The sequence below is a fragment of the Ursus americanus genome, chromosome 23 (genome assembly GCF_024610735.1).
Source record: "Ursus americanus isolate L20-20 chromosome 23, mUrsAme1.1.p, whole genome shotgun sequence".
In the NCBI taxonomy this organism is placed as follows: domain Eukaryota; kingdom Metazoa; phylum Chordata; class Mammalia; order Carnivora; family Ursidae; genus Ursus; species Ursus americanus.
Window position 1 is genome coordinate 29,100,450 of NC_142149.1, and position 72,089 is coordinate 29,172,538.

Consider the following 72,089-nt stretch of genomic DNA (forward strand, 5'->3'; position numbering starts at 1 on the left):
TACTCACATACAGTATACCTTTTTTTATTTCAAGTATTTGTCTTAATGCCAGAGCTTTCTGTATAGTCAGAAGCTTCTTGATTTTTAAGCACCTGGGGTATGGAGGCTTATACGTCCCCTCTCTCTGACTCTTCACCCTTAATTACACCGAGGCTATGCTGAGTTGATGTATCTAACCAGTCCCTGACATATCTCCCACTCCAAGTAAACACATGTGCTTCTCCCCATCTCCTTCACCCTTCCATCCTCTCCATCTCCCAGCTCGCCCAGTTCAGAATATTCCTTCAGTCCTGTGACTGAGCTCTGAAGAAGGTTGAGTGGATTCATGTCTCCTTGAGGAGCCTGCTGGGTTTCTGGATAAGTACTGAGATGATGCTGGTTCTTTTGAGTCTCAGACCCTTTATCCTCTGGCAGCTGTGAAGTTAGTTGCTTGGAAGATGTTTAAATTCTAAGTTCTACGAAATGGTGAGTCCCCGCTGATTATTGTGGAGATCGGGCAGCGCTCAGGGCAAGACAAGGAGGCATGTCAGGGAGGTGCGAGACCACATCTCCTATGTGTCCTCTCTCCTCACCCTCTAAGTGCCAGCATGCTGGACATATTTCACGTTCTCGCTTGTCTGCTCTCTGTACTGGACACGCTCTTCAAACCTCCACCCTCTCTGAATGCTAAAGCTTATTCATCCTCCAGATCTCAGTTGAAAATGTTACTTCCTGCAGAAAGAGTTTCTTGAATTGCCTGTTACAGCACTTCACTGTTTGGTGATTGCCTGATTATTTTTGTAATTTCTTTACTTAACTGAATTTCGTGTGGGAGGAGATACTATCTTTCTTGTTACTGTTGTGTCCCTAGAGCTGAGCACAGTGCTTGACACAGAATAATTTCTCATTCTGTAAATACTGAGTTAATGAGCATAATAGTTTCTGTTCTTTTTAATTTAAATTTTAGTTATTTAATATACAGTGTAATATTGGTTTCTGGAGTAGAGTTCAGTGATTCAGCACTTAGATAAACCCTCAGTGCTCTTCACAAGTGACCCCCTTACTACCCATCACCCATCTAGCCCATCTTCCACCCACCTTCACCCATCCGTTTGTTCTCTTTGAGAGTCACTTATGGCTTGTGTCCCTCTCTCCCTTTTTTCTTTTCCCCATTCTCATATAGTCTTCTGTTTTCTTTCTCAAATTTCATATATGAGTGAAATCATATGCTATTTATCTTTCTGTGACTGACTTATTTCACTTAGCATAATACAGTCTAGCTCTATCCATGGCACATCAGATGGCAAGATTTCGATGTTTTTGATGGCTGAATAATATTCCATTTTATATATATTCCACATCTTTTTTTATCCGTTCATTAGTCAGTGGAGATTTGGGCTCTTTCTATAGTATGGCTATTGTTGATAATGCTGCTATAAACGTCGCGGTGCATGAACTCCTTCAAATCTGTATTTTTGTATTCTTTGGGTAAATACCTCGTAGTGCAATTGCTGGATCTCTGGGTAGTTCTGTTTTTAACTTTTGGGCAACCTCCAGACTATTCTCCAGAGTAGCTGCACTAGTTTGCATTCCAACAACAGTGCAAGAGGTTTCCTCTTTCTCTGCATCCTCGCCAACACCTGCTGTTTCTTTTGTTGTTAATCTTAGCCATTTCTGACAAGTGTTAGGTGGTATCTCATTGTGATTTTGATATCTATTTCCATGATGATTTGTAATGCTGAAACACTTTTCATGTGTCTGTAAGTCGTCTGGATATCTTCTTTGGAAAGTGTCTATTCGTGTCTCCTGCCGTTTCTTAACTGGATTATTTGATTTTGGGGGGTTAAGTTTGATAAGCTCTTTTTTTAAAAAGATTTTACTTATTTATTTATTAGAGAGCAAGAGAGAGAGAGGGAGAGAGCACGAGAGCATGAGCAGTGGGCTAGGGGCAGAAGCAGAGGGAGAAGCAGACTGCCCATTGAGCGGGGAGCCCATTGGGGGACTGGATCCCAGGACTGTGGGATCATGACCTGAGCCAAAGGCAGATGCTGAACCGACTGAGCCACCCAGGCTCCTGATTTTGATAAGTTCTTTACTTTGAATACTAACCCTTTATCAGATATGTCATTTGCAAATATCTTCTCCCGTTCCATAGGCTGCTTTTAATTTTGTAGATTGTTTCCTTCACTGTGCAGAAGCTTTTTATCTGATGAAATCCCAAGAGCTCATTTTTGCTTTTGTTTCCCTTGTCTCTGGCAAGAAGTTGCTACGGCCGAGGTCAGAGAGGTTTCTGCCTATGTTTTCCTCTGCAATTTTGATGATTTCCTATTTTACATTTAGGTCTTTTATCCATTTTGAATTTATTTCTGTGTATGGTGTAAGACAGTGGTCCAGTTTTACTCTTCTGCATGTTACTGTCTAGTTTTCCCAACACCATTTGTTGAAGGGACTTTTTTTCATTAGATAGTCTTCGCTGTTTGTCGAAGATTAGTTGACTGTATAGTTGTAGGTCAATTTCTGGGGTCTGTCTTCAGTTCCATTGATCTATGTGTCTGTTTTTTGTGTGAGTGCCATACTGTCTTGATGACTACAACTTTGTAATAGAGCTTGAAATCTGGAATCGTGATGCCTCCAGTTTTGTTTTTCTCTTTTACAATTGCTTTGGCTATTTGGGGTCTTTTGTGGTTCTATACAAATTTTAGGATTACTTGTTCTAGTTCTGTGAAAAATGCTGTGGTATTTTCATAGGGCTTGTATTAAATGTGTAGATTGCTTTCAGTAGTATAGACATTTTAACAATGTTTGTTCTTCCAATCCATGAGCATGGAATGCTTTTCCATTTCTTTGTGTCCTCTTTGGTTCCCTTCATAAGTGTTCTATAGTTTTAAGAGTACAAATCTTTTACCTCTATTTAGTTAGTTTTATTCCTAAGTATCTTATTGTTTTTGGTGCAATTGCAAATGGGATTGATTCCTTCATTTCTTTTTCTGCTGCTTCATTATTCGTGTCTAGACATGCAACAGGTTTCTGCTCATTGATTTTATATACTGCAACTTTGCTGAATTCATGTGTGAGTTCTAGCATTTTTTGGTGGAGTCTTTGTGGTTTTCTACATAGAGTATCATGTCATCTGCAAATAGTAAAAGTTTGACTTCTTCCTTGCCTTTTTGGATGTCTTTTATTTCTTTTTGTTGTCTGATTGCTGAGGCTAAGAATTCCAGTACTATGTTAAATAGTAATGGTGAGAGTGGACATCCTTGTCTTGTTTCTGATCGTAGAGGAAAGGCTGTCAGTTTTTCCCCCTTGAGGATGATATTAGCTGTGGGTCTTTTGTATATGGCCTTCATGACTCAGATATGTTCCATCTATCCCTACTTTGTTAAGGATTTTTATCAAGCAAGGTTGCTATATTTTGTCAGATGCTTTTTCTGCATCTATTGAGAGTGTCATATAGTTCTTATCCTTTCTTTTATTAGTATGGTGGATCACATTGATTGATTTGTGAATGTTGAACCACAGCTTCAGACCAGGAATAAATCTCACTTGACTGTGGTGAATAGTTCTTTCAATGTACTGTTTAAATCAATTTGCTGGTATTTTACTGAGAATTTTTGCATCCATGTTCATCAGGGATATTGGCCTATAATTCTCCTATTTTAGAGGGGTCTTTTTCTAGTTTGAAATCAAGGTAATGCTGGCTTCATAGAAAGAGATTGAAAGTTTTCCTTCCATTTCTGTTTTTTGGAAACAGTTTGAAGAGAATAGGTATTAACTCTTCTTTAAATGTCTGGTGGAGAGGTGCCTGGTGGCTCAGTCGGTTAAGCATCTGCCTTTAACTCAGGTCATGATCCCAGAGTCCTGGGATCAAGTTCGGCATCGGGCTCCCTGCTCAGCATGGAGTCTGCTTCTCCCTCTGCGCCTCCCCCTGCTCGTGGTCTCTCTTTCTGTCAAATAAATAAAATCAAAATAAAATAAAATAAAATAAAATAAATAATAAAATAAATAAAATATATAAAATATAAAATATAAAATATAAAATAAGATCAAATGAAATAAATAAAAGTCTTGTAGGATTCCCCTGGGAATCCATCCAGCCCTGGACTTTTGTTTGTTGGGAGATTTTTGATTAGTGATTCAATTTCTTTGCTGGTTATGGGTCTGTTCAAATTTTCTATTTCTTCCTGTTTCAGTTTTTGTAGTTTGTAGGTTTCTAGGAATTTGTCCATTTCTTCCAGGTTATCCAGTTTGTTGGCATATAATTTTTCATAGTATTCTCTTATAATTGTATTTCTGTGGTGTTGGTTGTGATCTCCCCTCTTTCACTTGTGATTTTATCTATTCGGGTCCTTTCTCTTTTTGATCAGTCTGGCTAGGGGTTTTTCAATTTTATTAATGCTTTCAAAGAACCAGCTCTTAGTTTCATTAATCCATTCTACTGTTTTTGTTGTTGTTGTTGTTGTTTCTCTATCATTTATTTCTGCTCTAATCTTTATTATTTCCCTTCCTCTGCTGGCTTTAGACTTTATTTGCTGTTCTTTTTCTAGCTCCTTTAGGTTTAAATTTAGGTTGTGTATTTGAGACTTTTCTTGCTTTTGTGTTAGGCCTATTGCTCTATACTTCCCTCTTATGACCACCTGTACTGCATTCCAAAGGTTTTGGACTGTCGCATTTTCATTTTCATTTGCTTCCATGTATTTTTTTTCTCCTTTTTAATTTCCTATGTTAACTCATTCATAGTAGAATGTTCTTTAATCTCCACGTATTTGTGGTCTTTCCAAATTGTTTCTAGTGGTCGACTTAAAGTTTCATAGCATTGTGGTCTGAAAATATGGTTGTATGATCTCAGTCTTTTTGTACTTGTTGAGGCCTGATTTGTACCCAGGATGTGATCTGTTCTGTATAATGTTCCATATGCACTTGAAAAGAATGTATTTTGCTGCTTTAGGATAAAATGCTCTATGTCTATTTTTTTCTTTCTAATTTTTTATTTTTATTTATTTATTTTTGATGTGAAGGTCGATGATTCATTAGTTGCATATAACACCCAGTGCACCATCCAATACGTGCCCTCCTTACTGCCCATCACCAGCCTATCCCATTCCCCTACTCCCCTCCCCTCTGAAGCCCTCAGTTTGTTTCTCAGAGTCCATTGTCTCTCATGCTTCATTCCCCCTACTGATTACCCCCCCTTTCTTTATCCCTTTCTTCTCCTACTGATCTTCCTAGTTCTTATGTTCCATAGATGAGAGAAACCATATGATAATTGTCTTTCTCTGCTTGACTTATTTCACTTATCATTATCTCCTCCAGTGCCATCCATGTCACAGCAAATGTTGAGAAATTATTCTTTTTGATAGCTGAGTAATATTCCATTGTATATATGGACCACGTCTTCTTAATCCAGTCATCTGTTGAAGGGCATCTTGGTTCCTTCCACGATTTAGCTATTGTGGAAAATGCTGCCATGAACATGAAAAGTGTTCAAAATCATTAGCCATCAGGGAAATTCAAATCAAAACCAAACTAAGATACCACCTTACACCAGTTAGAATGGCAAAAATTGACAAGGCAAGAAACAACAAATGTTGGAGAGGATGTGGAGAAAGGGGATCCCTCCTACATTGTTGGTGGGAATGCAGGTTGGTACAGGCACTCTGGAAAACAGTGTGGAGGTCCCTTAAAAAGTTAAAAATTGAGCTACCCTATGATCCAGCCATTGCACTACTGGGTATTTACCCCAAAGATACAGACGTAGTGAAGAGAAGGGTCTATGTCTATTTTTTTTTTAAGATTTTATTTATTTATTTGACAGAGACAGCAAGAGAAGGAACACAAGCGAGGGGAGTGTGAGAGGGAGAAGCAGGCTTCCCACCGAGCAGGGAACCCGATGCAGGGCTTGATCCCAGGACCCTGGGATCATGACCTGAGCCAAAGGCAGACACTTAATGGATGAGCTACCCAGGAGCCTCTGACTATGTCTATTAAGTCCATTTGGTCCAGTGTGTCATTCAAAGCCATTGTTTCCTTGTTGATTCTCTGCCTAGGTGATCTGACCATTGTCAAAAGTGGGGTGTTAAAGTCCTTAATTATTACTGTATTGTTATCAGTGAGTTTCTTTCTGCTTATTATTAGTGGATTTATGTATTTGGGTGCTCCCAAGTTGGTGGCATAAATATTTACAATTGTTAGGTCTTCTTGATGGATAGACCCATTAATTATGATAAAATGCCACCCTTCATCCCTTGTTACAGTCTTTGTTTTAAAATCTAGCTTGTTTGATATAAGTATGGGTATTTCGGTTTCCTTTGATCTCCATTAGCATGATAGATGTTTCTCCATCACGTCACTTTCAATATGCAGGTGTTTTTAGGTCTAAAATGAGTCTGTTGTAAGCAGCATATTGATGGGTCCTATTTTTTTAATCCATTCTGATACCCTATGTCTTTTGGAGCATTTAGTCCATTTACATTCAGAGTGATTATTAAAAATGTGAATTTAGTGCCATTGTGTTACCTGTACAGTGGTGTTTCTGTTGATGTTCTCTGGTCCTTTCTGGTCTTTGTTCCTTTTGGTCTTGTCATTTGTCCATTCAGAGAGTCCCCTTAAAATTTCTTGCAGGGCTGGTTTAGTGGTCACAAACTCCTTTAGTTTTTGTCTGTCTTGGAAACTCTTTATCTCTCCTTCTATTCCTAATGATAGCCTTACTGGATAAAGAATTCTTGGCTGCATATTTTCCCCATTCAGCACGTTGAATATCTCCTTCTAATCATTTTTTGACATGCCATGCTTGTTTGGACAGATCTGTGAACCTGATTGGTCTTCCCTTGTAGGTTAAGGACTTTTTTCCCTTGCTGCTTTCAGGATTCTTTCGTTGTCTGTGTATTTTGTGAATTTGACTATGATTTGCCTTGGCAATGGTTGGATTTCGTTGAATTTAACTGGAGTTCTCCAGGCTTCATGGGTTTTGATGTCTGTATCGTTCCCCAGATTAAGGAAGTTTTCAGCTATAATTTGTTCAGATAAACCTTCTGACCCTTTTTCTCTCAATTCATCTTCTGGGACTACTATGATACAGATGTTATTACATTTTAATAAGTCACTGAGTTCCCTAAGAAGATACATTATTTAAACAGTATTATATTAATGATGAAAGAATATTGACATTCTGCTTTAGATTCTTATAATCTTTCCTAGTCTTCCCCATATATCATCGATTTTTATGTGACTGTAACTGTAGAAGAGAGTGGTTCTCCATGTTGGCCCATATTTCTTAAAAACGATTCTTATCAGAAGCTAACTCAATGTGTGGAGGACAAAAATCTATTTTTCCTCTCTTCTCTTAATTGATATCCTGATATTTTTATCTCAGTTCTAGAGTGTGAGCTTATTCATAAATATTCTAGAGGGTTAAGGCCTGAAAATCGAGGGAAATGTAAATTTGTTTATAAATCGCTCCCATTAAAAATAAAACAGGTATAAGATAGGAAAAGAGGGGAGAAAGAAAAAAGGGTCAAACTGTTCATTAAAGTGAGTTTTTATTCTAGTTATTTTCCGGTTAGGAAAACCGAAGTTAAAGAAGTCCACTAACGAGCTGACAAACAGCTCTGCACTGTGAAAGCTTGGCAGTGGCCCAGTAACTGCTCCCAAGGGAGGACACCTCTGGCCATGCCAGCAGCCATGCCAAGGCTGGGTGAGGCTGAGTGGGGGCAGAGAGAAATGCCTTGCATACCTATGGATCTGTTCAGTCATTGACTCTGAAAATAGGCATGTGTCACCCAGCTTGTAGTTACTTTTGCATGGGAGGCCAAAGGTTCAAGTCCCACACCAGAAACTTGGCACCTTTCCAAAGCCAATGCTCGCATTGTCATGGAAGGTGGATGGTAGTAAGCACTGGACAAGAGAGCTCTTTCTCCTTGTTTCTTCCAGGGAAATGGGGATCAGAGGAGTGAGGGTGGCAACACTTTACTCAGCTGAGTTTGAATCACAAGCTTCGAAGAACTCCAGTATGGAACTGGCAGAACTATCACCCCGTTGCAGGCCCTTTCCAAGAGGAGAGAAAAGATTGAGCTCTCTGCCCATGGTGCACCATCTCTTTAACTCAGCCCTCAGCTCAGTAAATGTGGAGACCAAAAACAGCAAAAAATGGTGAAAGTCTTGATTGTCAGAGTGAGCAAGCAGCAGACCCCAGTTACTGAGGACACCAATCCTGGAATGCACATCCATACTCCTGTAGAAAAATCTCTTGATGGACTTTACTTTAAGATACTCACATGCAATGTTGCTTGGCAGTTTAGTGTGACCTTTGAAAGCAATTTGTCATTTAAAATATTTGAGTTAGTTTAAAAGTATCACATTTAAAAATACTTGGAATTGTGAATATTAAATATACCTGATAAATTTGCTTTTTAGTAAATATTGGAAATCAGGGAATGAATAAACAAAAAATGGTGGCAGAGAGGGGCCTGCCACTTCAGTGAAGGTGAAGGTGGTGACGGACCTTTTTAAATAAAATAAGCTTACTCCCATGAAAGATAAATCATGTAGGCATTTGAAGTGTAATTTCTTTTTCTGTCTGGAGAATTTCTGTGACAGCTCGCATGGCCCGAAAAATAGGTTTGTGTCATCTGTTCATGGAGCAATATTTTAGCTTACAGGTTGCTATAGGGCTGGTTCTGGTTGATCTACTTTGTGCATAGTCCTGATGCCAGAGCCCTTTAGCCCAGGAACAGGGGAGGCTGAATGGGTTTGGGAATAGTGCACTTCTAGTAAAGTTGTCTTTAGAATGGAGAGGCCTCAGTAACGGGAGCTACCTCTCTGCCTGACATAAAACGACCCTTCCCTCCTTTCCCCTTTAAATAAAACACCTTGCTTGTGATCAGCTGTAAGGGAGGTACCGACTTGCATAGGGACTTCGCTGAGGGGCCCAAGTCTGGTATTTCTGTTGCCAGGACATCTTCTGTTGCGTATCCATGGGTTTCATTTCTGTTCATTTATCAGAAAGTCTCTTCTCCTGCAAGGCCTTCTCTCCTACCCCTGAACCTAACTTGCACCAAGAGAGATTGCGATGGTCCAGGAACAAGAAAATCCTCCAGAGCTGGAAGAGAGTTAAGTGGTTTTGGATCTTCCTTAGCATTCTCTTGTACCCGCCTTTAGTTTTCTGTGTTTTCTATCTAAATGATTAACATCTTTCCTCTTTTTGTAAGGGAGAGTTTTTTTTTTTTAAACAGCTTTATTGAAGTATCATTTACATACTATACAATATGCCCGTTTAAAGTTACACTTCAAGGGTTTTTTAGTATATTCACAGATTTGGGCAACCCTTACCAATGCCCCATCCTCCCAGCTGTAGGAAACCAAGGAATGTACTTTTTGCCTCATGGGTTTGCCTACTCAGGATGTTTCATAGAAATGGAATCAAAGATCTATTTAAGTGTCCCACTATTCTTCCACAGAGCCTGGCAAAAGGCCTCGTACCTACTAGGACTTTGAGTCAGGTTAAATTGTTACTTGTATTAGTTATATTAGATTACCTGGTCTTAGGATCAGTATAACCCATGAAGTGGTTAGTCTTAAATGAAAAGCCTCAAATGTCATTACTGAGAGTGTGCTGATGGTCTGGATATTATCAGAATGGAAGGACAACTTATGATTCACAGCTTCCCCTAGGTCAGATTCCACAGACATGGTCTCCTGTACTCCCAGTCTATTCACCGATATAATACGGACTCCATAAACTCAACAATTCAGAAATCTATTCCTTAGAAGACTGGAGTTCTCTCATGAGTTGGCACACAACACTGCGTGTTAACAGGCAATAACACTAAAATGTACTAAAGACCATGTAATTTATTCCCAACATGCTGTTATTCTTTCCAAAACATTAGCTTTGGAGCAGAACGTTTGCTAAAATTGTCTATTTCCAAAGCTTGGGGTAAAGATCGAATGCACCCAATGGCTGAGAGATAATTGGCCACTTTACAGTTTCAGCCTCAAATGAACTCCCCTGTCTGAGTAAATTTCCTGGTAAAAGATTCCGTTTTAATAGAATGTGAAAGCTGCAAGAAGGATGGAGCTTACAGCTTGCAGTATGGTCTGTTAGATAAATGACCAGGGGTAATATATCTTAAAACCACATTTTGTTTACAGTTAACAGCCCCAAAAAATAAAATACCCAGTGGTTCAGCATTCATGCCTAAATGAAAATAGCATGTGTGCCTTCAGCTCAAGATGTGCCAGGGTTTGGAGGGAAATTGGCAAGGATTAAGACCAAGAGCCTTTTGGGAGCTCTTAGGCATTGTCACCCTGGGCCTGGCCTCACAGCTTTCTCTTAGAGGAGAAAGAAAAGGTGGCTGCGTTAAAGCTTTGCTCTCAGAGTTGCCACAAAGAGCCCCCAAAAACACCTTGTAGTTGGCATTTTTTCACTGAGTTGTCTTTGACTCAGAAGTAAAATTATCATTTTGTTTAGTAGCTGAAGAATGGATGGCTTGTATTATTTAATCTAAAAGTGGTCTGTGGCACTGACATTGGATCCCTAGGTGTTGAGAAGTGCCTAAGAACATGAGGGTGCTCTTGTTCTGTATTTAAAGTGAGACCATTTGTTTCCTCTTTTGGATTATCCTCTTTCCCGAGGTCTGCCTCATGGTGACCTGGTGACTGTGAGTTGTGTTTTGTGGAGTGGAGAGGTAGTTTTACTGATTTAAGTTTAAATGTCATAGGTTGAGTCCCTTGGTCTCAGATTCAGATTCTCCAGAATGAAGGGGAACAAAAAGTTCCAAGTGTTCATTTATTTGGGTTGAGAGATGTTTTAAACCTTCTACCAGAGACATCATCTGTTTTTAGGGGATCATCCTAAAGAGTCAATAAGTTAAAAAAATAGGTGTAGAAACTCTCCTCAGAGGCAGGTTAGACTAACCATGGCCCCACCTTGAGGGCACTCATCGTTTATTGGTAATTTTTGAGGGGCAGAGGCAGGAGAACAGAAAGGTGGTGAGTGCTATGGCTAGGTATATATGGGATATAATAGGGCACAGCCTAGCAGGGGTCAGAAGGACTTCCCAGGGAAAGTGATTCTTGTATTGGGTCTTAAAGTAGGAATAGTAATTGTTTAGGCATCTAGAAGTTGGCAGTTGAGTAGAAGTGAGTGTTTGAGGCAGAGATAACAGTGTATCCAAAGGTACAGCAACAGAGATACCATGATGGGGTTCAGCATATTTTGGATGGGTGGGCTTGTATTTTTACAGATAGGCCTGGGCAAGTTGGTAAAAGCCAGAGCAACAGAAGCCCTGTATTTGGAATGAGACACACCACTTTCGGGTTCTTCTTAGGTATTCCAATACGGCAACTAATGTGCTGAGTTCAGTCTTAGTAATTACAACTATATGCATGTTCCTCTCTTTTGCTCCAAACAAACAGAAGTATAATCAGATTCTGGCTCTGCCACTTACTATGTATGTAACCTCAGACAAATTGGCCACGTGGAGCCTCTGTTTTCTGTTCTATAAAATGGGACCAAACTGAGAACAACACGATGGGGTTATTGTGAATATTATTAGGATCAAACAAGCACAGTGCTTGGCCTTAAAAAGTTCTCATGAAATATTTGTGGAATCAAACTGGTACAGGAATAAAAAAGGAAATCCTACTGCCTGGAAAACAGCCTTTAGCTTTCCAAACACCAGTGGCTGCCAAAGTAGTCTAGGACACCTGGAAAGAGGTAGAATAGGGATCTGAACCCTGAAGAAGAGTGACAGGAAGCCAGGGACCCAGAACCAGTAGACAGTAGGCGAGCAAAACAGATTGAAATGGAAGGGATGCAACTTGTGCCAGAACCATGAGGGCACCACTAGGTCAGGAGTGCGGACAGGAGGGAGGAGGTGGCAGATGCTTGCTCATAGAGCACTTCAGGGAATGGATGCACAGCAGCCCATGGTTTCCGCTTTCCTGAAGTCATCCTGGTGTCCTACCAGGCTCTGGAAAGAAATCAAAAAAGGGAAAGAAGAGAGGAAAAAAGGGAAAAAAGAGAACAGCTGCATTTTTGTATAACAACAACATCTTTTCATGGTAAAAACACTCAACAGACTAGGAAGAGGAGATTTCCTCAACCTGGTAGAGAGCACCCATGAACAACCCACAGCGAACACCATTCTTAATGATGAAAGGCTAAAAGCTTTTCCTCTAAGATCAAGAGCAAGACACGGTTGTCTGCTCTTGCCACTTCTGTGCAGAAATTGTACTGGAGGTTCTTGCCAGGGCAGGTAGGTAAGAAAAAGAAATAAAGGGCATCCAGATTGGAAAGGAAGACATAAAACTGTCTTTATTTGCAGGGGTATGATCTTGTTTAGAAAGACAATCTTGAAAAGAAAAGTTGGAAGATCCATAGTTTCTGATTTCACAACTTACTACAAATTGACATTAATCAAGACAGTGTTACTGGTATGAGGATAGACATGTAGATCAATGGATTAGAATTCAGAGTTAGAAATAAAACTTCTCAATTATGATCAACTGATTTTCCACAGGGGGTACTAAAAAATTCAATGGGAGAAGTGTAATCTTTTCAACAAATGGTGCTGGGACAATGGGCTATCCACATGCAAAAGAATGAAGTTGAACTCAAACCCCACACCATATACAAAACTTATCTCAAAACGGATCCAAGACTTAAAGGTAACAGGTAAAACTATAAAATGCTTAGAAGAAACATAGGGGAAAATCTTCATGGCATGTATTTGACACTGAAAGCATAAGCAGCAAAAGGAAACATAGATAAATTAGACTTCCTCAAAATAATAAATTTTCTGCTTCAAAGGATATCGTCAAGAAAGTGAAAAGACAATCCACAGAATGGGAGAAAGTGTTTGTAAATAATATATCTGATAAAGGGCTTATATCTTAAATATATAAAGAACATCTAGAACTCAGTAATAAAGAGACAAAAAACCAATTAAAAAATAGAAAAGGATCCGAATAGGCATTTACCTAAAGAAGATATACAAATGACCACTAAGCATATACAAGAAGCTCAACATCATCATTAGTCATGAGGAAAATGTTAATCGAAACCACAGTGAAGTACCACTTCATGCCCACTAGAATGGCTGTAATGAAAAAGACAATACAAGTGTTGGTAAGGATGGAGCGAAGTTGGAGTTTTCATATACTGCCAAAGGGAGTTTAAAATGGTGCAGCCACTTTGGAAAACATCTGTAGCTCCTCAAAAGGATAGACATAGGGGTGCCTGGGTGGCTTAGTCAGTTAAGGGTCTGTCTTTGGCTCAGGTCCTGATCTCAGGATCCTGAGCCTGCTTTTGTCTCTCCCTCTGCCTCTCCCCACCACTAGTGCTCGTTCTCTCTCTTTCTCTCTCAAATAAATACAATCTTTTTTTTTTTTTTAAAGAAAAGGGTAATCATAGAGTTAACATCACCGTAAGGTCTACCTGAGAGATACGAAAACCGTTCCGCACATAAATTGGACATGAGCGTTGATAGCAGCATTATTTGTAATAACCAAATAATGGAAACAATCCAAATTTTTGATCACTGATGAATGCATTAAAAAATGTGGTATATCCACACAATGGAATAATATTCATCATAATGGAATAAAAAGAAATGAACTGATACTTGGTACAACACAGATAAACCTTGAAAACATGTTAAGTGACAGAAGTCAGTCACAAAGGATATCATGTATTGCATCATTCCATGTGTGTGAAATGCCCAGAATGGGAAAATGCATAGAGAAATAGAGGAGATTTGTGGTGGCCTATGATTGGGGGGAAGTGGGGAATGACTTGTAATGTGTATGGAGTTTGTTTTTGTGGTGATAAAATGTTCTAACATTGATTATGGTGATGGTTGGATAACTCAGTGAATATATGAAAAGCCATCAAAGTGTACACTTTAATTGCATAAATTGTATGGTATGTGAATTATATCTCCATAAGGCTATTATAGAAATCAAAATTAATAAAACAAATAGCTGTCATTGAGTACTTTCCAAATGCCAGGCACTGTGCTAAGCTTTATAATCTTACCTAAGTGTTATAATAAATCTGCCAGGAAGGTTTTATCATCTTTATTTACAACAGAAAAACATAAGTTTAGACATATTAGGGAACTTGCTCAAGGTCACAAAATTAGTAAGTGCTGTATTGGTTAGGACTTAGGACTTTGACCCATTTTTTATCTTACTTTGAGATTCAGGGCCATATTAAAAGGTCTTAGGTGGATCTTGTAGGCCTTCTTGTGTTCCAAGTCCATGTTCATAGTATGACCACCACCAAACAGCAGGAATTAGTGGGATCTCTGCTTCCAACTTCCTCACCATGACCTGTGGTACGGTGTTGGCCCCCAGTTGCTGCTGGATATAGGTTGGAGAGGATCTGTCCTTAGTTGTGTTCTCTGGCCTTCCAAGGGTACATTTATACTAGAGACTCCCTTAATTTCCCCTCAGATGTGTCACAGCTGTAATTCTGGGAGTGAGACTCTAGACCCTCCGCCCCCAGCACCTGATTTTACAGATTGTGCCTTGTGTTTGAAATGGAGTCCTGTTACTCTTGGCTCTGTCTCCTTCCTAGTCCCAAGAAATAAAACGTGAGAAGGAAGGTGTTAGGCCCACGAAGACAAAGACATCTAATAGGCTTACGAGGGAAAATTTGGATGAGTTTTGGGAAAACGACTCTGAAGTAGATGGATTACATTTACTGTTTGGGCTCAGCAGTTAAGGGGAAAAAGGGGACCAAAGCCAAATGTCCTTAGGAATCTTGTCAAATTCCAAATATTGGAAATCATTTCAGGATGTTTTAGTGAATTTGGCAGAATCAAGACCGTGACAGTGCCCTTTCTTCTCGGACAAAGGTGACCAAAAAACCTACAAGAATCGAAGTCCAAAAGAAGCCATGGGCATGATTACCCTTTTATGGGAAGTAGCACAAGGTCGCCCCTTGTCAGAGGAAATAGTTCAGGGAGGGTATTAACCATGAGCATGATTATGATAACAGGGTTTTTAGAAAGAGGGTAAAAATCAATTGAGGTAACCCCTCAGGTCCTAAAGGGAAGCAGCATATCCTTTCATTCTGCTGTTTGTGACCAAGGGCAGAAGCTGGAAGGGGAATTGTGTCCTGTGACTGTCCAAAGCCCCTGATTCTGTGCATTCTGAAGTATTCCCAGGAATTTTGTGGCCTCACTCTCATCTTTTGAGTTTTCCACTGGATTTGTAGAGTCAGAGGAGAACTGCATGGAATGTGCACAGAGAGGCCTTCTCTGGTTTTCAGTAAACTCAAACCCTCCATGATAGATTGAGGGGAAGGAAGAAGAAGGTGATGGTGAAGTCCTGGGAACAGCTGAGCTCTTGTTGAAGCTCCTAAATGGGTATTAGTTCATCTCAGACTCCCTGAATTAATTCATCGATTTACCATATATACTGAGTACTTACTATGCGCTATGCACTAGAAAGACAGCAGTAAATAAAACAGACAGAATTCCCTGCCCTCCTGGATTTCATATTCTAATGGATAAATTACCATTGTATTTGGGAAATATAATGTTAAATCACTAACGTTCGTAAAGGTCAGTTGTAGAGTTGGCCAAAGAGGGAAAAAATTTAATTTTCCTTCCTACAAGCAGCGACAATACCCTGTTGCAATTTTTACCCTAGCACTACAAATATTTATTCTGTTTTCCTGATAAATTTTAATATTGACTTTCACTCTTACCTCAGACAGAACGTATTGTCTTTACCATTAATGTGATGAATTATGTCCAAAGTTAAATTTTCTAAGAAGGCGAAACAACGAAACTTATCCTTTAAAATGCACCCCCTCCCCCATGAATAAAACATTGAGATGGGAAATATTTACAACAATATGGCGCTAAAGCTTTCTCCATAAATACCTCCTTTTTTCTCCTTGCTATCTCATCATCAGATATTTTTTATTCACTGAGGAAGCAAAATTTGAAAGTAAAGATATAAATTAGAAGCTTATGAAAGACATAACCACTAGCTTTGGATTTTTGTTTCAAGGCAAAAGGATGGTTTTCAGTCTCCCCTTCCCCTTCCACTTCTGCACATCAGTGTCATGTATTAATTCATAGTGGTAGGAACTGTAGTTTTTAGTGGATTCCAATCCTGGCAGTTATCAAGGGAGCTCCTGTAATGGCAACTGTTGTGGACATGTGAAAAGGTACAGCTTTTTCAGTGCTCCATTGGCCCTAGACTGACTTTCACTGCTTCTGGGTCCCCATCTGGTCACAGCTGGTTCTGCTGATGCTCCCCATCTGCAGGCTTAGCTCCATGAGCTATTCCTGATGGGAAACGATAATGCAGCATGACTCCCATCCCACGCTGGTATTATGTTATGCTCAGACCCAAGATTCAATGAGTGCAGGTGACTGAGCACCCCCCCTTTGCTACTCATGACATCTGAGATCTACTGGCAGTATTAATGACCACAAGGCATCAGGTAAGTTTGGAGCATAGCCCCCTTCACTAACTTCTTTCCCTGTATTCACTCAGGCCATAGAGTAGAAGTATAGCTTTGATGCCCTTTCCATAGTCCAGCCAGTTTACTTGTCTAGTTCACTAGTCCAGCTTCTGGAGACCCTAGCTCTAGTGACCCAGTTATTGACCTGGTTTGCTTGCTTTGAATAAGACCTTAGAGAGTGTGCCCACCTGAGCTGTTAGACTGGCCAGTATCCACCAGGCTACTTTTGGCCTTCACTGACTGGATGCGACTTGCTGATACAGCCATTTCCGAAATGAAGATGGAGACAAGTATAGCCCATGGACACTAGGCATGATGGGACCTCCAGCAACTGTGGAGCTATCCCCTGTTTCATCTCAGTGTGCGTGTCTCAAGCTAACTCCTCCATTCCCAGGTTACCTGACAATACTGTAAGACATCAGTACAAGGTTTCTAAGGTCCAGGTCTCAAGCAGCAATAATCCGTATTCAGAGTTACTTCATTTTAGAGAGGGAGACTTTGGATGTCAACATTTATTAGCTGTTAGATGTTCTCAATGTCACTTGGTCCTTGATTGTGGAAATAGGCAGATCTGAGTTTCGTATTCATTCCGGTTTCCTGAAGATAGGCAAGGCTTTGGAGCCAGGAGTAGCCTAGAAGTTCTCTGGGAGTAACTCAAGGCTCCATTAAATTCCCCCTGGGAAAGTCGTGAGATCCACAGCTATGGATTCCTTGTTGTACCCAGAACATGACATAGATTTCCTATTATTGCCAGCCCCTTTCAGTATTTCTACATTTTCTTTCATTCCTTCACTAATAGTTCCTTTTAAAAAATTTTTTATTTTAGTTTAATTTTAATTTTTTTATTATGTTCAGTTAGCCAGTGTATATCATCATTAGTTTTTGATGTAGTGCTCAACATTCAGTAGTTGCATATAACACCCATTGCTCATCACCAGACGTGCACTCCTTAATACCCATCACCCTATTACCCCATCCCCCCAAGCCTCTCCCTTCTGTAATGCTCAGTTTGTTTCCTGGAGTCCAGAGTCTTTCATGGGTTGTCTCCCTCTCTGATTTCTTCCCATTCAGTTTTCCCTCCCTTCCCCTGTGGTCCTCTGCACTAATCCTTATGTTCCACAATGAGTGAAACCATATGATAATTGTCTTTCTTTGCTTGATTTATTTCCCTAAGCATAATCTCCTCCATTTCCATCCATGTTGATACAAATGGTGGGTATCCTTTCTGATGAATTTCCTTTCTGATGGCTAAGTAATATTCCATTGTATATGTGAACCACATCATCTTTATCCATTCATCTGTTCGAGGGCATTTCGACTCCTTCCACAGCTTGGCTGTTGTGGACATTGCTCCTATGAACATTGGGGTGCATGTGCCCCTTCTTTTCACTACATCTGTATCTTTGGGGTAAATACCTAGTAGTGCAATTGCTGGGTCATAGTGTAGCTCTATTTTTAAGGTCTTGAGGAACCTCCATGCTATTTTCCAGAGTGGCTATACCAGCTTGCATTCCCACCAACAGTGTAAGAGGGTTCCCCATTCTTCACATCCTTGGCAATACTTGTTTCCTGTCTTGATAATTTTTGCCATTCTACCTGGGGTAATGTGGTCTCTCATTGTGGTCTTGATGTATGGTTCTGTGATGGCTAGTGATGTTGTACATTTTTTCATGTGTCTGTTAGTCTTTTGTATGGTTTCTTTGGAGAAGTGTCTGTTCGTGTCATCTGCCCATTTATTGACTGGATTATTTATTTTTCGGGTGTTGAGTTTGAGAAGTTCTTTATAGATCTTGGTTACTAGTCCTTTATCCATAATGTCATTTGCAAATGTCTTCTCCCATTCCATTGCCTCTTAGTTTTGTTGACTGTTTCCTTTGCTGTGCAGAAGCTTTTTGTCTTGATGAAGTCCCAAATGTTCATTTTTGCTTTTGTTTCCCTTGCCTTTAGAGACATGTCTTGAAGGAAGTCACTGTGGCCAATGTTGAAGAGTTTACTGCTTATGTTTTCCTCTAGGATTTTGATGGATTCCTGTCTCACATTGAGGTCTTTCATCCATTTTGAGTTTATCTTTGTGTATGGTGTGAGAGAGTGGTCCAGCTTCATTCTTCTGTATGTGGCTGTCCATTTTTCCCAGCACCATTTCTTGAAGAGACTGTCTTTTTTCCACTGGATATTCTTTCCTGATTTGTTGAAGATTAGTTGACCATAGAGTTGAAGGTCCATTTCTGGGGTCTCGCTTCTGTTCCATTGATCTGTGTGTGTGTGTTTGTGCCAATACCGTGCTGTCTTGATGATCACAGCTTTGTAATATAGCTTGAAGTCAGGCATTGTGATGCTCCCAACTTTGGTTTTCTTTTTTAGCAATCCCCTGGCAATTTGGGGTCTTTTCTGGTTCCATACGAATTTTAGGATTATTTGTTCCAGCTCTGTGAAAAATTTCAATGGTATTTTGATAGGGATTGCATTGAAAGTGTAGATTGTTCTGGGCAGCGTGGACATTTTCACGGTGTTTATTCTTCCAATCCATGAGCATGGAACGTTTTTCCATCTCTTTGGGTCTTCCTCAATTTCTTTCATAAGTGTTCTATAGTTTCTAGAGTGTAGATCCTTTACCTCTTTGGTTAGGTTTATTCTTAGGTATCTTATGGTTTTTGGTGCTATTGTAAATGGAATTGGTTCCTTAATTTCTCTTTCTTTAGTCCCATTGTTAGTGTACAGGAATGCAACTGATTTCAGTGCACTGAGTTTGTTCTGCCACATTGCTGAATTGCGGTATAAGTTATATTAATTTGGGGATGGAGTCTTTTGGGTTTTCCACGTAAAGTATCATGTCATCTGCAAGGAGAGAGAGTTTAACTTCTTCTTTGCCAGTTTGAATGCCTTTTATTTCTGTTTGTTGTCTGATTGCTGAGGCTAGGACTTCTAGTACTGTGTCGAACAAAAGTGGTGAGAGTGGGCATCCCTGTTGTGTTCCTGACCTTGAGGGGAAAGTTCTCAGCTTCTCCCCATTGAGAATGATATTCGCTGTGGGATTTTCATAGATGGCTTTTATGATATTGAGGTATGTTCCCTCTATGCCTGCATTTTGAAGAGTTTTAATCAGTAAAGGATGCTGTATTATGTCAGACGCTTTTTCTGAATCAGTTGAGAGGATCGTAAGGTTCTTATCTCTTCTTTTGTTAATGTGGCCTATAACATTGATTGATTTGTGAATGTTGAACCACTCTTGCATACCAGGAATAAATCCCACCTGGTTGTGGTAAATAATCCTTTTAATAATGTACTGTTGGAGCCTATTGGCTAGTATCTTGTTGAGTATTTTTGTATCCATGTTCATAGGGATATTGGTCTGTAATTCTCCTTTTTGATGGGATCTTTGGTTTTGGAATCAGGGTAATGCTCCCTCACAGAATGAGTTTGGAAGTTTTCCTTCTTTTTCTATTTTTTGGAATAGCTTCAGTAGAACAGGTATGATTTCTTCTTTAAATGTTTGATAGAAATCCCTTGGGAAGTCCTCTGGCCCTGGACTCTTGTTTTTTAGGAGGTTTTTGATTACTGTTTTATTTCCTTGCTTGATCTTGGTCTGTTCAGATTGTCTGTTTCTTCCTGTTTCAATCTTGGTAGTTAAGAACCATCCAGGAATACATCCATTTCTTGCAGGTTCCCTAATTTGTTGGCATGTAGCTGTTGGTAATAAGTTCTAGTAATTGCCTCCATTTCCTTGGTATTGGTCGTGATTTCTCCCCTTTCATTCATGATTTTATTAATTTGGGACCTTTCTCCTTTCTTTTGGATACGTCTGGCCATAGGTTTATCAATGTTATTAATTCTTTCAAAGAACCAGCTTCTAGTTTCGTTGATCTGTTCTACCATTCTTCTAGTTCCTATTTCATTCATTTCTGCTGTAATCTTTATTATTTCTCTTCTCCTGCTTAGTTTAGGCTTTATTTGCTTTTCTTTCTCCACATCCTTTAGGTGTACGGTTAGCTTGTGCATTTGGGATTTTTCTAATTTTTTGAGAGAGGCTAGGATGGCTATGTAATTCCTCTAAGGACCGCCTTTGCAGTATCCCATAGGTTCTGAACCAATGTGTTTTCATTTTCATTGGTTTGCATGAACTGTTTAAGTTCCTCTTTAATTTCCTGGTTGACCCATTCATTCTTTAGCAGGGTGCTTTTTAACCTCCAAGTGGTTGGTTGTGTTCCTTCCAATTTTTTCCTTACGGTTGAGTTCTAGTTTCAATGCATCGTAGTCTGAAAATATGCAGGGAATAATCTCAGTCTTTTGGTATCTGTCGAGACCTGATTTGTCACCCAATATGTGATCTGTTCTGTAGAACGTTCCGTGTGCACTTGAGAAGAATGAGTATTTTGTTGTTTTAGGATGGAATGTTTTGTATATATCTACAAAGTCCACCTGGTTCTATGTATCCTGCAAAGCTCTTGTTTCTAATAGTTCCTTGAAAACAATCCCGCATTGGATGTACAATTGAATTTGGAAGTGGGAGGGAAGCATCCAGGAGGGAAAGTGAAAGCGAATTGAAGAAGCTTGTTTAGAGAACCATGCGGTGCTTATGTCAGGAAAGTGGGCTACATCCTCACAAGTGCATACATTTTTTTAGTGTCCTTCTTTTTTTTCTTGTTTAAGAAAAAGATAAATTGGTCCAAGTACATGACTCTTAGTCAAGTACAAAGGATATTAGATGCTTATCTTTTCATCCATGCTTAGGGCAGGTTTGTACTTGTGCTTTCAGAGCCCAGTGAGAAGCCAGTTGCTTGGATTTGAGGAATGGGCATTCCCTTCTTTTTACGATTTCTGTAATTCTCCACGTCAGTGAAAAATAAGGATGAGACAAGTTTAAGGCTGCTTCTGTTTTGTGCTGAGGAAATGCGTGCTTGATGTAGAGAAGTAAGAGGAAAAAGCAAAGGTGAAATGGTTTGTTGAGGTGATAGTGAATTAAGTGTTAGATGTTACTGCCATCTAGTGATGCTTTAGCACCTGGCTTCCAGGGGAAGGTGAAGACTCATCTTTGTGCTACAGCATAACCTGGCACTCTCTGGAGTGGAGGTAACAGCGAAGCTTCTGAATTACCAGAAGAAAGTACTATGGTAAAGAAAAAAATTTTTTTTAATAAATAAATCCACTCTTTACAACTGTGAAAACACCGCATCTCCTCATATTAAATCCTAATCCTCTCTATTAATATTTCTGTTTTTCTGTATAAAACTTCACTGAGACAATGAAAATGGGTTTTTCAGTATATATGACACCATCTTCCCTAACACATGTTCACACATTCTCAGAGACCACGTATTATAGCACCTCTCCCTGTGTCTGTCCACAAGCCTTGTCTCTTCACAGAGCATCACTTTAAAATAAAGTTCTAATTCCAGGCGTAGTCCCCCTCCCTCTGCTGCACTCACAGGGTACCAGGATGGAGGTGAGGAAGGAAGAAGAGAGATACCATAATCGATTCCCTACCTGGTACCAGGTGCTTTGCGGTTGTGGTGGCCCTCACTACAACCCCGTAAGGTGGGATCATGCTAGTGTGAAAAAGAAGGAAATTGAGCTTCAGGAAGGTTAGGGGCAACTGGCCAGTGGTCACACAGTTGGCTGCACACAGCAGAGGTGGAGTTTGAACCCAGTGTGTCTGTGTCTGCTCTCATCGTCTGAGGAGGTGTTTGTGGCTTAGAAAGCACGGAGATAACAGTTGGGAGGGATCCCTGGGTGTGCAGTAGGTGGAAGGTGCTCTGTCCGCTCAAGAAGGGAATGAGCCCAAGTATAGCTTCACAGGGCTTCCTCTGGCACGTGGACAGATGCCAGGAAGGCACAGATGTATGTGAGTGTAAAGGGCTGGCAGTTGTAGATGCTCACACATGCCCACAGCCAGAGCAGATCTTCCAGAAATAGTGACTCTGGGTACCTGATTTCATTTCCTTTCACCCCCCCCCCCCCATCCTAAAGAAACTGAATGTCTCATGAAGATGTACCATCTGCAAAGGATTAAAAGGGCAAGGAACAAAAAGATCTAAGCACAGCATTAGCCGTCCCTTTGGTGTATAGAGGAAGAACACTGAATTTGGCTGACAAGATAGATATAGGATAGGATTTAGGAAGTGAGGCTTAGCATCCACTCTGGCTAGATGTGTGCTAACTACACATCTTATAGGACCACTGCCTTGCCAGCAGGAGAGCTAAGCACAATGGGATCATTCCTGATAGAGGCTGATTTGTATGCCAGGAAATTTGAGGATGGAAGTGAATATTCAACTCTGTGTTTATTTCTCACTTGGAAAATCCTGAAGGCAGGAGACTTTTTGGAGCAGTCTGTCATAGTAGGCAGTCACAGAACTTAGTATATTAGTTTTCTACACAACTAACTAGGGAGGCAAAGAGGTCTGAATTTCCTATGGAGAAAGGAATTGGTAGCCTGACTTGAACCATTTTGCCACGACACTGTCGGTATTAGTTTCCTAGAGCTGCTGTAACAACTTACCACAAACTAGATGGGCTAAAACAATAGACATGTATTTTCTCATACTTCTGGAGACTAGCCGTCCAAAATCAGGATGTCAGAAAAACCGTGCTCCCTCTGAAGCTTCTAGGGAAGATCCTTCCTACCGTATCCCAGCTTCTGGTAGCCCAGATGTTCTTTGGCTTGTGGCAGCATGTCTCCCAGCTCTGACTCTCATCTTCACATGGCCATCTTCCTTCTGTGTCTTCATATGGTGTTCTCTGTTTGTGTCTGTTTCCAAATTCCCCTTCTAAGGACACCAGTCATTGGATTAGGACCCACCCTAATGACTTCACTGTAACTTGATTACATTTGCAAATACCTTATTTCTAAATAAGGTTACATTCCTGAGTAGGGGGTTTAGGATTTTGGGTTTGGGGGTACACAATTCAACCCACAACAGTGTTTAAAAGGATTGGCAGTTGGGTAAGGGAACCCAGTGGTAAGAGCTGTGGAGGTTTATGACAAGCGTAGGAGCTGAAGTGGGCAGTGGAAGAGTTCCCGCTGACGTCAGAGCCTCTTGAAGCATGCACAAATGCACCCTAAGGAAACCAACAGCGTGTGGACTCTTGCTTCACAATGGGCATAACTGCCAACAGTGGGGAGCTCATGGCCCTGGTCAGGTAAAGGGACTTCCGTCAATCTTTCTTCCCAGTCCCTGTATATTGGAGGTAGAAGAGATGCAGGAAGAGGAGGATGTGTCCCAGGAATGAAGGAGCAGACCACAGCTCAGCTCCCCCCTAAGAAACCTAGAGCCACAGGGGAAAGCTGCACCAGAGGGAAGGGAGGAGAAAGGCAGGGCCTAATTTACTGGAAGATTGACTGGATCCGACTGAACCAGACTTGGTGAAACCTGAGTGGATATATGGGTCTGAGATTTGCCCAAGGTATGATCAAGGGGTAGGGAAAGGGGCTTTAAAGGACAATAAGTGGAGGAAAATATATTTTACCTAGTAAGTCAGTTCAGTATAGGAGTTGTAAGAATTCAAGTCTAAAGGCTCTCAAATCTTACACCACCTCAGAGTCTCAGTTGCCCAATCTATACAGTTTGGCTGATAATTTAACACACACACACACACACACACACACACACACACACACACACACACACACACACAGAGACACCCTCTGGAAGACTGCAAAAGAACTTTCTAAGTTTTTGGTACTGTTGTTACAGAGGCCAGACTCCACATGTGGCATCCTGTTTTCCGTGTCTTGCTTGTGTTATATCAAAAAGGCACTCAGCTTTTCTGAGCTTCAGCTTTCTCTACAAAACAGGACCATGAGTCATGGGGCTAATGAGCAGGTGAAATGAGATGTGAAATTGATTTTTATTCTGTAAAGTGTGTTATACTTGTATTTCAGACATGTTTCCTACTGTCTGTATTTTTATCATAGCAGATAGATACAATGTGTTGGATTAAGTGTAAGAATTGACATCACTTGAACTGTTACTGATAAATAGTTGTGATCAACAACCTGCCCTGGACATGGGTTACTTCTGGAAGGCTTTAAAAATATTGATATCTAGGTCCCACCGGCAGATGTCCCGATTTAACTGCTGTGGGCTTTAGCCCAGGCATCAGGTTTTTTAAGCTCCCATGGATTCGTTGGTGCAGTGGACATTGGGTTCAGAAACGTAGCGTAGAAAGCCCAACTGGAGTTGGGCTCCTAAAATTCAGAGTGGAAATCAGAATTTTTTTTTTTGTAGTCTTAGCTGTATATATTTTTTTCTTTATCATTTTTTGTTATTGAAGTATAGTTGACAGACAGCGTTACAGTAGTTTCAAATGTGCAACCTAGTGATTTGACAAGTTCATATGATCTACTCACCCCATGTATCTACCATCTGTCAGCATACAGCAGCTCTAATACTATGTTTTTAGGGATATATTTATTTATTTTAGAGAACAGGGGAGTGAGTCAGTAGGAGGAGGGGCAGAGGGAGAGCATCTTGAAACAGACTCCCCACTGAGTGGAGCTCAGTTTCAAGACCATGAGTGCATGACCTGAGCCAAAACCAAGAGTCAGATGCTTAACCGACCTAGCCACCCAGGTGCCCCTCCAGTACTATTTTTTAAATTGTCCATTATCTCTCACATGCTAAGTTTCAGTGTGCATATGGATTTGATTGTACATGGAAAGCTGCTTCATTATTTTTTTTCCTAGATCTGAGTCAGTACCATAGTACTTTATTTTATTTTTTAGGATTTATTTATTTATTTTGAGAGAGAGAGAGCACGGAGCAAGGCAGGGGAGAGGTGTAGAAGGAGAGGGAGAGCGAGCAAATCTCAAGCAGACTCCCCGCTGAGTATCAAGCCAGTTGCAGGCTTGATCTTAGGACCCTGAGATCATGGACTGAGCTGAAACCAAGAGTCAGATGCCCAACTGATTGAGCCATGCAGGAACCCACAGTATTTTTTTTTATTATTGATCCTAATATCTGATAGGGCAGTTTCCTCCCACCCACAACTTAAAAATTCACTTTCCTACTTTTTCAAATTGGTTGATTCCTATACCTTTCCTGTGAAGTTTAGAATTAGTGTGTTAAATTCCTTGAACAGTCAATGGATTTTTGTTAAATTTCATTGAATTATAGTTTGAACTGATAGAAATGGTTCTTTAAAATATAAAATATTCTAATCTATGAATAAGCTATCGCAAGGAGTAAGGACAGAAAACAAGAACTCTTCTCTAGGTGTTTTAAGCAGAAAGGAATTTGATGCAGGGCCTTAACTGCTGGCTAGGTTCCTAGAATAAGTATGTATTTGTTTGTTTTCAAATATATGTGGGCGGGGATTGGCTACTTTTTCTTTTATCTTTCTTTTGTTTTTACATTGTCACCAGAGACTGATACATACTTTTTTTTTTGTTGTTGTTTGTTTTTAGAGAGAAAGACTGCATACATGTGAGAGTGGGGAGGAGCAGAGGGAGAGAAACTCAAGCACACTCTGTGCTGAGTGATTCTGGAACTTGATATCATGAGTCTGAGATCATGACCTGAGCCAAAACCAAGAGTCAGGTGCTTAACTGACTGAGTCACCTGGGTGCCCCAAGAATGATATGTATTCTGTAGTGCTTGTTGAAAATATGCTCTGTGGCTTGCAGGATCATCAGTTTTAGTGAATGTTTAATGAGAGTTTGCAAATAATACATGTGTTCTGTTTATTGGGGATGGGGTTCTATAAATATCCTTTAGATCAAGCATATGAATTATATGCTAGTCTTCCATATCTTTGCCATTTTTTTGTCTGTTTGATCAATCAGTTTCCTAGAAAAGAGCTGTAAAATGTTCCACCGTAATTGTGGAACTTGTGGAACACAACTGTAATTGTGTAATTTGCTGATTTCTCCTTGGACTGATGACATCTTTTGCTTTACATATTTGAGACTATGTTGTGAAATGAATTTAAATTTCAGCATTCATCATTCCTGAAGAGTTCTGTCCTTTATCATTAACTCATGAACTCCTATTTTTTTTTTCTTGTCTTAAATTATATTTTGTGTGATATTTTAGAGCCCCAAAGGCTCCCTTTTGTTTAGGGTTTACTAGTGTATGTTTTCCATATCTTTACCCCTACCTTTTCTGTGTATTTATATTGTTGTTATTTCTCACAAAAATCTGGGTTTTCTCAAATTGCCATTTTGAGTAATTTTAAATGTGCAGAAAAGTTGAAGGAATAGAACAAAAAAAATGTTTACCTTTCCCCTAAATTCATCAGTTGTTCACACTTTGTCACTTTGGCTTCTCTATCAGTTACACAATTTATAATATTATAAATATTATACAATTATTTTATTGAACTCTTTGCAGATAAATTGCAGGTATCATGTTACTTTACTCTTAAATATTTATGGTAAATTTCATGCATTCCATTATATAAATATATGTATAATATATACACATATGCACACACACTCATATACACATTTTAATATTTTATTGCTGAGTAACTCATTAATGGATTTGTTACAATGTGTTTATCAATTCCCTTATACAGGACATGTGGGTTTTTTTCTAGTTTTTGGCTATTACAAGTTAAACTCCTATGAACATTTGTGTACTAGTCTATCTGTGGACAATGCTATTTTTTCTGTTGGGTATACCTAGGAGTGGAATAGCTAGATTGTATGGTAAATGTATGTTTAACTTTATTTTTAAAGATTTATTTACTTATTTATTTTAGAGAGAAAGAGAGATAGGGAGAGGGCTTGTGGGGGGCAGAGGGATAGGGAGAGAGAGAGAATCTCAAACAGATTCCCCGCTGAGTGAGGAGCCCGATGCTTTTTTCAGTATCACCACCCTGAGATCATGACCTGAGACAAAATCAAGAATCAGATGCTTAACTGACTGAGCCACCCAGATGCACTGTAGCTTTTAAAGAACTGTCAGTTTTCCTAAGTGCTTGTATCATATCCATTCCACCAGCAGTGTATGAGAGTTCTATTTCTTCCACATTCTTGCCAGTACTTGCTTTGATCAGTCTTTTTAGTTTTATCCATTTTGATAGGTAGATAGTGCTACCTCATTGTGATTTTATTTTATTTATTCATTTAAGGGTTTTATTTACATAATCTCTATACCCAAAACGGGGATTGAACTCACGACCTGGAGATCAAGAGTTGCATGCACCTCTGACTGAGCCAGCCAGGTGCCACCACGTTTTCCATTTCTTTATATCTCTGTGTCACTTTGTAGAGAATTGCATCACATCCACCTTCTTATCCCTTCATTTCTCTTGAACAATTTTACTTCTCTTTTAATGTTCTACTTTTATTGACTATTGTATTTTTCTTTTTAAAATTTATTTATTTATTTATTTAAAGTATGTATGTATGTATGTATGTATGTATGTATGTATGTATATTTATTTGACACAGAAAGAGAGTGCACAAGCAGGGGGAGCCAGAGAGGGAGAAGCAGGCTCCCCTTTGAACAGGGAGCCCAATACAGGACTCGATCCCAGCACCTTGGGGTTATGATCTGAGCCGAAGGCAAGATGCTTAACTAAGCCACCCAGGTGCCCCAATTATTGTATTTTTCATTTGCAGAAGGTTCTTTTTCGAATTCATTTATCTTTTTCTTAGTGTTCTGTTTCTAGACCTTCTTTGTTTAGTTAATTGTCAGAAATGCATATTGAAAATTACTCATGTTGGCCTGTTGTTAAATGTCGTTCTTTGGTTCTGATACTCCTGTTTGCACATCTGCTGACTCTCTCACATGGAAAGTTGTTTCCTCAGATCTGGGTGTTGTTTTCTCCCGGGTAATTCCGTGTGTCCTAGTTGTGAAAGTGTCCCTGGCTCTGGTTCCCACAGGATCCCAGGGGTTTCAATGGTCCTGAATCAGATTTGGTCTTAATTTATCTCTTTGTGGCTCCCATACAGTACAGGTAACATGAATTTAGGTCCCCTCTCTGGTATACACATGGGGTTTAGTGTCTCCCACTTGTCTTTTTATTTCTTTCTATTTAGGCTTCAGGAAAAGCATGAGCTTCCTTGAGGGCTCCATGGTGTACAGAATGGGGACTTTCTGGTTTCCTGGGAATGGCAGGGGCAGATCTTGAGGGATCCAAGCTTTACTTTTTATTTTCTTTAGAGGGAGCAAGGGAGGAGAGCAGGGGCAGAGGGAGAGGGAGAGGGAGAGAATCTCAGGCAGACTCCACACCCTGAGCCTGTGGAGCCCACTCAGGCCCTGACCTCAGAACCCTGAGATCATGAACTGAGCAAAACCAACGGTTAGATGCTTAACCTACTGAGCCACCCAGGTGCCTCAAGGGATCCAGGCTTTATGAAGGAGTCCCCCATCCAAGCTCCCACCACTTATGGCCCAGTGCCATGTCTTCAGTCCCTATGTGAGTATTAAAACCCCAGCCCCAGCCCCTGGAGCTTCTGCCTGTTTGGAACTTAGGAAGCTCCAAATACATATTCCTCTCTTCCCCCCGCCCTGTGTTCTGAATCCATTTAGATAGATGGAGAAGTCTGACAATGGACGTGAGCATTTCACCTTTACTCCAATGAAGCAGTTTATAGAACAGAGGCAACAAAAGAATTACAACACTGCCTATAACCAAACTTGCCCTCCAGGCACAGGCAGCATGGGAAAGTCTCAATTCTAGCAGCACAGCCTGCACTTTTGAGATTACTGTATAACCTAGGGCAGATGAGAATGCTCGTTTTCTACAAGTGGAGAGACGCCACAGAGGAGCAGCCAGGAGGGCTTGATCCAGATATACCTAGCAGCAGTTCCTTTTTCAAACTCATAAATCATCCCTCTTTCTCATGGAAGGAGGGAGCCAATGAGTGAGGCCAAGAGTATTACTCTAAAGGAAGGAAGTTCCTCCACTGAGAAACAAGGTGTGGGGTGTGGGGTAGTCAATCCCTTCTAAAGATACCCGATGTGCTTGTGTCTCTGGCTTTCATTCTGTCTTTCCTTTCTGAAATCTGGTATGTGTACTCTTTATTTTCAGCTAAACTGTATATTTAAGAGTATTTTTGGTATATTTTGCCCAGAATTTCCATGTTTCAGGCCAGGAGCTTCAGCTGTCATGTTGTTGGAAGTTCCTCTAGAGAGTGTTTTCACAAAGGAAACAGGATGGCCTATTGAAATAGGCAAGTGCTAAAGGAGAACAGAGGGATCTAGACCTCTCTCCATGTCTTTTCAGGACCTCGGAGGCTGCACCAAATAAAAGCTATTTGCTAATATGATTCTTTCCTTCATTAAGTATAAGAAAGTAAACATGGGTATAGATCCCCGCATACCCTAATATATGTGTATTGACTCTCTGAGTTTAGTAAACACTTTTAAACATGTATGATGCATGCAGTTTGAATTTCTGACTCTTATATCCGTATCTTGCGGACTGTCATTTACAGTCTCATGTTGTTCTCGTTAATCTATTGTAATACAGTGATAAAGGTACAGCTTCATCAAAGTACATATTTGTAATGGGAATCCTTGGGGCACCTGGGTGGCTCAGTTGGTTAAGCATCTGCCTTCGGCCTAGGTCATGATTTCCAGGTTCTGGGATTGAGCCCCTATAGGACTCCCACCTCAGCGGGGAGTCTGCTTCTCCCTCTCTCTCTGCCTGCTTGTGCTCTCTCTGTCTCTTTTTCTCTCAAATGAATAAATGATATCTTTAAAATAATATAATGGGATGACCTGAAGATACTTGAAAATAGTTCATAGTCAATGGGTTTTGATGAAATTCCTTTATTTAAGCAATTGCATGTTAAATTTAATACATTTAAAGTTTGTATAAAGAAGAGAGAACTTAAAAGGCATTATAAAAACAGTAGGAAAGTCTGTCTCTGATCTCTTGTGCATTTAGTCTAGGAAAATACCACATCCCTCCTTGCATGCTCATAAAACAAGACGGAACCAGCACTGAATTGAATAAAACAGTAACGTGTCTGTGCTGTCACATCTGATCTTTTTTCTCTTCCTGGAAATTGGCATGAACATAGTTTGTCCTCAATTTCAAGTCTTTAAGTTTAGAAGGAGAAACATTTCAATATAGTAATGTAAAATAAGTGGAAATTTTCATTGAACACTTAGTTGCTTTGATAGGCATTGCCCAAACATGTGCAAACACGTTCTGTGTTTTATAGTGTCACCTCCTCAATTCTCACTGGTTGCACAATTCTTAACCCATTTTACAGATTAGGAGACACGAGTTTTCAGAATTTATTGGCACCCATGCGGTGTTATATTGTTTAAACGACCTACTTTATTCAAAGCCAAATACAGCGTGCCGGTAGGACATATGGTAATACCCAAAGGAACTGAGGGAACGAAAAGATCTTTGAGCATTGGTGTTTTAGCATCTGACCCTTGAATAGCTTTCATGCAAGCATCTAGCTTGCTTGAGATTTTCAAGCATGTCTGCTCTGTCCATCTCACGTCCAGAGTGTACCCATCGCCTCAGGGACTTTCCCTGCCTTCTTCAGAGAAGGTAAAGGAGGGACACCCAAGCAGGTTTGGAGGGCATGGGGGTGTGGAGGAGTATGAGATGGGCTACAGAGAAGTTTCTGAGGTGACGTTAGTTTCTTCCATTTCCCTTCCCTCTAGAAGCCTCCTCACTTCCCAGCCCCTCTGTCTTCCCCTCAGATCAAGTCCAGTTTTTTTCTGATTTTCCTTCTCTTCTATCCCTGACACCTCTTACTCAGCCCCGCCCACCTCTCAGAGCCCGCCCCTCCGCGATCACGCCTCCCTCTAGGCTCCTCCCTTCCCATTAGTCCTGCCCGCTCCCCATCATGCTTGTGTTACTTGCCAGTCACCCTGAACCAGCCTCTTGGCCCGCCCCTGTACTCACACCCAGCAGGTCTGGGGTTTCGCCTGCAGGCGGGGGAGCCAGGGCAGTGGAAAGATGGAGTGTGTATCTGGCGGCTTCTCCGAGGAACAGTTCCAGAAGGCCTGCGTGGAGCTCCAGCATTTCGGGCGGGCTGGGAATGACTGGGAGCTGCTGATGGAGCACGAAGGCTTCAATATTTACAGACAGCAGGACGAGGTAGCATTTGGCCCGCTGGAGAACCCGGGGCTGTTGCTAGCCAGGGTCAAGCTTCCCAGGGAGTGAGGGTCTGCGGCCACAGAGTCAGGGCCAGAATTGATCAGGTGGAGCTGGGAGGAGCTAGTGCAGGGGCAGTGCCTGCAGCTGACTTTGCCCCCTGCCATCCGGAGGTCATCCAATTCAACCTCAGGTCAGACAGCCAAGGGGGGAGTGGTCTGTTGGAAGTTGAGCATTGAGTTAAAAGGTGGGTAGGCTGAGTCTTGGCCCCAAGCACTTGTCTGTGAGGGTCGTGGATCCCCCTCCTGGGTGGGTGCCACTACTGTGTGTGTGTGTGTGTGTGTGTGTGTGTGTGTGTGTGTGTGTGTGTGTCGGTGGGGTGGGGAGAACCTTAGGGTTTGCATATGGGTGGAAAGGAGACTGGACTTTTTGGAGACTGGTGGGTGTACAGGGATAGTATGAGTGTGGAGCAGTGTGCCTGAGAAGGGAGTTACTATCATCTCATTTTAGTGGCTTGTTTCTCTTCATGGCTGCCCCTTCTTTGCAAGCAGCACTTAATAATTTAGTCCAAAGCTTCAGGGAGAAAGATGATTTAAAGGATAGGAGGCATGGAGTTGCTTATTAAGCGTGCTCACCAGAGGCCTTTGAAACCAGGTAGGTATCCAGGTGGAAAGATTGCTTTGCACCTGAGATCTGTCATCAGCTACACTGTGTGATAGCAGCTGCATGGCACATGGGTTAAAAAGTCACCTTTAGGCAGGTAAGTGCAATCAAGGCTTCCTGGCAGAGGAGTAGGGAGGCATTCTGAACATGTGTGGCAGAGCCACTGGGTGTGACAAGAGGAACAAGCTCACAGCCCAGAGCAGGCAGAATTAATTTCTGAGCGTAATTTCAGTTGTTGCCTTGGGGCAAAAATGGACATCTTTTCAGGCAAAATCCTTTATTCCTCTCTCTGACTATTCCCTCTTCCTTACCAGCCACATCCAGGCATTTGCCAGGTTTTGTCAATGCGACTGCTCAGACATGTCTGATATCTGGCCTCCTTCCCTTCCCTTTTCTTTCCTTTGTGGCTGCCACGTTGGGTGGTACCTCTCACCTAGAATTGCAGTGACCTCTGTAACTGCTGGCCTTCCACCTCTCTGATCCCTTCTCTCCTACACAGTACAGCCTGCTCAAGCACCTGAAGGACAGGCTGTGGTCTTACCACTCCCCTTTCAGTGGCACTGTTGGTTGCAGAATTAAAGCTAAGAATAACTAGTGTAATAGCTCACACGTGGCATGCTTATGTTCCAGGCACTGCTTACGTGCTTTACAGGTATTAATCTTCACATCAGTCTTTTTAAAAATTTTTTACTTTGTTTAAATTCAAATTAGTTAACATATGGTGTATTATTGGTCTCAGGAGTAGAATTTAGTGATTTATTACTCACATTCAACACCCTGTACTCATCCCAACGATGCCCTTCTTAATACTACACCCATGTAGCCCATCCCCCTACCTACCTCCCCTCCAGCAACCCTCAGTTTGTTCTGTAAACTACAGACTCTTATGGTTTCCCACCCTGTTTTTATCTTATTTTTCCTTGCCTTCCCCTTTGTTCATCTGTTTCATTCATATCACATCATGATATCTGTCTTTCTCTAACTTATTTCACTTAGCATAATACACTCTAGTTCCATCCACATTGTTGCAGATGGCAAGATTTCATTCTTTTTGATGGCTGGGTAATAGTTCATTGTGTATATATACCACATCTTCTTTATCCATTCATGGACATTTGGGCTCTTTCCATAGTTTGACTATGTGGATAGTCCTGCCATAAACTTTGGGGTGCATGTGCCCCTTCCTATCAGCACTTTGTATCCTGTGGATAAATACCTAGTAGGCTCACATCACCCTTAACGTAACTACCACCTTTTTACCTATACGAAACGGAGTATGTGGAGAGGTTAAGTTGATTGCTGAGGGTTTGAACTGGGATCAGAGCTCAACTGTCCACTTCCAGACCTGTGCCATGGATAGGCTCCTTGCTGAGTTCCCTCTCTGAAGGAAGGCAAATGCTGCCAGGTGGGCTATACAGATCTTTCTCAACTTAAGATGGGTTTACATCCTGATAAATCCATTGTAAGTTGAAAGTATGGTAAGTCAAAAATGCATTTAATACACCTCACCTACTGAACATCATAGCTTAGCCTAGCTGATCGTCACCGTGCTCAGAATGCTTTCATTAGCCTAGAGTTGGGCAAAATCATCACAAAGCCTGTTTCACACTGAAGTGTTGACTATCATGTAATTTATTGAATAGTGTACTGAAAGCGAGAAACAGAATGATCGTATGGGTGCAGAACGGTTGTATCAGTATTTGACCCTGTGGCTCACTGCCCCTGCCCAGCGTCAGGAGAAGGTACCATACCACATCTCACTAGCCCTGGGAAAGATCAAAATTCCACATTCAAAGTACAGTTTCTACTGAATGCATATTGCTTCTGTACTTTTGTAAAGTGGAAAAATTATAAGTTGTACTGTCAGATATTGTTGACTGTACTGTACTAGTTTGGTCCCAACTTACATTTCTAGCTTTATGTCCCTGACTCATCTGCACACCCCCTGTCCTCTAGCCCACCCAGACCACTCTACCCTTTGCCCCTCCAATGGACCTGTGTTCTTTGCTTTTGTGCCTGTGAGCTGAGACAGTGATGGCTTTGTACTGGGTATTGTTTTCATTGTGTACTGTTACGTAGCAGGGCCCTCTTCCCTCTGGTTGGGAGGACGAGTAGGTCTTTAGAATAGCTCCCACCCCTACTAATCATACTATATGTCTTATTTCAACCTGTTCTAGGGATGAGAGAAGTCATGGTTCACTGATGTAAAGTATAGTTGCTCCCAGATAACTTGTCTAAGTTTAAAGGGCCATGGGATTCCAGTAGGTGTGCCCTTGAGCCCCAGCAGCTAGGATGAAGGCCATTCATGGCCACTTTGATTTCCATCTGTATTAGAATGTCAAGAGGCCCCATTGGTTCAGGGTATAAGCCCTTTCCTAGAATCCTTACTGTGTTCTAGCTTTTTCCAGCATTGTTTGCTGCCTGGCTCACTTGCTAAAGCCTCATTTTCTTCCCAGGTTGACTCCCATGTTTTACCTTCCTCCTGGAAGGGAATTCCCTCTAATTTCTAGTTAGGAAATCTTTTCATCTGACTATCACACTTTATCAAAAGTGAATTCAGCTTGTCCCACACTCTGTGTAGACCTGTACCTGTCTGCCCCAGAGCACTTTATCTGTCTTACGGGCGAGTGGTGTTTAATACAACTTGCATGTTACTGTCATTTGTCTTTTCTTCCACCCACTCAAACCATTTTACCCACATGAGTGCATATGGCCCCTTCAGGTCCCCAGCTGGAGGTCAGAGCAGAAGACCGGGGCCCCTCTGTCAATCTTTGTCTTGATTAATCTACCTGACCATTTGTGCAGGGGAGTCCAGGTGAGGTTTCTTACTGCCCTCTTGGCTTTCTGACTTTTTAAATGCCAACAACTGGGGTCAACAGAGTGGAACTCTTTAATGTTGAAGGGCCACCAGGGGGTCCCACTGAGCCCCCATCTTTCAAAGGTCCCACATTAAGGCTTTGCCTCAACCCCATCAACATCTGCTTCATTCATCCTATTTCTTTTTTATTTTTTAAAGATTTTATTTATTTATTTGACAGAGATAGAGACAGCCAGCGAGAGAGGGAACACAAGCAGGGGGAGTGGGAGAGGAAGAAGCAGGCTCCCAGCGGAGGAGCCCGATGTGGGGCTCGATCCCCAAACGCGGGGATCACGCCCTGAGCCGAAGGCAGACGCCTAACGACTGAGCCACCCAGGCGCCCCGCATCCTATTTCTTAATAGCCATCAAAAATTTTGACTCTATTGAGATGAGTGCCTTCATTCCTCTCTCTGTCTTTCCCCACTTTCTTATTAATTACTCTCATTTTTCTTGGCATCTATAAGACCTGTAAAGGGAAAGTGAGGCAGGTAATCTGGTGAGTCTTCTTGGATTGCTTGAGTTTTGCAGCAGTAAGTTTACGTGTAGTGCCCATGCAAAAGGGACCTCTTCCCTCTTTATCAAAATATTTACAATGACTTGAGTAAGGAGCATATTCCTTTTTATTTTTATTTTTATTTATTTATTTGACAGAAAGAGAGCATAAGCAGGGGGAGATGCAGTGGGGGAGGGAGAAGCAGGTCCTCTATGAGTAAGGAGCCGGATGCGGGACTGGATCCCAGCTGGGACCATGACCTGAGCTGAAGGCAGACACTAAACTGACTGAGCCACCCAGGCGTCCCGAGGAGCATATTCTATAGATAATATCCCCATCAGAATAAGGCCAGTCCTACATCTGGATCATGTATAGCCATTTATGTTGGTCCATCATGAGCTCTGATAATGATCTATCATTACATGTTTCGAAAAGACTGAAATAAGCGTAGAGGCCTTTGAGTGTTTCACTGTAACAAATAAATTCTATTTTAAAATTAAAAAGGATTGTAGCTTTTTTTTTTTTAGTAGACAAATAATTCTCAATCACGTTCTTGGACAGATGGCTACTTTTGATATACAGTATTTGGTACTTTTTCATTTTCTCCTTTCCTATTAAATCACAGAATTTTTGGACTTTGGAAGTTTCTTTGAAATCATTCTGTCCAACACCATCATGTTTTCCATTGACTTCTTTTTTCTACTCCCTTTGCCTGCTCTGTTTCCATCCTCCCTTCTCTTTTTTTCCTCCCCAGGTGATAATGTCAATAACTTACCTTTACATGGTGATTTAATTTACAAAATGCTGTCACATACAAGTCTCCTTTATCCCTGTAAACCAATCTGGAAGGTAGGGAGAGACACGCTTATTTTCCTATTTTACAGATGGAAATAAGACCCAGAGTTGTGAAGTGAGACACACAAGACCTCATAACTAGTAACTAGACATGAACCAGCCTGCTTTGATAAGCTCGGCACCAAATACACAGCTTGCTTCGAGGCAAGAACTACTTTCTGGAGACTAGGGAAAACTAGCCCAGAGCTGCCACGGGGTATTATGGGAAGAACATGGGTTTTGGAAGCAGATTGTCCCGGGTTAGAATCTCCATTCTGCCCACCATCATTCATTTTTTCATCCAGAGAATATTCATCAAATGTCTCCCGTGTGCTGTTGCCCTCACAGGCACTGGGGATAAGCAGTGAACAGGAAGATGCGCCTTCTCTTTCAATAATTAGTTCTTGAACAATGAATGACATTCACTGATGAGAAGAAACTATCATATATGATGAAATGTTGGGTGAAAAATGCTATGAAGAAAGTAAAGTGGGATGAAGGGGTAGAGAGATGGTATGGCAGTGGTGGCCATGGGTGATGTGATGTGTTTTAGATAAGGGAATCCGGAGAGCCCTTCTGCAGAGGTAACATTTGAGTGGAGATAGAAATGAAGTAGGAGAAGGCATCATGCAAATATCTGGAGGAGAAATGTACGGGAGAGTGTTTTTCAAAGTTCAGGTACATTAGAATCACCTATCCTCATTAGAATTGAGCTATCCTCAATTTAGGCCAAGTGAATAGTGGTCTGACTAGATCTGGTTTGGCTTGACTTCTTAACGTTTTAAAATCTGAATGTCTGGCATTGTGAGAAGGGACTGACTGCATTGTGTCTTTGTCCTTCTAATCAAAGAGTGTGGTGAAGAGCAGACAGCTCATTTCTAGGGACTGTTCTTTTCCATGCTGTGCACCTACTGATTTCAAAACGCCTGGCACTCTTACGAAAATTATGTTTAGCCAGGCTGGGCTAAGAGAAAGTTTAGCTTTTAGGAGGGAAACACAGATTTAACTCCCTGGAGAACAGATTTACCTCAATGGATGAAAAGTTTCCAGTACCACCCCCACAGGTGAGATGATAAAGCGGTTTGTGTCATGGGTGTCTTCGGGACCCCTTCTCTCACCCTTCTACCTCTCTGCTAAGGGAAGAGGAGTTACCAGCAGGAGTGATGGAACAGTTATTGAACCTGAGACACTTATCAAGCCATATTTTACTATTGGGCAGGGCCGCCATGTCTGAATGCCAAGCACCCATGTGTGGTACTCTCCTACCTGCTGCAGATGGAGGCCGGCTCTTGTGCTCTCTTGCTCACGCTCTCTGTCTCTGTCTCCCTCTCCTTTTCTATCTTCCTGAGCACACAGCTGGATGGATATGTCAGAGCCTCAGGTCTTCCGCTCCTCACTTCTCTTTCAGGATGAGCATGTGGTGTGAGGCTGTATGAGAATGTTGGTCCCAAGATTTAAATTGGGGAGAGTGAGGGGAGAGGGATGATTAGGACCCCCCACTTCTGTCTCTAGGTATAAGCCAAGCTTCATGCCCTCATCCTGTCTTTCATCAAATTCCAACAAGGGGTTCACAGGAGGTGACTATTAATAAAGCAAAACTCTGATTGTCATTGGGTCTTGGGGACGCCTTGAGAGGAGAAGTTACTTGTCAGCAAGGATTTGGACATTCTGGATGCTTGGAAACGATACCATACCAATAACAGGGTGATCCAGGGGCTGAGTGGAGCAGTGAGTTTAGGTGAGTTTCATAGCATATTTTCTATTTTAGCAGATTTATTTAGGTAGCATTTGTATACCCTAAATTTTGTTCATCGTAAAGTGTACAGTTCAATGAATTTTAGTAAAATTATGGAATTATTCCTGCAGTCTAGTTTTAGAACATTTGCGATACCCCCAAAAGAAACTTCTTGTCTATTTGCTGTCATTCCTTGTTCCCATTTTCAGTCCCAGACAGCCACCAATCTGTCTCTGTAGACTTGCCTTTTCCAGAGATTTCTTAGAACTCCTTTAAGCCTCAGTTTCCTTGCCTGAAAAATGGGTTTACCAATTCTCCATACCTTAAATTATCATTGTGTGGATTAATTGGGATAATCCAATATCAGTCCAGTGTCTGGTATTCACTAAGCACTCAGTAAGTATTAACTATCATTATTATTTTACCTAATTATCTGCAATCCTTAGGGATTAAACCTGCCATGTTTTCTGAGAGAGATCTGAAATATTAGATCAGGTTTACTCCACTGCATTTTCTCATGTAGTCTTGGTACACACTTCCCCGTGGCAGCTCTATCTTTGATTCCTGTCATCGGAATTGATGCTCTTTGGTGAAAAATGCTTACTTTCCATACCACTGGAGTCTGCTACTTGTCAGACAGAGTAGCTGGAGTTGGTCCGCTTCCACAGTCATAGATTCAGGAGGTTTCCTCCCTGCCCTCCCCAGCCCTGAGGAATGGGAATGAGTTCTTCTGTGAGAGGCTAAGAAAATTCAGCACACACTCAGAGGTGCATTTGCAGGAGTAGACATCAAGGCTGTCTTACAGTTAGTGATGTCAGTGCAAATGAACATCATAAATTGCAGAGACTGAGTGACACCTTTCTCCAGATCAGGCAGGGCAGAGGTAAAGGATGTCTCCCAGGGATTAGTCCTCTGGGGACGCTGCAAATGTCAAATGCAAACATTATGACATTTTGACATTTCTCATATGTAAACGCATGAGCTCTTACAGAATTTATCCTGTACAGGACCAACAGGTGTACTATTGGCAGTAGTGTTTCTCAAAATATGTTAGCCCTATGAATGCAATTGAAAATATAATGTCCAGTTCGTTCGTGCATGTAAATCAACATTGCTAAGAAATACAACAATCTGATGTTTAGACAAGTGAGCCAGAATAACAGAACATCTTACAAGTTAGTGATATCAGTAGCAAATTGTCAAATCACGCCTCTGCCCCCCATTTCTTCATTTATAAAGTGGAGATATTGATATGCTTACTTCACAGGATTATTGCAAGTATTAATCACCAAGCACAGTCCCTGGCTTAGGGCAGGTACTCCATGGATGTTAGTTTCCCCCCAAAATATGCATTTTGTTACATTTCTGAATCCTCAATTCTTTAATCTGGCAAAATGGGATCATCATACCTACCTTATTAATGAGAATGATATCTAATATCTGCTGAGTACTTATGTATGAGGCACCACAGTAAGAATTTTGGATGGATTATCTCATTTACTCCTCATAATCATCTCCTTAAGTACACACTCTTTGCAGTGACCCAGTTTGCAGCTGAGGAAAGCAAGGCTAGCAGGTAGAAGAGCTTAGACAATACTGGGTCTACTGTGACTCTGAGCCCATAGTATAACCTCCATGGGGTGTTTTCTGATTTTTGAGATGACTCTTTGGAATAATACATGGAGAGACAGCAAAACATTAGTCCATTGAAAGTTGTATTATTCATCCTTTTCCATTTCTACCTTTCCCCTGGTCTGGATCTGAATCCCTACAGAAGTGGCATCTAAAAAACACCTCCTCTGGCTACTTGGAGGACACACACACCAGGCTTAGGACTTCAGGGGAGCATCTGAGTGGGAGTCCATCCTGGGTGGTCCAGGATAGGAGCACTGGCTTGGGACCAGAAGAAACAGGTTCTCATCCAGGCTCTGCTACCAACAGTATATTAGTGGGACTCCTGGCAAGTCACTAACATCTTTTACATGAAGGTCTAAGGCCCCTTCTGGCTCTAAGATGCTATGTGTTAGGTCTTCTTACATTAATCATTAGATTGTAGTTTGGAACAATGGTTTGGGGAAAACCTGCAGAGAGTAGAGCTAAATAGGAGACACTGTAGGAAGTAGAAGGGCCCATGTCACCCTCTTTCTGGTTATCCCAAGTACTAGCTGTGGGACTCAGGCAAGTAATTTAGCCTGTCTGAACATCATTTCTTCATAACACCCCCATCTCTATCACAGGGCAACGTGAAAGATTACATGATAATGAATATAAAACTGGACAGAGGGCGCCTGGGTGGCGCACTTGTTAAGCGTCTGCCTTCAGCTCAGGGTGTGATCCCGGGCGTTCTGGGATCGAGCCCCACATCAGGCTCCGCCGCTGGGAGCCTGCTTCTTCCTCTCCCACTCCCCCTGCTTCTATTCCCTCTCTCACTGGCTGTCTCTATCTCTGTCAAATAAATAAAATCTTTAAAAAAAATAAAAAAACTGGACACTAAACTGTATACTAGTACTAATAACTAGTACTAGTAAAATAACTTATAGCAGGTTAAAGTGACTGGAAAACTTCAATACAGAATAGATGGCTGTTGTAGTGACTACTGACAGATCACCAAGGGAAGCATGTTCCAAGCTGAAAAGCCAAGATTATGTCTATACCTGATTTCTTCTCAGGGCCAAGGATATAGTGAGTCCTAGCAAGTATGTAATTTTAATAAAATTTATGATAATTTTTGTAATTATAATTTTTCTCTGACTTAGTGGAAGGAGGCAGTACTTTCTATAACAGAGTGTGTGGGGTTTTAGATAATTTTAGATATGCAGAATTAAATATACTTCTATTTAATGTGCATTAGCAGTGGCTATTATCTCTTACCTCTCTTCCTTGACAATGCATTTTGGCAATACTTATGTACTTCTGTACTGTTTTAATGAATTTACACATAAAATATTTTCTTGTAAATGCTCCTAAGTCTTACCAGCACTCTTCTGGCAGTCTGCTTTTCTACTTTACAGTAAGAATGCCAAATAACAAATCTGGACTTAGTAAGGAGAGGCTTTTATTCAAAAGGATTATTGCAAAGTTGGGGGAGAGATTATTGTAATAAGGAGAACACTTTGACCATAAGATCTGTGAGTGTCTCAGTAATTAGGCAAAAAGAGTTTTTCTTTTATAGAGACAAGTAAACAAGGCGAGAGACAGTGTGGAGAAGTGAGGTGAAAGGTGACATGACTGGATAGTAGGTCAGAGAATATTTTACCTTGAGGCCAGTCTGTTCTCAGGAGGGGCTGAAATGCTGGCTCGGGCCAAGGGTGGGCTAACGTTTAGGGGCCCGGAAGAAGGAGAGAAGCTTAACCAGTGTGGTGCATAAGCATTTAGTTCTGATTGATCCAGGGGGACAAGCAGTTCATCTAATCATTTATGAGGCAGTGAAAGGGAATTCAGAGGGTCTGTGTCTGGCCTTGTCACAGGTAAACAAGGGTAGCATCTGTGAGTCTTATCTAAGTCACATGGGAATCGTGGTTCTTTGCAATAAGCTATTTTCTGGAGCACAAAGGAGAAGGGAGTTTTTTAACCTTCACTGTTTTCCCAGATCACAGGACTCAAGTAAAATTCACTGTTGGGAAGCATCATTTGTACCATTTACCTGGTTGTTCAAGCAAAGGTTCTAAGATGCAAATCTTCACTTTTCAAATTTTCACCCACAGACAATTTACCAGCACTTCTTGCTGACATTATTTCTAAATATATCCCTAAATCACTGGACTTCTCTCCATCACTGTTGTCACCTCCTTGTTCAAATCCCCATCATCTCTTATCTGGACCATTGTACTAGTCTTCAAAACCATCTCTTTGCTCCCTTATGATCTACTTTCTACCAAGCAGCAAGAATCATTTTTTTATTTATTATTCCCTCTCTTTAAAGTCACTCATTGGTTTTCCTTAGTAGTTAGAAAAAAATCCTTATCCCTTACCCTGGTTTACAAAGCCCTTTGGAGTCGACCCCTATTAACTCTGTGACCTCAGCTCCTACCACTCTCCCCCATCCACACTTCTCTGAGTGCTGTGACTTTCGGTTCTTTTAGCATGCCTGTCCGTCAATCAGAGGGCCTTCCCCATACCGGGAATGAGTCTTCTCTATCTTCCCATGACGGGCTCCTTCTATATTTAGAATAAGATGTTCTCATAAAGGTTCTCTCTCATAGAGGTCTTTCCTGACCACCTAATTTATATAGGACACTCCTCCCCATCCCCATTCAGTCAGCATTGATCACATAACTTTCCTTATAACCTATTCAGATTACTTAGATAGCATTTATAGCCACTACGACCACCAATGTCTAAAAGCAAATATAAGATTCATGATAGCAGGGGCCTCACCTGCTTGTTCCTCGTTGTGTCACCAAGACCACAGAGGACGTCATCAGTGATGGTGTTGCATGAACAGCTGTTTTTCATATGCTGTGTAATCCAGCTGTCTCTCAATTTGGGAATCAACAGGTTGTTTCTGCCTGTTCTGCTTTTATAGCCAACTGGACTTTATGCATATAAAGTCTTCGGTGTTCTGGACAATTGCCTGCCAGCTGTGCTCGCAGATGTCTATATGGACTTAGACTACAGAAAACAGTGGGATGATTATGTTGAAGGTGAGTAACACCTATTATTCATCACCTTTAAAAATTATCTGGACAGTAGACTACATTGTTATTCTAGCCAGTGGAAAGCAACAGGTTTAATTACTATGTTCTATTTTAAATTTTAGCATAAAAGTCTTAATGCTGGGCTGAAACATGCCTTTGTGATTCCTTGCACACTCTCAGATGCCACTCTCCAGTTTGCTCTGAGGCCTCCATTGTGCTCACTGTAAGTCTGTCATCATCCCATATATCTAGAAAGTCACAAAGGCTTCTTGGAGGAGGTGGTGTCCAAGCTTCGTTTTGGAAGTTGAATCAAAGTTTTATAACAACAAGAATGCAAAAATCACAAAACAAGAAGGCATATAGGTAAGAAGCTGAGAGGGTGAGGGGATGAGGGGGTGAGTGGTTTGAGGCCATCTGAGGCCCAGGGAACAGCATGAGTAAAGCGAGGAAGGTATGAAACAGCATGGCATGTGCAAACACTGAGCAGTTTGATTTTATTGGCTTGTTGGGGTAGCAGAATCTAGAGCTACGGTGGGAGGAAGGGCCAGATCCCCAGGGTCCCAGCCTGGCCACGAGGCTACAGTGCATAGATTTGACCCTGAAAGCGATGGGCGGCTATGAAAGAGGTGATCCTCCTGTCACTTAGAGCTGGGAGTGGCCTCTGCCACTCAGTCACAGTGGACTAGAACTGCAGAGCTAGCCCAGGGGCACATCAACTCTGAAAGACACTTGCTAGAGTCAGGACACTTGGCTGCAAGCAACAAGAAGTTAACAAATGCCAGTGTGAGAAAAGGAAAAAGAGTTTATTGGTTCATGGCATTGAATAGTCCAGGGGTTTCTGACCTCCAGGACACTGCGTCTAATGTTTAAATGCTTTCTCCATCTGGACTCAGTTTTCTTCTGAGCTGCCCTAGTTCTCAGGCAGATTCTTATGTCATGGCCAAGACGGCCCCCAGACGATCCAGGCTTATAGTCTCACCATATAAATAACCCCACAGGAACAGGAATAAGTCCCACAATTTGCTGTCCTGGTGTCCTGTGGATGTTTGTCATGGTTTTGGTCTTAGTGGTTTCAAATAGCCTTCCTGTCTAGGGTGAATTTTGATGCTCCTCCATTCAAGGGAGAAGCCCGATGTTGTCTGTCCCAGTCTCCTTCGCAGCCATGGTTCAGTGATGTAATATAGATGTTGCCGGTGAGACAACACGCAGCTTCAGTTTGAGAGAGAACAACATGAGCAAGCAGGCAGCCCCACAATCCGTTTTCTGGTGATGGAGGGGCTAAGGTACCTGATGTTGGGAGAGACACGGCAGAGCCTCTGATGTTTGGTACCTAGCATCAGCCATTCATGCTACCGTGTCCAGTCTAGTCACAGCAGTAGTTTGGCTTCTCTGGAACTAAGCCTAACTCTGGTCCTTCTAGATATTCTGTGACCTACCTGAGAGCCTTTACTGAACCACTTTTTGGCCCTGGCCCGATGTACCACCCCTGAACAAATACTGGGCCATGTCTTCCTCATTTTCCCAGCCGTGAAATTAATGCTGAGTCAGTCCTGCTTAAACCACATAGTAAGGAAGAGGGAAAGGATGATGCCCTGAAGGAGAACTGAGATTGCTGGTCCAGGAAGGGGAGGTGATGCTGAGCATGCAAAGGTAACACGTCCACTTCTTCCCTTCCTCTCAAGGGCTGTCTTTAGCCCCTCGTGGCACCAATGCCCTGGCAAGCTCTTTAATCCATGGTCTGCTTCTAATAGATTTTCTTTCTGAAGCTGAATTCAATCATGCATTTCCCCCATCAGGAGCTCCTCAAGGGGCTCTCGTGGTTACTTCAGCAGGCTCGGCTTGGCTCCTTCTCTAAATGGTTAGTTTGCAGCTTACTGCACAGCTGGGGTCAGAGGGTGTGCATGTCATTGAATTCCTTTGCTTTCTCCAGCCAAGAGTCGGCTGCTATTTGCGCACAATACAATGAAGGAATATTAAGGAATTCTGGTCATTGTAGCTGTGGTAAAATGTAAAGAAACAGGAGAGAAGCAAGATACTCAGGGTTAGCCACAGTTCTGCCACTTCCTAGCTGTTTAGGAAGGACACTGCCCTCCCTGGAACCTTCTTTTCCCAGCTGAACACACTAGACTGGGTGACTCAGTTCCAGGATAGCTGTAAAAGGTCAAGAAATCTAAAGAGAAAAGGTTTCAAAAGCAAAACTATTGGGATTCTAGTGACATCTGGTGGTCGCCTTGATTTTATTTATTTTATATTTATTTTTTAATAGCATGTATGTCTTTTATTTTTATAATAATTTTTTATTATGTTAGGTTAGTCACCATACAGTACATCCTTAGTTTTTGATGTAATGTTCCATGATTCATTATTTGCATATAACACCCAGTGCACCATGCAATGCATGCCCTCCTTAATACCCATCACCGGCCTATCCCAATCCCCCACCTCCTCCCCTCTGAAGCCCTCCGTTTGTTTCCCAGAGTCCACAGTCTCTCATGGTTCATTCCCTCTTCTGTTTACCCCTTCATTCTTCCCTTCTATCTCCTACCGATCGCCCTGATTTTAAAACCTGAACATTTATTTTTGGATGCCTGATTTTGTTTTATTGCATTTTTTTGAGAATCTTGCTAGTGCTATACAATGGAAATATTTAATTTTTTTTTTTTTACCGTATTTTTATGTCTACTAGACTCTGCCCTTGGGCAACAAGCTTTCAGCATTAATGAATCTATCTGATTTTTTTCTAGAATTCTGTGCCTTATGAGTTGGTGGTTTATCATATCCTCAGAGGTCATCATACCTAGGCATCTTGTTAACTGGAGCCCAGAAGCTTAAGATACATTACCTTCTTTTGTTCTCCTCAGAACTGTACGAAAAGGAATGCAATGGAAAAACAGTGGTCTACTGGCAAGTGAAGTACCCTTATCCCATGTACTACCGAGACGTATCCTTCCTACTTGGCTTTCTAAGTGTTTCTTGTGCCCCTTGGCCATCGCCCAATGGTGGCATGCCCAGCAGGTGTGGACAGCATTGTCCTTGATTCTTAAGAAGAATATGCTAAAACTGTTGCTTCTTGTGTGACTTTTGAAACCTTAGTGTGTGATGTCTGGGCCTGACCGTGTGGAGCCTCTGTGATTGTGGTCACTGAAGGGCAGCTTAGACTTTTCTAAGAAGTTTCCTAAGGCTTGAAATTGTTGGGCCACAGAATTGGGGACCTGGAAAGAACTTTTTATAAAGAGTGTTTAATACATTCCCTCAATCTGGAGGTGGAGGTGGGCACCCAGAGAGGTAAAGTGACGGAGGCAAACATATAGATGATTATATGCAAAGTTGGGATTGGAGCTCAGGCCCCCACTTTCCAGCTCTCCCCATATCCCCTCCCATTTTATTGAACCCACAGCAATCCCTCCTTGACTGTTGGCTGTGGATACTGGATGTATGTTTCTTCTCCTTGTTTCCCTCATTTATCTCTAAAACAGTTGAATGGAATGTGGGGAGTTTTAACTGACACTCCAAGGTTCTAAGAAGCCCTCTTAGGATTAGCCTAGAAGGGGGATGCAAATTTGAAGGACAGGGAGGGTGGGGACAGGATGACTGATAGGTGAGATTCCCATTCCTTCGCTGTCCTCTTCAATCCCAGCAGCTGAGTATGTTACACGCTGAATTTCTGTAGGAGATCCTGTCAACAAAGGGTCTTGTGGATTCAAAAAAAAGTTTGGAAACCACCAAATTGGTAGATCACTGGGATCTTTTCTAGCTTTAGCTTTGTATAAGTCTGTATTTCCTAAGTAATTATTCTCTAGAAAGAGAAGGAACATGTGGGTCTTTTTTATGTATACTATTTGTGTGTGTTTTTGTGTCTAACTGTATGTGTTTCCCTTGTCCCCAACAAGGGTTTATTTCTTGCTCACATACTGCTAGGTAGCTTGTGCATATATGGTTTGTATTTGAACAAATTATGGATTACTTAATCCCTTAGATTTTATGTGGTTTTCCCTGATCCTGCAAACAACTGTGCAAAGTAAGTACCATCATCCTCATTTCACAGTCAAGGAAACTGAGGCAAAGAGAAGCCAGAACTTTACTCTGGTTTACACAACTGGTGGATGGCAGAGGCAAGTTTAGGATCCAGGTCCAGCTGTTTTCAGAGATGGTGACCTTGGTCAGGACATGATTCCATCTCTCTGACCTCACTGTGATACTGCTGGTAGGTCTTAGGAGTAGACACTTGGGGCTACTTGGGTTTTTATCTAATTGCCAAACAATCCCATAGTGAGTTTCTTAATCTTTCTGTATGTACATACCTCTCTCCGCTAGTGGTTTAATTTTTGAAAATAGAGAATAGTGCAGTGAAAAACAACATTCATTTGGAGCCAAAGATCCCAGATTGAATGTGAGCTCATTCTCTGATTTTTTTTTCTATTATAATAATATTGTGTGACTTTGGAAAAGTCCCTTCATTTCTCTGGGCCTCAGTGAACTGGTGGTTCTCTGGTCACAGGCCATATGGTAGGCTGGACCTTCCAACCTTTCGAAGACCTCTGCCAAATATTAATCAATATATCAGGTTGATGTTTTCTCAATGAAGTGTCAGGTGATATCTGTCCCATGAGCTGAGGAATTTTTGGGAGAGAGTAGGACAATTTTTGCTGTGAGGAAAAAATAAAAATTCTTGGTGTCAGAAAGTCAGAGCCAAAGCAACATCATTTCTCCCCCAAAACATTTACGAACTTTACTTGTCAGTCCACAGAGTCGGGGCAGTAGCGCATTCTGCAGGGTGCCTGAGTGAGGGCTGGGACCCCTGCTGGCGCTGCAGAGACTCCCTGGTGGCATGGGGCTGTGCTTGTTGCTCTTACAGTGAGTGTAACTGTGTTACACTTAGAGTGATTTTTTACAATTTATTTTTATTTTTTTATCGTTAGGCTTTGAATTCCTTCTAGTGCGAAACCTAAAAATCTGTTGAGGCCTATCCAGCTATGAAAGTCGAACTAGGTTTTAGAGCCAGATCTGGGTTTGCACTCGGGTTCCAAGTGAGCCATGGGATCTTTGGCAGGTTTCTTTACTTCTCTGAGCCTCAATATTGTCATCTGTAGGATGAGGATACTTACACCAAACTCACAGGGACCTTGTCAGGATCAAAACTGGCTATGTGTAAGGCTCATGGTAAAGGGTCAGTAAATGGTAACTCTGTTTCTTACGGGTAAATCATCTCCCCTATTATAGTACCATAGACATAGTGAGTGCTCTGTGAGTGTTTAAAGAGACAAAATGGCTTTGTTATTCTGGGTGGTTAACCAGTGTTAACCCAGAGAGGACATCTGCCTACCAAATATTCAGGTACGAGTGTTTCTTCCTCTGACCAGTAGGTGTAAGTAACATTGCTTGACCATCTTCTGTGCATAGAGGTCACTGAGTAGAGCTTTGGGGGAGGGCAGGACAAAGTGGAATGACCCCAGTGTTTCTGGAGTACTTATTCTGCCCCAGTGTTTCTCCACTGCCCCCACCAAGCGTGCCTGCTGGGGAATCTAACCCCCTTTTCCTGTGGAGGGAAACTTAGCTTCAGAAAGGCTGAGTGACTAATGCAGGCTCACACTGCTGATGAATGATCAGTCCGTCATATCTCATAGTGCCTTCTTAGGGGAGGAGTGGTTTCCCCATGTAACTGAAAGCATCAAGTAGCTAATGGATGCTGTCAAATGAGAATATCGAGTTGTATGAGGCACAATCTTTCAGTGCAGGTAGGGAGACAGGGCAGGGAAGTGAAGGACCACTGTAAGGGAGCCAGTGCCAGGTGGGAGAAATAGAATCATCTCACTTTGCTTCTGGCTTCTGGGGTTTCCTTCCACCCATCTGAAATGCTGGCGTCGATATCATGCCTTGACTAGCAGTATAGTATGTCTACGTCCGACAACGGCGAGACCTGGACATGGACGGGCAGAAGATCCTCGTGGTCCTGGCCCAGAGCACCTCCGTGCCACAGATTCCTGAGAGGTCTGGTGTGGTCCGCGTGAATCAGTATAAGCAGAGCCTGGCGATTGAGAGTGATGGCAAGAAGGGGAGCAGAGGTAAAGCCGGGGAGCATGTTGGCAAAGAGCCACCATACTTAGGCCATGCTGCTTGTTAGGCATGAAAAATGCATGATGCTTATTCCCTGAGGTCAGAGAATGGGCACAGGTGTAAAATAAACAAGGGATCAAACCCTGGGGAGATCAGTTCACCCCCAGAAACCTGGCTTGAGCGCATGGTGGCAGTTTACATCTGGCTGAAGCCATTCTTTATTGACTCTGGCATTGTCCAGAGGAAATCAGACCAGAAGATGTGGAAATTCACTTCAGGCTAGTCCTGGGGATACATACATCGGGCCTGGGGGCGCAGGGGCAAGAGGGCTGGCACGACTGTCTCTGAGGACGCAGCTCCTGCTTAGCACACTCAGGACCTGCCTGCTTGAGTTCCAGCCCGCACGGAGAAAAGCTGTGGGGGGCGGGGAGGCAGCCAGCCACTTGCTATATGGGAATCAGCGTGGCCTGTGTGTGAGGCCAGGTCTGAACCATAATTCTGAAGCTTTTCAGATCTGTCACCTTGGATATGCCACGTAACTGCTCCATGTTGTCATTTATAAGTGGGGGTTTAAGTTTACCAACTCCTTTGGACTGTTAAGATAAGTAATGAGAGAGGTAATTAAGTGAGAGACTATGTCCAAGCAAAATGTGCCTGTACATATGTATTACAAATGTGTGCGTGCGTGCATATACACACACATGCACACACATTTATATTTATATTTGTATTTGTATTTATATTTATTCTGAGAGGCGAGGCAGAGGAGAGAAGTCCTCCTGAATCACGTGTTCCCTCCCTCCTTACTTTCGGAGCCTGAAGATAAAGGGGGAAGCTTTGCAGGGTTTGTTGTTGTCTAACATCTTTTTTCTCCTCCTGAATTGTCCTTTCTTTCCCTTCTAGTTTTCATGTATTACTTCGATAACCCGGGTGGCCAAATTCCGTCCTGGCTCATTAACTGGGTCGCCAAGGTGAGATCTTGGGAGCCAGGAGGGAGAAGTGTGTTTGACAAATGTTGACTTACCCATGGGGCTGTCAGGCTGAAGAGACACTGTATCTCAGGCCTAATGAAGCTCTTTTATGAAGCAGCTTGGATGAGTGACTACAGTTAGGACTGAGGTTGCCAAAACCCAGGACGTGGAGGCTGGGACAGAAGAGAAGAATCCTTAGCTAGAGTGTCAGACCCTACCTGCTAGAAAGACCCTGTCAGGATCACTCTCTGCATCCTCCAGATAGTAGCCTGCTCCTTGTAGGAAAAATGGTGCCTTTGGACCCTGTGTCCGCTTATGGAGGAGTCTGACAGGCCAATCTGGCTTGAGACACAACCAGATGTGTCCAAGCCTGGAAGCCTCCAGTTTTGTTTCTCTGTAGGGAGAGGAGACTGCAGTGGTGGCCAGATCACGAGAGACCCCTGAGAACCTGGCTTTATGAGAACAATTCAGTGCTTTGTAGGAGTCCTACTTACTGGTGACAGGGCTCAGCACATTCCATGGGAGAATGCAAAGTGCATAGGCTTTGAGTCAAACACATGTGATTTTGAGTCCTGGTCCTGCTTCTGTCTGTATAACCTAGGGAAGACGTTGATATCTTCCCTTTTGAAAATGGGGACAGGTATTACCACCCCATAGAGTCGTGGTAAGGAAGGAAGTATCTGGGGGAATGTCTTGCACAATGCTCAGCACTAACTAAGTAATAACATAGTCTACGCTTTGCCCCACACCCTGTTTCCTAATTCTGTAAAAGAAGTCCTCCCTGTGATTCCTGGGTTAGAATCCCATAGTCCAACCCAATCCCATTTCCTCTGCTTTTTCTTTTCAAAAAATAGTGTCTCAGAATCATCTTAGCTTTTTACTAGCAAAAGCCAAGATACACAACAGTGTCCCCTGCTATCTAGTCTCACCTGTGCCTTGGGTCTTCTGTTATGATCTGTGGCCATGTTCTGTAGAAACTGGACAGGGGCCCCGTTGTCATATTTCTTATTCTCAGAGTCATCTTTGTTTACCTTTGCCATATCTTAAAGAATCAGGAGTAATGACCATGAGGACACAGAAGTGATGGTCTCCTTTGTTTTGCAGAATGGCGTTCCTAACTTCTTAAAGGACATGGCAAAAGCTTGTCAGAACTACCCAAGGAGATCCTAAGAAAGGGAATCGTGTGTGCATGGAATGATGATTTGGAAGTGCCACAGCCCACCGACGCTCAGCTTTCCTTTCACTTTTCTGTCTTCAGAGGCCTGCACACTGTCCCACACGTTGTCCCTGAGTGTGTTTGCCTGACGCCTGGCTTCCTTTCCCACTCCCCACCCCAGGACTGGCTGCCTTCTTCCTCTATTGACTATGGGTCAGATTAGGGAAACTTTTGCTTGTTTATTTTTAAAAAGGGAAGTCCTCAGTAGAGAACACAGTCATTCCATTGTGCCATTTTAGGGGGATGGGTGGGTGGAGGAACCACAACAATGCAAGAGCAACGGATCCCAGAGAGCTGGCTCCTGCCCAGAATGTGGCTTCTCACAACCCAGGAGGGGCTGCTGGGAGCCCCATCCCCTTCAGAGTGGACTCTGTGCACCAAGACTGGAAGACACGGGCTGATGTCCATTTGCCTCATGCTTTGGTGTACTGATTTGGCTGGGGTTTGAGGTGATAATCCAGTAAGTCTCTCTGCCATTCCTACTTGTGGAGGATCATGAGCTGTTTTGATTCAAACCATTCTGAGAAACATTGCAGGCCTGACTAAGCTCTTAATGTGATAACCACATTTTCTCATCATCCATGTCTGGGTTTCTGTTTCCCACATGCCCCTGGGGGGAGGCTGCTCATACCTCACTAACTCTGCATTTTATTGGAAACTGAGGCATCATGATGGCTCTGGCAGTTAGCAAAAGTCAAGATGCTCTGCACACAGCCCTGTGATAAAGTGTCTTTCTGGGCAATAAATTTCCCTTCTAGAATGTTTAGCGATATTGAACGGACAATAGTTCACAGTCAGGGAAATATTAATTAGTGGATCGACTGACTGTACATCTTTTTCTAAGGAATTCTACCTAAGTTGCCTGCCTCTTCTACCACCAAAAGACTTCCAGTTTTCTCTTTTCTCCTGAATTTTGGTAAGGCAAAATATTCTGTGGCTAAAGGCACAGCCTTCATGTTCTCAGGGAAAAATTTTAACCACTGTGTGTGATGGTACTGAACCTTGATTAGAGGTCATAGAAATTCAGGATGTAAATCCAGAAGCAGAGGATTTACTAAAATGGGATATGTCAGACTGTATGTCTTCTCTCTGGGAAAAACAGATTTAATATCAATAAATACAGAGTGACTTAAAATTGTCTGCTTGCAGCCTTCTTCCTACTTTGTTCCTTTTGTGAGACAGAATCAGGTCTCATTTGTTTGCAGGGCACATCCAACCTAACTAATGAACTTGAACATAAAAAAGAATTTTAGGTGCACTTGCGTGCAAGGCCAGGTGTAGAGGGCTTCACATCCGGATTGATACAGGTGCTCAACTGACATTAGAATCTGGCTACGTTCGTCTTCAGGTTATCTTTGATGTTGGACTGTGTCTGGTGGCAGGACTGCTGCTGACAGCAAAAGGGAGGCCTACATCTTCCCATGCTCAACGCTGAGCCAAAAAAAAGACAGCATTTCTTTCCAGTAGATGCCACACCATCCTATGACTTTCTCTCAACCATGTGCCTGTCCCTTCCCCAGTCATTGTGGTCATATGGACAGACTTATGCACATAACTGACTACCTCATACATTTACCAGTAAAATATTATTAGCAGTAATGTAGCTGGCATTTAATTTTACATAAATGAAATCTGAATCTTCTCTTGTAATAGAGGATCAGATTGAAATTTTAATATAGAGTCACTGAAACACAAGCACTTACAATTATAGTTTTGAACAGAGAATCAACATGAATTAGTGTCCTGCACCCCATATCTTTAAACAGTGAGAATTTGAGAATTTACTAAGAACTCCAAGAACACTACGAATATGGAGTGTCTAAGTAAAGTAGTTACCAAAACAGTCAGAAAGTTTGCAATAATTAATAGAGTTTTGACCTTTTGGCATTACATGTGCTAATCTGAAGAAGACTGTTACCACAGCATTGAAATATGAGGTTATGTGGGAAACTGAGAACCCGTGAGCCAATAAGTAAATGCCAGAGGTGCGGAAAATGTAGAACTGGTGCGTCAGAGGTTGTACCTGACTCCTCAGGGTATGCCTCTCCACAAGGGCTGGGTGTAGCATTTGGAATTTGAAAGTTGTAAACGTTGTTCACTTATTTTTTCCACGTCTGTCTCTCCAAATGAGAATAAGATCTGTGGGTAGAAAGAGTTATTATTTCCCTTTGATTACTGCCCCCTAGGGAAGTATATAGTAGGCACTGAAATGAGTGACTAAATAATTTAGGGAAGATGGACCAAATGACACACACCCAGAAGGGCAAACCTATCCAGATATGGAGGCTTAATTTGATTACATTAAACAACAATCACTATTATTTAATAATTTAATTGAGGCCCAATTATTTCCCCAAGTCTTCATTTTGGGGGGAGGGGGTCTACATCCTCAGGTTCTCATTGGTCCTTTATTTGTTAAGTGGTGGCTTTGCTGGTGCAGTTACGGGTTATTTTTTAATGTTATAGAAATGGCACAGTCTGGACTGAGTCCAGGTGAAATTAGTCAGGACTTCAGGATTTTTAAAAAAATTTAGTAGTATTTATTTACTCTTTTGAGAGAGAGTGCATGTGAGAGAGGTGAGGGGCAGAGGGAGAAGGAGAGAGAGAATCTTAAGCAAGCTCCACGCCCACTCAGGAGCCTGATGTGGGGCTCCATCTTATGACCCTGAGATCATGACCTGAGCCAAAATCAACAGTCAGTAGAAATCAACAGTGAGCAACTGAGCCACCCAGGTGCCCCCAGATTTCAGGACTTTAATGAAAAGAGTAGTACTACTGTTGGAGCTAAGTTTTTTCCACAAGGAACTTATTCACCCTGTATAACAACGAAAAGTTATTGACCACACTGGTATTGAGGGGCTCCAGCAAAGGGGTCTGTTCCCTTGGAAATGTTCCTATTTGACAGTGAGAGTCCTGGCCTGACTCCCTGGCTGAAATTCCTCACCCAGGTTACCCATCTACAATGTTGTCCTTCACACCTGCTTCCCAGCTGCATCTGGGAGAGACAAAGCAGAAAGAATCCATTCAGTTCTCGTGGTTCTTGTAGCAACACCCAGTCAGCTCAGAGAATCATCCTTAAAAGTGCTGAGACATGCATTCACCTCACAGATATATCATGAGTCTGGTGTCCACCTGGCAAGGTGACTTGGTGTCTACCTTCAAGGAGATTATGGTCTAGTGAAGAAACAGTGAGCAGGCTGTTGATAGACTGGTGAGCTTTCACAAAGGGAAGTAAAGGGTGCCAGATGTTGTAAAACTGGGGGCACTAACCAAGTTTGAGGGGTCAGGGAAGAACATGTTGTAGTTGGCTGCATGAGGGTTGGAGAAGAAAACTGTTCTGCATGGAAGGAACCATTGGCACAAAGCTCCTCCAGCCGGAGAGCCATACACATGTGAGGAACTACCAAAGCCAGTATGGCTGAAGCAATGGGTGTGGTGAGGCATCTCACACGGGCCTGAAGTAGACAGGCCACGGGTGATTCTGAGAGCCATGATTTTGGACTTTATACCCAGAACACCGATAAGCTTTGAAGGATTTTAGGCTGACCTAACATTAGCAGTGACCTGATAAGTTTATTCAATCTTAATAGCTGCTCATCCCCCCCCCCCAAAAGGTTCTTTCTTCACTCTCTCTCACAGTACCTCCAACACCATCATGGGGATATTCTCCACAGTGCTTTAAGCCTTGTCGCTTGGAATCCTCTTCACCAGCAGGCAGAGTAGCCCACACCCAAATCTAGATTCCAAATTGGAGCATCAGCCTCTGAAGTCTAACCAGAAAAAAAGAGAGGCAAGGAACATCCATGCACATCCCCTCTGTCTCTCCTGGCCCATGCTGGAGTATGACATACCCTCTGACTGCCTGCATCATGCAGCCCACAGGAGCAGAGCTATTTCAAGATGCAGTAGAGGGAGAGAAAAAGGAAAGGCATAAGAAATAGAAGCAGGTCTGCTTTCTGGGTAGTTTCTTTTTCTACACTTCTCCCCAACTACAAAAGAACTTTTTTTTTTTTCTTGAGAAGACAGAAATACTGTTCATGTTCTCAGAGTTTAGAACAAAAAGGGAGGGCTTCAGAAGAATTTATATTGCTAATCTATGTGTATTTTTGTATGTGCGTGGATACGCATAGTATATACTCCATTTCGTAAGATAGAATAATGGAACAATTAAGTGGCATTAACATGATGAGGCAGGTTCAGTGTTAGGCAGTGGAGTTCAGAAAAGTAGAAGGGATTCTTCTACTAGGGAATTAGCAATCTAGAGAGCACGTGAGGTACTTGCGCAGTTCATGATAATGAATGTGATCACCAGCATACGAAAGGAAAACATGTAGTATTTTAGGAGTTTGTGGCCCCACTCACCAAGTCTAACTTCCTTTTTCTCCCTCCCCTCTGCCAATGTCTTCTATTTTGTGCAGCTCCTCAGAGCTCCTTCCTCTCTCTTAGATTGGATGCCGCCCAATCTGAACCGATTTTTGTTTAAACAAGCTCTTAAACGTTTTAATATGCCTCAGTTTATCTTTTAACAGCTCTGGTCAGAAGAGGAAACAAAAAGAGATCCTCCATAGCGCCCAGGGGCAAGGAGCAACCAGGGGCACCTACCTGTCGTGCCCCGGCCCCCAGCTTGTGGCTTTCCCTCCCCCTCTGGAGGTTTAAGGCCCTCTTGGATCCTGGATCTGCATCTTTTCCACAAGGCACTTTCAGATTTGACTGGAGCATTTCTTTCTCCGGACTGAGTCCAGACACAGGCTGGCGTCAGACTGGCTCTGATTTAGAGACTGGACCAGGGGCTGGGTCAGCCTAGGTTTGACTTAGAAACTAGAACATACCAGTGGCAGGCCGGGTCCAGCTTGAGTGGGTCTGAGAGGACTGGGCCGGACTTAGAGAACGGAGCAGGTCTGAGCCGGCTTGTGTCTGTCCTAGAACCGGAAATGTACTGGGTCCCACTCAGAATCCAGACCGGGCTGGGGCGGAGTGGGTCCTGCTTGGAAAACGGACACAATGGGGGAGGGCCGGTTCTGCATAAAAACCGGAAGGCACGGGGGCGCTCCTGGTCCGCTTAGAAACCGGAGGGCAAGGGGGCGGGCCGGTTCCGCTTAGAAACCCGACCGCACCGGGGCGGACCGGTTCCGCTTAGAAAGCTGACCGGGCAGACAGACTGGGTCCCGCTTAAAAACCGGACCAGGCGAGGGCGGACTGGGTTCAGTATAGAACTTTGAGTCGGTTTGAGAAGACTGGGCCGGACTTAGAAAACCGAGGAGGCCTGAGGTGGCCTAGGTCCATCCTAGAAACTGGGAAGGTACTGGGCCCCCTTAGAAACTGGACCGCGCTGGGGCGGAACGGGTCGGCTTAGAAGCCGGACCGGATGGGGGCGACCAGGTACCCTTTAGAAGCCGGACCGGTCCGGGTGGACTGGGTCCAGCCTGGAAACCAGAATGGTCAGGGCAGGACGTGGGCCGGTGTGAGGCTCCGGTGAATGGATGTTCTGAGGCTGAACAAGCAGGCTAGCCTTACCAAAGGTATTCTGGAGTTCTGTGGCCACAGTGGAGAACATTTAACCTACATAAGCGTCTCCACGAAGGAGGTGCCCTAGAGCCAAGCACTCACCATTAAAGCGCAGAGGGAGAACGATTTTTCCTCCTAGGAACATTGCTGGTGGCCAGGATGAGACCCGCTGAGACACCCCACTCACTCCAGAGCCTGCAGATGGGATCCTGAGAAAACCGGCAGAAGCCCGTGGAAGGTAAGAATTATGACCGAAGTTAGCTCTCGCATTTCCATCTGTGTCTGTGGTGCCTGGTTGAGAGAAAAAGGCAACATTTCACGTTGTCCCTTCCTTTCTAAATTCAGATTGGCAGGCAAAAAACAAAAAACAAAACAAAACAAAAAACGTTTGTAAGAATAAGGTCTTTGAATTGCAACAGGTGAACGTGCTTTTGGGTACTCCTTGGTGGTGGATCCCTTCCCTGCCAGGGACAGCTCTTGCCTTCTTGTCTCATTTTGTGTCCTGAGAACTTGGCTTGGCAACAGTCGGGTTGGGGACCCTGGTAATAAGGCTGTTCGGAAATGTGGGTTGTTCTCCATTTGTGGCTGGGATCCTACCAACTGTTTCCAACTCTCAGGGCAATTGTCTTTCTTTTGGGAGTGGCTGTGGATCTTGGAGTTTGTTCATTATTGTTGGGAATATTTACTGCCTGTTCAAGGCTGAAACTTGACAGGATCTTCAAAAGGATTCCTTTTTTACTTTTCTTTTTAAGGTAGTTTTATGGTCCGACATTGGCCAAACTGGAAGCTGGTATTCAGAGCCACATAGGAAATGTGTTTTAGGCCTTCTCCCTAAGGTAAATGAAAGTGTGGACCGAGAAGGAAAGAAGAACATTCTGGAACCTTTGAGTAAGGCTTTACTAGGATATTCCAAAGACACACAGCTCTGAATCTAGAACATAGGAATCTTTTGATTTTCACCTTAGTTGAAGGTCTTCTCCCTGAAATAAAGATGCAAATTGAGGATAATGTAGTTGGATGGGTGGAGCAGTCTCCGTATCATCCCAGTTGCAACTCAGTTCTCTGAGGAATTAAAAGCAGTTGTACTTATCTTATAAATTGAGTCTTTATATGAACAGAAATGTGGTTGCCACCACAATTCAAAGTCCACTTGTCTTTTTTACCAGTCCCTAAACCTCTTGTATTCATCTCAGAAGGCTTGCAGATATTGTAGAAGATCGGGACTTAGGAACAAAAATCCTTCTGGATGGAATGTGCATTTTTCTCTGTGCCTATTGTGATGTAAGTATTTTAGGTAGTTTTTTCCAGGAACCAAGACAATTTTCAATCAGGAGAGGAGAAAAAGAAAAGGCTATTTTGAAAACTAGGTCTATGAAAAATCTTAAAAGTTTTTTCACGAACATTAATAAAAAGCTCTCGGAGCAGGTAAGCTTATTCCATCTGCCAGAAACACAATTTGGATCCAACTGCCTTTTATAAGCTCGTGTCCTTCCATAAACTTCTGAGTTTTTCATATCTGTCTCATGGCTAAATTTTAAAATGAAAGCTGTAAGATCTGTTCAAACTATTTGTATATTTATGTATAGTTGTATATGTATGCTGTAGTACATTGGGGTTTGTTTTATGGGTTTTTTTTAGTTCCTCTGCTTGGTATCGCCAAAATTAGTTTTTTAAAGTTTTCATTTAAATTCCAGGTAACACGCAGTGTAATGTTAGTTTCAGGCGTACAATGTAGTGATGCAACACTTGCACACATCACCTGGTGCTCATCAGAACAAGTGTACTCCTTAGTCCCCTATTGCCCATCTTCCCATCCCCCCACCTCTCTCCCCTCTGGTAACCACCAGTTTGTTCTCTGTGGTTGAGTCTGTGTCTTGGTTTGCTTCTCTCTCTCTCTCTCTCTCTCTTTTTTCCTCTTTTCTCATTTGTTTTGTTCCTTAAATTGAACATATGAGTGAAGTCATATGGTATTTGTCTTTTTCTGACTGACTTATTTCTCTTAGCATGATACTCTGTAGCCCTATTCATTGTCATTGCAAATGGGGCAATTTCATTCTTTTTTACGGCTGAGTACTATTCCGTTGTGTGTATATATACCACATCTTCTTTATGCATTCATCGGTCAGTGGACACTTGGGCTACTTCCATAATTTGACTGTCATAGATAAGGCTGCTAGAAACCTTGGGGTGTGGGTATCCCTTTGGGTAGATACCTAGTAGTGTAATTGCTGGATTGCAGGGTAGTTCAGTTTTTAATCTGCCAAAATTAATTTGCAAAGAGTTGTACTTATTTGGCTTAAAGACAAACAAGTGTTATGTAAATATACTCTCAGAAATATAGAAAGTCACCCAAATATTTTGCAAGATCACATGATCTAGGACAGTCCTCAGGAAATAAAATCTAGTTTAAGTTTATTGGTTTAATTAAAACAAGAATATCTCTAGAGTTATCAATATTAAATATAATACTTTTATTCTACCTTAGTTTACTAAGAGTCGAATATGCTTATGTTAATTTCACGACAGATTCTGTCATGGAATGTGTCAGCAAGAAAGGTAATTTTAGATGGTTAGCTGTTTCATGTCTCCTTAAGTTTTCATGATTTAATCTAAACATAATTGTTACGAACAAGTAAATTAAGTAGATTTAATAAGACAAAAGTTTATAAATGAGCTTTTCTAGAATAACTATATTTTATGGTATGTCTACTTAAAATTAGTTTCCAAAATTTTCTTGGGACAGCTCAGCCTGCATCATCATGTGAGCCAATTTCTTATGATAAATCTTGCATTTGGACAGAAATTTGACAAAACGGAGTGAGGATTTTCTTCACAGACAAAAGGAATAGCCTGAGGCAAAGCAGAGGCTGGAGAGTGAGAAACAGATAGATCTGTGGAGGTGGGGGGGGGTGATAGCTAATAATCGCTAATATTTATTGACCGCTTATGAAATGTCAGGCACAGGCTTAGCACTTCACGAAATACGTGAGATCATTTCACCTTTGATCATGTAAAAAGACTCCCAGTATACAGAACGCAGAAAGTACTCAGACTCTCTGCTGAAGGAATGAATGAATCCATGGTGGAGCAACAACGCTAGAGCCCCATGATCTCAGTTTGACCACTATGCCAGAAAGAAGGGCACCCCAAAAATTTACGCTGAATCCTGTGTTCCACCTAATTCTTACCGAAGAGCGGACTTTGAGAACAAATACATTTTTAGAAAATTTTTAAAGCTAGAATTGTTTTGTCTTTCAGGGTTGTTTGTTTGTTTGTTTTTTGCATTATTACTTAAAATTAAAAAAAAATTCTTTTTTGCTACCCCTTTGGATTCAACACCCTTGAAGGACTTATACTGACTATCTCAAAGTCCACACACTGGAAAGCTCTTATTGGTTGAACTGGGGGAGGAGGGAGAGGCAGGAGGCAAAGCAGAAGGAGAAGAGAAGAGCTTTTCATTTGCAGGCCAGAATCCTGAATGTTCAGAAAACCTGTGTTCCCCCAGGGACAGGTATGGAGGTTGGCGGGGGAGGGGGCAGCACACCAAATCCATTTTCTCCTATCTCTTTTACCTGATTTCTCTAGTGGTTCATAAACTGAGAAAAAGCCAGTGGATACCAAGCAGGACAAAAACGGTACTTAGAGCTCAGCGAAGGACATACAGCAACTTTTGTTTTCTGTCCGACAGCTTACGAGGGGCTGGATCTGTTTTTAAGTGGTCATGGATTCTGCTTACCAGTGAATGTGGTGTTTCATTTTCCAAGGGAAAGTGAATAATAGTCCTCATCAGGAGCCTGTGTTTCAGGCCTGGTACTGAGTAATTACTGGACTGCTGAAAGCTTCCAAGTAGAAGTTCACCTTCCACTATACCGCTTGGCTCGCATTCCCATTTCAGCTACTTTAAGCTCTTGTAAACAGCGTTTGTTTTCCATTACAAGCTAGGAAATGTGACTGTGCGGCAGTGGTGCCGGGTCCCTGGAGAGGGCCTGCCAGGGAGGCCGTTTCCTCACATCTCCTTTCAGCTTGTAACTTGCTGTTGAGGTTGGGTAATCACTGAAGCTCCATGTCTTCCCATCCTATTCTGTTCCCCTAATTTATAAAACAGCCAGAGACCCGCTTGAGGACTAGCAGATCAGCCAGATGTTTCCTGAGCACAGACAGTGTGCATTTCCCCTTGCACATCACCTTGTGAGAGGGGAGGGCTGGCAGGGCGCTCACCCTGGCTGACATCATTGGGTGAGGTAGCCTGGTGGAGAATTTCAAAGCAGAGCAGCTTGGCCCGGGAAGAGCTCAGCTGGCAGCCCTGTGCTGGGATTAACTGACCCAGATGACTAGGGAGAAGGAATCAGCAATTTAAGTGTGTTTGTTCTCTGGGAGGAAGTAGACCCACCATTCCCTGAACATTCATGGGCTATGGGTGGACTTCCCCAGTGGCTCCACATACACAGTCAGGGTCACCTTCACCGTATTGCTCCGCATCCAACGCCTTGTTGTGTTCCCTGACTTTTGCTTGAGGTTGCAGTGGGACAGGCTCTGTTGATTGCAGTTAATAATCACAAAATCATAATAAATAATGATGATAATCAATTAAGGAGTCCTTCTTCCCCAGATGCAACAAAGGGGAGCTCGCATGCCAGAAAATCTATGATTTTGAGTCATCTCCTTATAGATCACCAGTTTGTCAGATTCAGGGTGGTAGGAACCGATAAAATAATTTTTTAATATAGAGACCCACTGACATGGAATTGCCAGCTTCCCCTCAGAAAGGTCACTAAAAGTAAATCAAACCAAACAAATGAATGAATAGAATGTGCCATTTACTATCACCGCGATTTCATAAAAGAAAGGTTAGTTTAACCTCTTCTGCTCAAATCCCTCCAAGGAATTTTCTTTGCTCATAATCGAATCCAGACTACTGAGACCTGAGCAGTTCCGTGTGACCTAGGATCTGGCCCCTGCCTACCTTTTAAGCTGCACCTCCTTTCCTTATTTCTCTCCAGCCTTCTGTCTGTACCTCAGATTTGCCTTGGTCTTTGCAGTGCTATTCCCAACGTCTGGAATGCTGTTCCCCTAGATCTGTATACAGTGCTCTGCCCATGGTAGGTAGCTTTCTGACATGGCTCCCAATGATCCCTACCTCCTGGTAGTCACACCTTTGTATAATCCTCCCCCCTGCCCCGTATGTCAGCTGGACAGACTAGAATAGAATAGAATAGGCTTTCTCGGGAGAGTAGCAACAGTGATGGGATGTCATATAGACCTTAGGTTATAAAGGCTGTGACCTCATTCTTGCGTATTCTCTCCGGCTCTTCTCGAGTACTTGTTCCAGTGAAGCAAGTTGCCATTTGTGAGCTGCCCTATGGAGAGGCTGGTATGACAAAGAACTGAAGGTAGCTCTTGGCCAACAGCCAGTCAGAACTGAGACACTCATTCCAACAGCCTGGGAGGAACTGAACCCTGCCAACAGCCTTCTGAGTGAGATTGGAGGCAGATCCTTCCCTGTCCGTCTTTGCAATGACTGCAGTCCCAGAGCCCATCTTGATGGCAGCCTTGCAGGAGCTGCTGAGCCAGGGACACTGGAACCAGCTAGCCCATGTCCTGGTGCAGGCACTCTGAAATATTGAGATAGTAAAGATTTTGTTTTAAACTGGTAAGTTCTGGGGTAATTTGTTACACGCAATAGGTAACTAATACAACTGCCTCACTTTATGTAGGCCTCTGCTCAGATGTCTCCTTCTCTAAAGTAGTCTCTCAGCTGCAAAACAAAGGATGCAAAATTAATCGCACATTATTCTCTATTGCCTCACCCATCTGTATTTTTATTCATGGAAGTGATGAGCATTTACGTTTATGTTACGTATTTATTTATTAGGCGGCTCTTCTAGAATGAAAATTCAGTGAACACTCACCATGTCAGAATATTGAACACTTATTCATGTCTGAAGAAGATGGATATGTATTTGCCCTGAAAGTGCTTAAGTTTATGCAACAAATACTTATCGTAGGCTACTGTATGCCGGGCCCAGTGATTATAGGTTATTTATTGCTGTTCCCTTGGATCTGGGCCAGTTAATTTTCATCTATTGCCTAACCATTTTTTTTTAAGCTAAGTTGCTCTGTTTTGGTTAAATTTCATTTTGTGCTCTTAACTAAGCATTTGATAAAAATGCCATGTAGGGTGGAATCAAGGCTAGAGTTGTGTGTGCTTTATTGGGGTTCATTGTTGGATGAGCCTCGTTTTTTGAGAAGTTCTCTTTTCACATTGTGCTGAAGTCTTACTTCCTGCTACTTTCATCTATTGGCCTTACTTAGCCTGACTCCCAGAAATAATAGAGAACTTATCTCATCTTTTTCCACAAGCCCTGTTCTAATTGTCCCATTAACTCTTTTTCTTTAGGTATACGTTTTATTTGTTGAATTTATTGTCTCCTTTCACGCTGGAAACTCTTGTTGGCTATTTGGTGTTTCTTCATTTGGAGCTTGTCTTTGTAGTCGAGATTAGAAGTTCAGCTTTCTGCTTGCTGGAGAGGCAGTGTGTGAGCTGTAGCTGTAACCCTTTCTCCGCCCAGGTTCCAGTGGGCGTGGGAGGACCTCTGGTGCCATCACATGGCCTCCTGCAGCCCCAGCCCCCGGGAGCTACCCTGTCTGTCTCAAGCTCCCACATTCACCATTGATCTCTGGAGGCCGATTCCTCCGTTTCTGGGGTGTGTGTGTGTGGAGGGTAGATGGTGGTTAACCCTCCTGGCTGCTCTCCTCCTCTTGTGGGAAGTACCAGGTGTAGCCTACCTCTGAACTCGGGTTATCTTGTTGTGTCCCAATCCTTGACAAGTGCCTTCTTCCCATGAGTCCCACCTCCAGCTTTCTCTGTAAATTCATCTCATCTATTTTCTCTTTCTTTCTGGACAGTGAAGTGTAATAGTCCTTATGTTTCAACCCTTATTTTTTAATCCCGATGTATGTAATTATGTGTGTATATTTTACATATTTAAAAAACATAGAATGTGACTATGTGTATATTTTATATCCATAAATGTGTGAGTATATTTAGTCAGCTTAGGTGCCATCTGAGATCGTTATCTCTACTTCCTTTTTTGTCGGCCCTTCAGATATTTGAAGATGATTATCATATGCTCCCTTGTTCTCTCCTCCTTAGTCTAAACATCCCAAGTTCCTTTCCCCCCCCCAGCTTTTGGGGAAACAATGGATATACATCACCATACACATTTAAGGTATGCAGCGCGATGGATCGGTTTACATAAATTGCAAAATGACCACCACGACAGGCTCAGCCAATATCCATCATCCTACATAGACAGAATAAAAAGAAAAGAAAAAAACATTTCTCCTTGGAATGAGAACTCCCAGGATCCACTCCTTCAGTAACCCGCTCCGTAACACACAGCAGTGTTAACTGTGGACACACTGCTGTGCGTTATCCCCAGTTCCTTAAATGATTCTAACTACGATAATTTTCTGACCCCTTCTCACCATAACCACCTCCTCTCTTCCTGTATATATGTTAGTTTATTGAATAACAGTATTATTGCTCCCTGTGTTGAGAGGAATACTCAGAGTATAGTGAGACTATTACTTCTTATAAGCTTATAATCTAAGCCCCCCCCCATGCTCCCTCATGCTGTCTGTCTGGCAGCTTTTTTTTTTTTCCCCACATATTTATACTATTGGCTCATAATAATCCATTCCCTTTCCACCCTCCTTCCAAATTTTAATTTATAAATTTAGTAAATTTATAAATAAAATATATAAATTCTGTCAAGCGACAGTTGCCCCATCTCTACTTGTGTAATGATCCTTCACTGAAATGAATGACTTCACACTGATCTTTCATGAGTTTTACCATGTTAGTTTTAACCTCCACATCCTGGTGTAGTGCGTGTTGGGAGATGCAGAAAAACTGGCTTCAGTTTATTCTTGCCTTTACCAAACTGATGCTCCTCTGATACATTGATTCCCAGTGGACTGTGGCTCCTTCCATCTATAGAGCATTTTCTCCTCTATTACGCATTTATCACAGAACATACTATAGGAGCTTCTGCGGCTGAAGCCCATTTTCAATCACTGGGGTTATGTTATTCATTCATTCAGTAGCGATCTATCAAGCGCTAACTCTGTGCCAAGAGCCAAGCTCAGCGTTGGTTAGACAGAGATAATAGACAAACATGGTTCTTGATCTCATGGAACTTATGGTATAATATTTACATTTTTATAATCATTTGTAGACTTATTATTATCCTTAACAATTACTAGTGATTACATAGTCAGCATTTTACTGTTTTAAAACAAGACCAGTCTTGATGAAGCAGAAAAGACAGTGTTAATTGTACAGTCTAAGTGGTGGGTTGATGGGTGTTCACTCTACAATTCTTTCAACTTCTCAGTGTGTTTGAAAATCTTTATAATAAAATGTTGGGGGGAACTTGTCTATCCTTCACAAGCTGTATTTCTTTTATAGTCTTCTTTTTTTTTTAATGATTTTTTATTATATTATGTTAGTCACTATACAGTACACCCCCGGTTTCCCATGTAAGGCTTGATGATTCATTAGTTGCGTCTAACACCCAGTGCACCATGCAATACATGCCCTCCTTACTACCCATCACCGGTCTATCCCATTCCCCCACCCCCCTCCCCTCTGAGGCCCTCAGTTTGTTTCTCATAGTCCATAGTCTCTCATGCTTCATTCCCCCTTCTGATTACCCCCCTTTCTTTATCCCTTTCTTCCCCTACTGATCATCCTAGTTCTTATGTTCCATAGATGAGAGAAATCATATGATAATTGTCTTTCTCTGCTTGACTTATTTCACTTAGCATTATCTCCTCCAGTGCCATCCATGTTGCAGCAGATGTTGAGAACTCGTTCTTTCTGATAGCTGAGTAATATTCCATTGTATATATGGACCACAACTTCTTAATCCAGTCATCTGTTGAAGGGCATCTCGGCTCCTTCCACGATTTAGCTATTGTGGACGTTGCTGCTATGAACATTGGGGTGCATATGGCCCTTCTCTTTACTACGTCTGTATCTTGGGGGTAAACACCCAGTAGTGCAATGGCTGGGTCATAGGGTAGCTCAATTTTTAACTTTTGAAGGGACCTCCACACTGTTTTCCAGAGTGGCTGTACCAACTTGCATTCCCACCAACAATGTAGGAGGAATCCCCTTTCTCCACATCCTCTCCAACAATTGTTGTTTCTTGCCTTGTCTATTTTTGCCATTCTAACTGGCGTAAGGTGGTATCTCAGTGTGGTTTTGATTTGAATTTCCTTGATGGCTAATGATTTTGAACATTTTTTCATGTGTCTGTTAGCCATTTGTATGTCTTCATTGGAAAAGTGTCTGTTCATATCTTCTGCCCATTTTTTGATTTGTTTATTTGTTTCTCGTGTATTGAGTCTGAGAAGTTCTTTGTAGATCTTGGATACCAGTCCTTTATCTGTAGTGTCATTTGCAAATATCTTCTCCCATTCCGTGGGCTGCCTCTTAGTTTTTCTGACTGTTTCCTTGGCTGTGCAGAAATTTTAATCTTGATGAAGTCCCATAAATTCATTTTATCTTATATTTCTCTTGCCTTTGGGGATGTGTCATGAAAAAGGTTGCTTTGGCCGATGTCATAGAGGTTGCTGCCTATGTTCTCCTCTAGAATTTTGATGGATTCCTGTCTCACCTAGTGGTCTTTCATCCATTTGGAGTTTATTTTTGTGTATGGTGTGAGATAGTGGTCAAGTTTCATTCTTTTGCATGTAGCTGTCCAATTTTCCCAGCACCATTTATTGAAGAGACTGTCTTTTTCCCACCAGATGTTTTTTCCTGCTTTATCAAATATTAGTTGCCCAAAGAGCCTAGGGTCTATTTCTGGGCTCTCTATTCTGTTCCATTGGCCTATGTGTCTGTTTTTGTGCCAGTACCATGCTGTCTTTGTGATCACAGCTTTGTAGTACAGCTCGAAATCCGGCATTGTGATGCCCCCAGCTTTGTTTTTCCTTTTCAACAGTTCCTTGGCTATTCGGGGTCTTTTCTGTTTCCATACAAATTTAAGGACTATTTGTTCCAGTTCTTTGAAAAATGTCCTCGGTATTTTGATCGGGATAGCATTGAAAGTGTAGATTGCTCTGGGTAGCCTGGACATTTTAACTATGTTAATTCTTCCGATCCATGAGCATGGAATATCTTTCCATCTTTTTATGTCTTCCTCAATGTCTTTCAAGAGTGATTTATAGTTTCTAGAATATAGATCCTTTACATCTCTGGTTAAGTTAATTCCAAGGTAACGTATGGTTTTTGGTGCTGTTGTAAATGGGATGGATTCCCTAATTTCTCTTTCTTCGGTCTCGTTATTCATGTATAGAAATGCAACTGATTTCTGAGTATTGATTTTGTATCCCGCCACGTTACTGAATTGCTCTATAACTTCTAATAGTTTGGGAGTGGCTTCTTTTGGGTTTTCCATATAGAGTATCATGTCATCTGTGAAGAGAGACATTTTGACTTCTTCTTTGCCGATTTGAATACCTTTGATCCCTTTTTGTCGTCTGATTGCTGTTGCAAGGACTTCTGGTACTATGTTGAATAATAGTGGTGAGAGTGGGCATCCTTGTCGAGTTCCTGATCTTAAGGGAAAAGCTTCCAGCTTTTCCCCATTGAGAATAATATTTGCAGTAGGCTTTTCATAGATGGCTTTTATGAGATTGAGAAATGTACCCTCTATTCCTACACTCTGAAGGGTTTTAATCAGGAAAGGATGCTGTATTTTGTCAAATGCTTTTTGGCATCAATTGAGAGGATCATATGGTTCCTGAGTCTTTTCTTGTTGATATGATGTATCAACACTGATTGATTTGCGACTATTGAACCACGCTTGCATCCCAGGTATGAATCCCACTTGATCATGATGGATAATCCTTTTAATGTACTGTTGGATTCTATTAGCAAGTATCTTGTTGAGGATTTTGGCGTCCATATTCATTAGGGAAATCGGTCTGTAATTCTCCTTTTTGAGGGGGTCTTTGCCTGGTTTGGGGATCAAGGTAATATTGGCCTCATAGAATGAGTTTGGTAGCTTTCCTTCTGTTTGTATTTTTTGAAGTAGTTTTAGGAGAATAGGTATTATTTCTTCTTTGAATGTTTGGTAGAATTCCCCAGGAAAACTGTCCGGGCCTGGAGTTTCGTTTTTTGGAAGGTCGTTTATCACTGACTCAATTTCTTCATAATTAATTGGCCTGTTTAAAAAATCAATTTCTTCCTGTTTCAGTCTTGGTAGTTTTTAGGTTTCCAGGAAGGCCTCCATCACTTCCAGATTGCTTAATTTATTGGCATAAAGCTGTTGATAAAAGCTTCTAATAATCCTTCCAATTTCAATGGTGTTTGTCGTGACCTCTCCTTTTTCATTCATAATTTTAATTATCTGGGTCCTTTCTCTTTTCTTTTGGATAAGTCTTGCCAGTGGTCTGTCAATTTTATTGATTCTCTCAAAGAACCAGCTTCTAGTCTCCTGATTTGCTCTACTGTACTTCTGGTTTCTGATTGATTGATTTCTGCTCTAATATTCGTCAACTGCTTCCTCATGCGTGGATTAGGCCTGTCCCTCTGTTGCTGTTCCAGCTTCTTGAGGTGAGAATATAAAAACTGCATTTTAGATTTTTCTATTCTTTTGAGTGAGGCTTGGATGGCTATGTATTTACCCCTTAGGACTGCCTTTGCAGTATCCCATAGGTTTTGGACTGTTGTATTTTCATTGTCATTGGTCTCCATAAATTGTTTAATTTGATTTTTGATTTCCTGGTTTATCGAGTCATTCCTGAGCAGGATGGTTCTTAGTCTCCAAGTGTTTGAGTTTCTTCCAAATTTTTCCTTGTGGTTGAGTTCCAATTTCAGAGCGTTGTGGTCTGAGAATATGCAGGGGATAATTTCAATCTTTTGGTATCGGTTGAGACCTGTTTTGTGTCCCAGAACATGGTCTATTCTTGAGAATGTTCCATGGGCATTAGAATAGAATGAGTATTCTTTGGTTCTGGGGTGTAGTGTTTTATATATATCTAAGAGGTCCAACTCGTTGAGTATGGCATTCAAAGCCTTTGATTCTTTGCTTAGTTTTTGCCAGGGTATTCTGTCTATTTCTGATAGTGGAGTGTTGAGGTCCCCTACTATTAATGTATTTTTATCTATATGTCTCTTTATTCTGGTTAATAGTTGGCTTGTGTATCTTGCTGCTCCCGTGTTGGGGGCATATATATTTATAATTGTCATATCCACTTGTTGAATACTTCCTTTAAGAATAATATAGTGCCCTTCTGCATCTCTAACTATAGTCTCTGGTTTAAAATCCAATTTATCTGATATGAGAATTGCTACCCCAGCTTTCTTTTGAGGTCCATTTGCATGAAAGATGGTACTCCATCCCCTTACCCTCAGTCTGAATGCATTTTTGGGTTCGAAATGAGTCTCTTGTAGACAGCAAATGGATGGGTCATTTCTTTTTATCCAATCTGCAACCCTGTGGCGCTTTATGGGAAGGTTCAAACCATTTACATTGGCACTAAGAACTGAGAGATATGATGTTAATGATGCATGTTGCCATTAAAGTCTTTGTTTGTATTGGTTGTGACTTTCTTTTGTGTATCACTCTTGGGGCCTTTTTACCTTTATAGAACCCCCCCTTAATATCTCCTGTAGGGCTGGTTTCGTGGTTACAAAATTGGTCAATGAGTGGCGATTCTGAAATGTCTTTATTTCTCCATCAATTCTGAATGACAGCCTTGCTGGATAAAGGATCCTTGGCTGCATGTTTTTCTCTGAAAGAGCTTTAAAAATGCTCCCCCAACCCTTTCTCTCATTCCAGGTCTGTGTAGACAGGTCTGACGTAATTCTGATGCCTTTGCCTTGGTACGTGAGAAATTTCTTTTCCCTGGCCACTTTCAATACTGTATCCTTGGATCTAATATTTGCGAAATGCACTATGACGTGACGTGGCATAGCTTTGTCGTGGTTGAGCTTGGGAGGGGTCCTCTCTGCCTCTTGGACACGAATGTTTGTTTCCCTTGCTAGATTAGGGAAGTTTTCAGCTACAATTTGTTCAAATATCTCTTCTAGACCTCTTTTTTTCTCCACCCCCTCGGGGATGCCGATGATTCTAACATTGGATCGTTTCATTGAGTCAGTAATCTCCCGTAACCTACATTCGTGGGTGTGGATCTTTTTAAGAGCAGCTTCTATCTTCGTTCTTTCCTCTATTAACCCATCCTCCAATTCACTAACCCGTTCCTCTGCTTCTGTGACCCTGGCCGTCAGAGCCTCTAGTTTTGCCTGCATTTGGCTCATAGAATTTTTAATTTCTGTCAGATACGCTCTCACTTCTGTCCTTAGGGATTCTATATTCTCAGTAACCTTTTCGTTAATACTTTTCTCAATTCTCATCATTTTGACCATCGTTACTCTGAATTCCATTTCTGATAATTTGGTTACATCGATATCCATTATTTCTGTGGCAGAGGCCACAGACTCACTGTCTTTTGTTTGCTTGGGGCGGGGGGGCTTCTCCTTCTTGTCATTCTGATGAGGAGAGGTTGCGTGGTTTTCCAGAGCCCAAATTATTGACTGGGTACCAGGCCGTGCCCCTTGTTTTATAGGGATCTTAGGGATGTGGGCTTCTTCTTTAAAGATTTTATTTATTTATTTATCTGAGAGAGAGAGAGACTGACAGTCAGCAAGAACGGGAACAGAAGCAGGGGAGTGGGAGAGGAAGAAGCAGGCTCCCAGCGGAGGAGCCCGATGAGGGACTCCTTTCCAGAACGCCGGGATCACGCTCTAAGCCGAAGACAGGCGCTCAGTGACTGCGCCACCCAGGCGCCCCGGGTTGTGGGCTTCTTGATTTTTCAGCCTGCCTTCTGTGTTCTGGGGGACGGGCCTGCCGCGCCGATACTCAGGCCAACCCTGTTTGGGTAGAGTCTCCGTGTCCTCTGCGAGGGGGGATGGGGATGGGCACTCTCTGAGCCGGTATTTCCAGGCTTTTGTTCTCTGGCGGCTTTCCCTGGCGGTTTGCTGTGCCTCTCCTGAGAGTCAGAGCAGCAGAGGCTGAATTGTCACAGAACAGAGGGATTGTGGCCCGTTCTCCACTGATGTTCTGGCCACTTTAACTCCGTTACTGTTGGTGCTGTTCAACCCTGCAGCGTCCCGGGATGTGCGCCCCACACCCGGCGTCCCAGCCCTCACTTCCAGGGCCCGCACGTCTGTGTCCTTTGTGTTTCTAACGCTGCTAGCTGCCCCCACACGCTCCCGGGTCTCCCGGTCTCAGTCTATGCCCGGTGAGCACACCGGGATTCCAGAGTTCCGTGAGAAGCCTGGTGGCGCGCGCACCCGGTTCAGGGTCTCAGTCTGTTGTTTTGCGGGTGCCCACCACGAGTCCGCCCACTCCCCCGTGCAGGTGGCCCGCCAGCCGCCAGCCACCCCGCGCGCGCTCCGGGAGTTCCCGGTCTCAGTCTGGATCCAGTGAGCCCACCGGGATTCCGGAGTTCCGCGAGATGCCTAGTGGCTCGTGCTGCCGGCTCACGGTCTCAGTCTGCTCTCTCGCGGGTGTGCTCCGTGAGTCCGCCCGTCCCCCGTGCAGGTGGCTGCTGCTTCCCGGCGCCCGAAGATGGCGGCTCCCTCCCCCTTCCGTTTATCTTCCAATATCTGTGCGCGGTTTCACGGCTACCCGCTTCGTACCTCAATACTCAGCGCTGGAGATGTTCATTTGTAGAGATCCAGATGTATCTTCCTGCGTCTCAGGCTGATTCTGTGGTTATTTAGGCTGGTCTGGTACCTATCCAGCTCGACTCAGGGGACCGGCTGAAAAAGGGGTCCCCTACTCCTCCACCATCTTAACTCCCCCCCTCTCTCTTTTATAGTCTTCTGCCACGGAATGGTACATATTCCTTTTTTAAATTGTTTACATTGCTTTACTTTTTATGTAATTCAGGATACTGCAGCCTCTTTCCCCCGGGTTCTTGGGAGAAACTATCATGTAACAGAAAGAACACTTGCATTGGACGTGGACTGGTAGGACTCAAACGGAGTTTAGCACCTACTGGCTTTGTGCCCCCGCAAGTCACTCAATGTCTCTGAGCCTCGATTTTTCTCATCACTGAAATGGGGATGATCAGATTCACACCCCAAGTTGTTGTGAAAACTAAATAAAGTTATGTACATAATCAGGCATATTTGAAATGCATCCTGCCCTACTTCTACCACTCCTTCCACTTATCTACCTTGCAGATACCATTATTTCCTTCCTTACAGATCTGAATTAAGTGGGTGATATGCATTCATGCTTTTTTCTTCCTTTACCCTTTGGAAAATGAAATTCCCAGAACCTCAAATCAATAATGTCTTACTGGATGCTTTGGGTTAGCAAATATGGGATCAGAAGATACGAATCTATCCATCACCTTCAAGTTTCCTTTTTGTTCAGGTATGGGATTGATGTTAAGGAAGTGCCATTCATATCCTGACCAGGTGGTCTGAAATTGCTGCTGTGTTGTAAATGCTTTGTTGTCAATTCCTGTCTTGATGTAGTCTGTTTATGCTGCTCCCCGTGTGTCCTGATTGCTCTGTCTGCAGTACCTTCTGCCTTTGAGCCTGTGAAAGCCC

At 42.3% G+C, this 72,089-nt stretch overlaps 1 protein-coding gene across 1 annotated transcript; it reads left to right on the forward strand.

Moving 5' to 3' along the window:
* The first annotated feature begins 31,226 nt into the window (after window positions 1–31,226).
* On the forward strand, window positions 31,227–52,076 carry LOC123791093 (phosphatidylcholine transfer protein-like). Its single transcript, XM_087854521.1, has 6 exons — window positions 31,227–31,483; window positions 42,589–42,706; window positions 45,562–45,641; window positions 48,591–48,762; window positions 49,658–49,725; window positions 50,830–52,076. Exons 1-6 carry the CDS (start codon window positions 31,343–31,345, stop codon window positions 50,893–50,895), a joined length of 645 nt encoding a protein of 214 aa, XP_087710647.1. The 5' UTR covers window positions 31,227–31,342; the 3' UTR covers window positions 50,896–52,076.
* Window positions 52,077–72,089: the final 20,013 nt, after the last annotated feature.

Bases quoted from the DNA above. Each gene is read 5' to 3' on its own strand.
- LOC123791093 (XM_087854521.1), top strand. From the start codon at position 31,343: ATGGAGTGTGTATCTGGCGGCTTCTCCGAGGAACAGTTCCAGAAGGCC. The intron at 31,484-42,588 runs GTAGCATTTGGC...CTGCTTTTATAG, and splicing joins TTTACAGACAGCAGGACGAG to CCAACTGGACTTTATGCATA. The intron at 45,642-48,590 runs GTATCCTTCCTA...CTAGCAGTATAG, and splicing joins ATCCCATGTACTACCGAGAC to TATGTCTACGTCCGACAACG.